Here is a 63,074-nt window from a genome sequence, read left to right on the forward strand (position 1 = left end):
TTGGAGCGACCGAGGATGAGGGGGGACCTGATAGAGGTATATAAGATGATGAGGGGTATTGTTCGGGTAGATAGTCAGAGGCTTTTCCCCAGGGCTGAAATGGTGGCCACAAGAGGACATAGGTTTAAGGTGCTGGGGAGTAGGTATAGAGGAGATGTCAGGGGTAGATTTTTTACTCAAAGTGGTGAGTGTGTGGAATGGGCTGCCGGCAATGGTGGTGAAGGCTGATACGATAGGGTCTTTTAAGAGGCTGTTGGATAGGTACATAGAGCTGAGAAAAATAGAGGGCTATGGGTAAGCCTAGTAATTTCTAGGTTAGGGACATATTCAGCACAGCTTTGTGGGCTGAAGGGCCTGAATTATGCTGTAGTTTTTCTATGTTTCTATGAAACTCTAATAGTCAGGAGAAAAGTCACATTTACATACAGGTCATCTTCCAGTAACAGACATTCTTTAGTCAATTTTGTCCATAATTGTGATAAATACACAAAAATCACTTGATACGGTAACCATACCTCCACAGTATTGTAATGAATGGCATCAAGAGCACATAAGACTCGTAAGAAAGAACAAGTACTAAAAGTGGAGAGAGAGAGGAAACTAGTTCTGCCATCTGTAGGAATGAATGTATGTACTTACGTCTGTCGGACTTTTGATTTTATATTATTGGAACTTACTCGTACGTACGGGTGACTGTAAGCTGGACATGCGTAACCTGGCAATGCACGAAACTAAAATAGCTAACATTATGGTTGGTGACAATGAACACCTTAAAAATGCTCCACAGAAGTGACATCAGATGGTGAGACCTGATGAGCAAGATAGTAAAAGGCACAAAGTCTTATGCAGGCTTTTGAAGAGGAGACGGGTGGCAGGGTGTAGTATGAAAGGCCAGGGGTCAGATGACAATGACAACACTACTGACCCCCATGGTCAGATGATAGCTTCCGACCTGATAGGCAATGCTATACCACTGTCAGTCAGGGGTCTGGCTCCGCCCCATTAGGTAAATACCTTTGTCCTGCTGGACCACTCGGATTGGTCTGTGCGAGCACCTTTGTTCCTGGGCACACCTACTATTGGCCCGTTTAAAACACCTTTGTCCTTGCTGGGCTACCCAGCCCCCCAGCAGCATAAAAGTGCTGCATGTTTGGTTTTTCTTTCTCTTTCTGTCTCTGAGGATGTTGAGGTAAGCTGTACACTACTTCAGGGCAGTTAGTTAAGGACTCCCGAGACCAAAGAGCCAATGTTTGTCCAGAATCAGGGTGTCCAAACATTGTATTGTTTATTCCTTGATCATTTGTACCCGGTTAGTGTGTGTTTGTGTGTGTGTGTGTGTGTGTGTGTGTTTGTGTGTGTGTGCGCGCACCTCACCCTCTGTAGCGATTTTCCTCCACATTCGTGATCTCCTGCTTGAGAGTGTGTGAGTGTGCATCTGTTCCCATTCATTCTGTCCTCACGTTTGTCTCTGTTAATAAACCACTTTTAAATTACAAAGACTGTGTCCAGACCTTTATCTTTAAGATACCAAAAGAACCTTTCTCACAACACAGGGTGAAGGCAGTAGAAAGAGGGTTGTTGAGTGCTGAGCCAAGGCACTCCTGTAGAGTGGAGGAAAGGGGATACAGAGGAGATTGAAGGCTTCATGGTCAGGAGGATGGTAGACCTTGAGAATAGTGCATTCTGAAAGTTGATTTTGGGGGGATTTGGAACCAATTGATCTCTTAGGTTTCAGGAAATTGAGAATTATTATGGGAGTTTGTTTTTAGCTCATTTGGGGTGTAAGACAAGAGGCATGAACAGTGAACAAATGAAGCAAGCAACCAGTTGTGCTGGAGGTTAGTTGTGGGAGAAATGTGGGTCAGGTGACTAGGACAACTTGCTACACCACTTCAGTTAGCACCATGAGACCTTTCATATTCACCTGAGTTGGCCTGAGTTTCAGATTTCATCCAAAAGAAAGCACCTCTAATGATGCTCCCTAAACCTGACTTAAGTATGAGCCCAGGAAAAGGTGGTGAGTTTCAGTAGAGATTCTCCCAATCATTTGCCATAACCTCAGCAGAAATTCCTTCTAAAACCTGGATAACTGGTTTTAGTGCTGACCCAGCAGGGACACAGGCCCTTTGGCCCACTGAATCTGCATTGATCATTTACACTAATCCCATTTTATTTCCCCTACATTCCCATCAACTCACCTCCAGGCCGTACCACTCACCTACGCACCAGGGGCAATGTACAGTTCCCAATTAACCACCAACCAGCACACCTTTGGGATGTGGGAGGAAACTGGAGCACCCAGAGGAAACCCACGTGGTCACAGGGAGAATGTGCAAACTCTGCAGACAGCACCCGATGTCAGAATTGAACCCAGGGCTCTGGAACTACTTCAAGATCACATTGACAACAATGGAAAGTCTAGCTGACATTGGGTGATAGAAGATGAATGGTGGATACCAGACTGCAGGTAGATGTATTGTGAGTCAACCAAGAATGGAGCAGTAGAGAACTGGGTAACTCAGGTAAATGGCCTTAACCCCAGAGGAATTATCCTGAGTGTAGATGCTTGAATGTAAACTGAATCTCCATGATTCTTGTCTTTATCTTGACTGATGGTCGAGAGATGAGACCTTCTCCTGAGAATTGAGGTAATCGATGAGATATAAAGACCAGCAAATTCTTCAATCTTCACTCCCAATTTGCAAATGTTTCATTGCTGTTTACATGATTTCTGAAAAATAAATCACTCCCTCAGCTTTCAGTGAAATGTTACATCATAAATTGGCAGAACATACCAGTAAGTGCAATAGCATTTCATTCTTTTTGCAAAAGTAAATAAAACTAAATCTCAATCTTTATTCATGGTGGAGTAATAAAATCCTGCATTTATATACAACCTTTAGTGAAGTTTTATCCTGTTTATTCTACACCAAACAGTTCAGATAGTAAGCAAAACAATTTGATTAACATGCTTTAATTATTTAGAGGATCTGATCCACTGGTCTTTATATAATCTATGAAAATACTAGTTTTATATTTTCCTTGAGTAAAACAAAAAATAAAGTTCTCCACGACACTGAGGCAGAATCATGAAGTGAGCATTCTGAAGTAGACCTGGATTCCTGAACCCTAACAAAGCCTACATATGACTTATCAAAACTCTGTTGGCAAACCCTTCCTCTACTGAATCTGCCAGATTACAAAGATGATGTGCATCATCCTAAAAAAAGACAATCAATGCACTGTTTCAGAACATTGTTGTTTGATGTTAAAATGTTTTCAGAGAAATGGAACGTTGCAGACCTTGAATTTCATCCATTCTACAAAGGTATGCAGTGTGCTCATTGGAAGACAAAGGAGGTTGTCTTTAACTACCAACTACTTTGCTCCAACTCTCATATTTTGGAATGCTATCCAGGTCCAAGCTGTTTACTGAAAAAATAGCACTCTTTTTGTGCTCGTCAACATTCCAAATGTGTTTCTAGAAGTATATCAGTTTCTATAAGTTCATGAAGGTTTGTGTGTCAAGATTGCAGCTCATATACTCGTTTAATCCAATCAACTTGCATAACTATTACAAAGCCTAAAAGGACTTTTTCATTTGGCTGACTACAATAATTTGAAGGCAAAGAATGCTATTTTAGTCTTTTGTGATGATTAATGCACATTAAAGTTTCACTGAAGGGTGCTGCTGCAATAGCCTCCCTCCAGATTTCAGTATTAGCATCTGTTCAATGCACTCCTCGGTTTCTGCTTAATAAAACATTTTTGTTCAATCTTCACTTCTTAATCAGCATTTTATCCTTGTATTTTGTTGAGAAAAGCAATTTTGCAATAAACTAGAGACAAATCCTGTTCATTTCATAAGTAGAGCTTTAGAAGGAAGAATTCTTTCATGAAGTTAAATAGATGCTGCACTGGAAAAACTCCAATAAACTTTACCATTTAACTTTCTTGTAACTGGTCCTTGATACTGCATGACAGTATGTTATCAATAGCGAAAAGCAAAAGACAATTTCAAAGTATGTTACAGCTCTCAAGACTCAACAATTCAACAATTTCAGATAACCAGCTTTCCAATTTGTATAATGTTAACTCTATTTATCCTCTCTTCACGGATGTTGCCTGAAATGCTGACTATTTCCAGCATTTTCTTCTTTTATATTGAATTGTATTGTTCAATCTTTCTTTACCTACAAGAAACTAGTACATCTTTAGGTTAATCCTATAGGAACTGGATGGGATCTGATCGGGTACTGAGCATCAATGGCATTCAAGGCATGTGCATACCCCCTACACACAGCTTCAAGACTTTTTAAAAGTATGGTTGTGAAATGTGATAGTCTATAGCTTAAACTTCCAATCCTGGAAACTCAAGCAATGGTGAATCTTCCAAACAATGTACCAGAGAAACAATACAGCAGAGTAAACAGTTCTAAATTATTCATAGACAAGTAATGTTGATTGATTGAAAGGAAAACCTGTGACAAAGTGAGCCAAAGTTTTGTGATTAACCATGAAGTGATAAAGTTATCCACATAGATCTAGTGATCTCTGGGGCATGGATTTCACCTGTAACAGGGTTGGTTTCATTCCAACTTTTATCATCAGGGTTCTCTGGCATTCATCAACAATACTCTCTCCAAGTTGGCTGAGCAGCCAAACACAGTGGAAGAATTTTGAGATACAGCAAAGCTGGAAATAATAAGCAGATTTTATCATTCAATGTTTTAATAATTTTACTAACAGTAATAAAGACTGGGACATACAGACATGGAACTAAGATGGAGTTGAACTGCAAAAAATAATCTATTGCAAAAAGAATATTGAAAATTGATGAAATTTTTATCATAGAATAACATTGTGATATTTCCCCCCAAAATCATTTTTTTCCATTCAGTGAGTGTTCATCAGCTATTATGAATTAATAGGCAGCCAAACCTTTACACATCTTATTTAACAAGGCCTGATTTTTTCCAAGTGTTTTTACTGCAAGAAAAATTTAGAAGTTTAGATTGATCCAGCAATTTCAAAGATTGCCATTGATGAGGCAGAAACCCTGAGTTGAGTGCATTCATCAGTGCCCCCAGTAAAGGAGCAGAGTATCACTGACAGCAGTTTCTTGATATTTGCAGACAACTGCACTCCAGAAGTTGCTGTTGTTTTCACAAAGTGCTGATGTCAAACGCTACCAGTTTCACCATAAAATCTGGGCCAATGAAGGATTATATTTTTAAATGGTTAGCTTTTTTTTAGGGCTATGCTCGTTCAGCAAATCAACAATGGTGTCCCTTACGCATGATATACATCAGCCCTAAGGAAACATATCAGCATGTTCTCAGCAACTGGTTTCAATTAATAGGAATGTTAAAAAATAATTGGTCATACTGGAATACTATCAGAAGGTTAGATTTTCTGTTAAACCTGGAATGAAGACTGCATTAAAACCCTTGTTCTAGTGCTGAGCTTTGGTTATATTTGAGAAATATGTATTTCAACTTTAATATTATGGAGCTGACCTACAGAAATCGTCATCCTTCATGTATTTGCTTGCCATGTGAGTATATTAGAGTATTGGCTTAGTTACTAGCCTAGCAGGCGAATTCTTATCTACTGATCCAGAAACAGGAGTTCATTTCTCACTGGGGGCAGCAGGGAATTAAATTCAAGTAATTAAAAAATAGAATTAACATATGCTAGATTCAGTGATGGTAACTATGAAACTGCTGAATTGTTCTAAAAATGCATGCGATTCACTAATGGTCTTCAGGGAAAGAAATTTATGTCTTGTATGTGACTCTAGACCCACTAAGGTGGTTGACTAGCTTGTCATTTCAGGGACAATTAGGGATGGACAATAAACGCAGGCTTTGCCACAATACCCAAATCCTACAAATGAATACAATAAAAACAAAACTAAATGAAAAATATCTCCAGATGCATCAGAAGAGAAACAAAACCTGCCCTCATTAAAAAAAAGCTGTGATCTTATTTGCTAAATCGCACTCTCTGGAGTAGAATCATGTTCTTCAATTGACTTCACACATACAGATGTTTATGACTGTTCTCAGGAGAGTTCAACAGTTTACTTAATCTTTTAGAAATCTGTCCTGATTCTTGAATAGACGATTGAAGAGGCTAAGAAAAAATATATCAAGAAAGTATCTTGCAAAAGAAATCCATGACATTTCTGTGATGAGCTGTCGATCTTTGGAAGTATATGACAACGTGCCTCATGTGTAAAGCTTGTGTGCATTGATCAACAGAAAAAGTAAGATTTCATAACTAGTTTGCAATCTTCTGATGTTTGAATAAAAAATAATCAAAGGCTTCGATGATCTTATGAATTAGTAAACCTAAATCTGTATAATTTGGGATTATGTACAGAGGAATCAATTTATAAATAAATTGCCAAGAGAAGTTTTCAAATAAAATATTTAACCATTTGGCAGCTAAGGATTTTAAATTTATTATCCTTCATTCATCTCTACTATGTTCTAAAAGAAAGACAATGCACATCACAAAACCACTTGATTATTTAATAAAACAGCTGAAGCGAGAGAATATAGCATTATGGGATTAGATTTAAATTGGCCAATCAGAGAAGTAACACAGCAAGCTGAATAGCCCCCTATGTGTTGTAAAATGATTTAGTTCAATAGTTCTAAATGGCCAGCTCTTGTGATCAAAACTACAAAGGTGAATGGTTTTAACAAATATGCTTCCAAAATGTTACAGGAGATGATGTCATTTTGGAAGAATCCTTGAACCGTGCATAAACAGATACTTTTCAATGTGCAACTGTAGAAAACTATATTACATAACAGTGTCACCTGTAACAAGGGAAGATTCTACTTCACAGAATATTATCAATATTTCAGTGGAATAGTTGATGATAAGCCAAGTGAAACACTGCCCCTGATGCACATCATTGACCACAGCTGGAGAAAGAGTCATGCATCTTGTGAGCTGTGGATCAACATTACCCTATATATAGTCAGAAAGCAGGGATCTTCTAAAAATTATTGAAGCAATCGGAAGAATATTAAAAGCACTAAACAAAATAGTAAGGAAGGCCAGTTTTACTTTTATGCAAATATTGTAATTCATGTTACATGCATTGACTATTATTACTTACTTACTTTCCTGGATGGGTCTTAACAGCCAAATTCAAAGAAGGACATTGCCTACACAATTGGCAGCATGCACTGTACTGTGCTGCTATAAGTGATTGCTTTAAATTTCACATATTCTGGGTTGGTGGTGCCATCATTATGGATAATCCTGTGGGGGGGGAGAAATAGATCATCAGCTTCAGTACAAGGGTCAGGAATGCCAATAAGACTACAATACCATTGCTGGAAAATTAACACTTCAATCAGCAGTTTAAAATTTAGATGCAGCACAGTAGCATACCCTTCTGAAAGATTTTCTTAGAAAAAATGGTAACTTGTAAAAGGAAGTGCCGTCTCAATTTATAACTTAATGATAATCTTACTGTAACAGAAAGTCAAGGCAGTGTATATAAAATGGTTAAATAAAAATGCATTACTTGGTTTATAAACAAAGCAATTCATATTGACTGAGGAATGGGCATCCTGGCAGGTAAGAAACCTCTCCCACCTTCATCCACAACCAGATTTGGGAATCTCAAGGATTTCTTTGCCATTAAGGTTCATATCCACCCTACAGCTGCCCGGGATGCTTCATTTTCTTCCCCTAGCCTTTCAGATTAGACCTCCACTGCTCCCCTCCACCTTTGTCCTGAACTTTATCCTGACTTGGTGAATTTGTGCAACCACAGGCAAAAAGAAAACGTGCAAACAGTAACAATCGTTTTAAGTATGGGTAGCAAGTAGCCTGCAGAATGGAGGGAAAGGCAAAATGAATTAAGCACACAGGACACTTGAATGTAACTTAGGGAGGAAGCAGGACAAAGTGATGGCTCGAGTACAGAAAAGCTATGTAGGCAGCCCAGGGGTGTACAGTTGACTATGGAGGTCATTACTTATCTACATGGAAGGGTTGGATATGTTCTTTTCTAGCTATTTATATTCTTGAAGCGGAAATTATGTTGCTAAAGTGCAGGACTGGATGCTGCAGCAAGAGAGCAAAGGAAATTTCAGTGACAGGGATTAGTTGTGAAACCTACTGAATACTCACTAAACTGGTACCTCTTTGGAAAGCCACTGCGTTTCTTCAACCTCCCTGACTTCCAAAGCACCTTAAAGCCAGTGAAATATATATGAAGTTTCAGTATTTACACCTCATAGACATTTCACTGGCTGTAAGGTGCTTTGGGAGTTATGAAAGGGCTTGAATTCTCCTATACAAATGCAAACCTTTCTTTTCTTCAATGGGCACCAATAACTTTACCCGGCTGTGGAAAATTGTCCAGTTTAATTATATTCACAAAAAGCAGTACATTTCCAATCCAGCTAGTTATTGCTCAATCAATCTACTATCCGTCACCAGCAAAATAATGGTGGTTCTTTTTGACAGTGCCATCAAGAAGCTCCTACTCACTACTAACCTGTTGTTACGGACTCAGTGAAAGTCCCTTTAAGATAGAGAGTGTGTGTGTATGTGTGTGTGGGGCGTGCTTACGTCAATAGAAGATAAAGGACGTAATGACGTTGTTGAAGTCAGAAGAAGAAGAAGAAGGAGAGAGAGAGAGAAGGGAGAGAGACACCAGCCGGCTTGTTTTCTCTATCGATAGATGAGAAACAATAACTGTGTTTGCCATAGAAATCCATGTATGGAAGTTGGAAGTAATCCGGTGGAGTTCACTTTGTCGCTGACCTGTAGAAGGAAACAGGTATTTATGTGTGGACGACCACGATTCGGATGCTTTTCGGGGTGAGGAAGTTACTACCGAGTAAACACTGGAGTGTCGTTTGGGTTCCATCGTGGAACATTTGGATTTCGTATTTACTCTCTCTATGTTTCTCTACGTCTACATCTTATCTTCAGACAACGGTGGTTGTTGAAGAAACCCTTGCTCATGTTTCACCTTATGGCTTGCGGAACTGAACTTTAAGAACCATTCCGGAACTTGGAGTTTGGGACTTTGTCACACACACACATGAAGAGTTTAGTTTTTGGGGTTAACGTTCAAGGTTTAACATTTTTGAATTCTAACATACTAACATTTTTACTTTTATTTTACGTATTATCATAAGTAGTGATTAATAAAATAGTTTTTAACACTGAATCATGCTCAGTGTGTTTCTTTTGTTGCTGATTCGTGACACCTGTCCACCGCTAGATTGGGTTTCACCAGGACCAATCCATCCCAGACTACATCACAGCTATGGTCATTGAGTGACACAGCACTGAAACAGGACCTTCAGCCCAATACCGACCATCAATCATTCATTTACACTAATCTCATTTCATTCTCCCCACATTTCCATCAATCTCTATAGATCAAAGTCAAGGTCGAGTTTATTGTCATGTGCACAAGTACATGTATGCACAGGTGCAATGAAAAACTTACTTGCAGCAGCATCACAGGCACATAGCATCATATAAGCAGCATTCACAAGAAAACATATATTAAACATAAATTATACACAATTTTTACAAGAAAGAACACATTTAGAACAAAAAATCAAAGTCAATTTTAATGGAAATTTATCAAAGTGGTCATAGGTTGCACTACTGTAGTGATTAGGTTGGTTCAAGAACTGAATGGTTGAAGGGAAGTAGCTGTTCTTGAACCTGGTGGTGTGGGACTCCAGGCTTCTGTACCTCCTGCCCGATGGTAGCTGTGAGAAGAGGGCACGGTCCACATCTGGGGATCTTTGATGATGAATGTTGCCTTCTTGGGGCAGTGCCTCATGTAGATTCTACTGAAGGTGGGGAGGGATATGCCAGTGATATATTGGGTTGTGTCCACTACTCACGTTCCTGCATGTTTGAATTGCCATACCATACTGATTCTACCACTTACCTACACACTAGGGGTAATTTACAGTGGCTAATTAACCTACCAACCTGCTTATCTTTGAAATGTGGGAAGAAACCAGATCACTTGGAGGAAACCCACTGGACCATGGGGAGAATGCACCAAAGGTCAGGACTGAACCCAGGTTGCTGGAACTGTAAGGCAGCAGAGGATTATGGTTAGGGGTTAGGGTTTAATTTGCTTGCTAGCCCATAAGTTGTCAAGACACCATCAGAACAGCCAGGCCCTTGGGAGCTGCGTGGCTGCAAGTGATTTGTGTGTAATGGGCATTTTATGGGAGGTGTGTGAACCACAGGCTGGATGGAGCATGATTCATCCAGTGTTTTTGGTCCCTGCCACAAACTTTGTCTGAGGCTGAACAATCATAGTCTCACATTTGATTCCAAGATGAACAGCCAACTCCATGCATCAGCTCCATCACCAGGGCAGTCTAATTGAAAGACCATAACTTCACCTAACACTACCTCCATTTTACCCTCATCCATGCCTTTATCACCTCTGGATTAACCTATTCCAATATTCCCAGCTAGCTTCCCATCTTTCATCCTAAATAAAACTTACCTCTGTGAAGTTCCAACCTGTGTGCTCACTACATTGCTCCTGGACTAGCAATGCCCCCATTTTGAACCTGTACTCCTCCAATTATGGCCTCTCAAGCATCCTCAAATTTTAATCCCTGACATTGGCATCCACACCTTCAGCTGCCTATAAACTGAATTTGGGAATTCTCTTTGGTTGTCTCTTGAGCCCTCTACATCTTTCTATACTTCGAAGGATTTTTAAAACCTACCTCTTCAACCAAGCTTATGACAACCTAGCCTAAGTGTTAGATTTTGTTTTCTATCATGAAGAACCTTTGAATATTTTGTTATATTGATACTGCTATAGAAATTCAAAAGCAGCATACCACAGACAAAATCTGAAATAAAACAGATAATCTGCATACTCATCAGGGCAGGCAGACTCAATGGAGGTGGTTAGTAGTTCAAGCTATTGCTTCTGTAACACGATGAAAAAGAAACGTTAGCAGTTTCAGAACATTGGCACAATTTCACAGTAAATTAATATGGGTTTCAACTACCTCAATGCATTGGCATTTTTTATACACAATATTTCTTTATGCAGAGATTGTATTGGGATTGTGATAACTTCTCTCTGAGGCCTGTCCTCAAATACTTTTCAACTGAGTTTATGGACAATTGCACCTTTACTGAAAGGTTGGAGCTTTTTATCTTTACTGAGCTGACAATCTGATGAAGCCTTCATGTGATCAAGAACCTTCATAAATGTAACTAGTTCTACAGTTTACTGACATTGCAGCACATACACCACATGAACTGAATGAGTTACAGAATTATGATTAACTTATACTACTTCTTCCATTTGACTGTTGTGCTTTTATCAAATTCACCAACATCTATGACATGAAGTCAAGAAAATAAATCTATTGCTCACTTTAATAAATTAATCTAGTGCAAAATTTCTGCCAAATCCAAGGACTGCCACATGTTTGCTAATGCTATCTTTATTTCAGCAAGGAAGATTGTCAGTAGAAAATAAGAGAGCCTGAATCCATTGAAAGGTTGCCCAATACTCAGTCAGCTGTTGCTGAAGATGCCAGGGACAGTTTCAAGAGATGGGGATGGGGTTGAGAAAGAAAGGAAGAGCATTTGTTTGCAAGTAGATACATGGCAGCAATTTGGAGTTAAAATGAATGAGAACGAAGTTGGATTGTTGATCCAAAACACATTACATTTTCCAAAATGATATTAGGAAATTAGAGACTCTGGTAGTTCAGACAGAGGCCTTTCTCCTCTGGGACCCAAATTCAATTCTTGTATCCATTGGCTATTAAGGTGCTTTGTAAAATGAGTTTGGCTGCAATCACAGCCTATTTCCCAGAGGCCCTCCATCAGCAGCATGGAACAAGATCTGACATGTGTTGAATAGCAATCCTATTCAGTTTTGGAAAATGAGAAAACATCACTTTGGCATAATAGGGCTTGTTCTGAGATTGTGGCTGTAGCATATAGTGAGGCAGTAAAAGAGAGCTCAGCTTTGGTGCAGCTGACCTTTTGCATATTTGCTGCTGACACTGAGTACATGAAGTTGCCCATCCCCTCCCTCAGCAGAGGAAGTAAACTAAAAGTTAATGACAAATGCAGTAGCTGAATTTGAAAGCAAGATTAATGTAAAGGGATGAGTTGTAAACAATGCAATACAACCCATTGCAACAATGCAAAGATTCATTTATATTATCTAAAAGAATGAAAATAACATCAGTTACATACTTACACCAAATTACATCATTAAAACGACTAGTTGAAGATCTACAATAATGGAATACACCAAAATGTGTGGTACTGAGCCACATGGATCACAGGAGTTACACATTCAATCACTGGTCTGAACTGATTTAACATAAGTCAAAGCATTGGTGCTAAAGTTGGACACAATATCCTCACAATTGAATAAAGCATCAATATTGAGCCTTCTGTCCTGGAAAATATGTTCCTCAGGATCTCTGGGGAAAATGAGGCCTGGTTGGCTTTGTTGCTGACCTATTAATACCCACTGTCCATCATCATACATTATATTTGGATGCTGGAGCCCAGAGTCCAACGCAAACAGGCAACGACAGAATTTTAAAAATATAACATCTTAAAAATCCACTACAGACTACTAGTCCACTACATTTAATGGATTACTGTACAGAGCAGCATCCCTCTGTAGAGTACTCCATGAAATCAGGAATCACAGCATTGGAGAAGGCTTCTAGGCCCATTGTGTTCATGTCCATCAGCTGCTTGTTTAAGAATCTGATTAATCTCACCTTTTAAGAAACCACAGTAGGTTACAGTTTTGTGTCAGATGATATTTTGTTGACCAGTCCATAGATTTCATTGTATTATGTGCATTTTGTCAGATTGGTGCATTTCACAATAAATACCCTGTTAGGGCCTCAAGAAGCTAATGGCAGAATGTGCTGGAGAGCTCACTGGAACATACTGCACGAGGTCAGAAGCAGCACAGTCAGTAACTATTGACAAATATACCCATCTGATTTTGATTTCAATCTCTCGAAAGAGATTGCATCAGTCATACATTTCGTTTCAGTAAAGCATGTCTTCATGGGGCCTACTTCAAGAATTTGCTATGAATTTAAAGATTGTATTATATCTTTTGCTTTTTTTAAGTTATTCCTGGGTTTAATACAAACAATGCGTGGTTGTAGGCAAATTGTTGCAGGAAATTGTTTCAAGATGTTGGTTGATAAGTTCAAAGCATACCCCTTCGCTTTTGTACAGACCATATTAAAAAAAAACTTTGTTCTGAATCAGAATTTAATATTTCATTTTAACTCAGGCCAGTCTTTTTGGGGAGTTTTGAATGACTTAGATCTGGGTGCATGTGTACTTGTGGGCAAAAACCACACCAAGATAATTCTGGTAAGCTGACACAGAGTAAATGCCTGCTGAAGGCACACAGAGCAGGCAGATCAGAAGGTTACCCTCAGCATTTGAGACCAGAGTTTCCATCTTGGAACTTCATGTTCCAGCCAATGTTCTCTATTAACTGTGCACAACCAAACACATGTTAAGCAGCTGGAAGGAACCCTCATTAGTACTATTTAAAGAATCACCAACTTGCAGCTTAATTGTGGGTTGATTGTGACTGTTGTTATTATTTGACAAGTCTTTGATGCTTTCCATAAAGTTGGAAAACTGCAAAGAGCTGCATGGTGAGTGCTTAAGATTGTTCTGTTGACTTCGAGGCTTCTGCACAAACCAATTGCCCCCAGAAGTGGGCACACTAGTATTCCCCTTACAACACAGTATGATGGGGAGAATGTCAGAGGGAATGCAGAAAATGATATGCTACTGGAGGCAGGAGACGAAGGAGGAAGAGGTCAGGATGAAGGGCATTCAGCAGGAGCACATAGCTACCCAATGTGTCCAGTGAGCAATTCCCCTACCTGAGCCTCAGTAAGGAGCAAAATGTGAGAGGTCTGCCCTTCAGTCAGGATATTCCACTTGTTCAAACCACAGCTACAACCTCGGATCAGGGCAAGGACCTCATTGCAGGTAGCCCTCATGGTGATTGTGGCAATGACATTTCCTATCTCTGGTTCCTTACAGGCTGGAGTTGGAGATAAGTGCAACCTCACATTTGACATGCACTGTGGTGTAAGGGAAGCCATTGAATCTCTCAATTTGAGAGGAGTGAACTATATTTCTTTCACTGGAGGAGATTCCCTGGCCTTCAAGTAAAGCCTCTTGCAGCGCTGGGCCTGAAAGTAGCAACTGTGTGGACTGGCTGGCTGGCAGGTATCAGCAAGGGCACTTGTGGTGTGGTAGCAATGGATGGACAAATGTTGTCTTCCTAAGAGAGAACTGTAGCCACTCTATGGAAGAGATGGACACTTACCCCACCCACAGAGGGTAAATCTTAAGAGAATGTGGAATAAGTAGAAGTGTGATATGAGGAGGTTTTGGATTAATGCAATGGCCATGCTCATAATAGCCAACACTGCTCCCTTTCTGTGTTGTAGGAACTGCAGGATTTTGTTAGCTCCAGCTGCTTCCATTTGTGTGGTCGACCTCCTGCAGATACAGAACAGCTCTACCAACCAGTGCAGAGTTGGGAAACTTTGGAGCTTGCTCACTCGCACATTACATCATTCTTTAATGTTTCCCAGAGCCGGTTCACATGTAAAATTACATAGCTGTCATGGCTGAATGGCAAGTACTTTGTGTAAATTTGAGGAGCGAGTCAGAGCCCTGCAGCAATGCTAATCTTTCAGTGTGCAGTGAATTGCCTGAATGTGAGATACAGTAACTGACGGATATACATTGTTGAGTGGCGAATGCTGGAGGTGTGGGAATTGAACAGAGACCAAGGCTAATGCTCTGATTGGTGAGATACGACATCTGAAGATGTACTCACTGACCTTGGTTACTTGTGGAAACTCATAGAAATTCTTGCAGTATTGCAGCTATTGGAGCTTGACTCCTGGTGAAGATCTCCATGGCTATTTGCCCCACTAGGTTTTTGCGTATGTGTATGTAGGGGCCCTACAGATGCAAAACAGCTCTTTGTTTTGCCAACTTTCCAATGCAACATCAGAAAGCCCCAGGGCTTGCTCAATCCCATATTTTACCATTCTTTAATGTTTTCCACATCCTATTCCATTGTAAACTGACAGTGAGAGTGCATCTTCCCTTTACAAGGTGCAGACTCACTTGAGCTGGTGCCAGCTAGTGTCCTCTGCTGATGTGTCCAGTGTAATTAATGAAGACAGATTTGGGCAATCATTGACGTAAGCAGGCAACATGAAGTTGGGAGAAGAGGGGGAGAAAAAACTGGTGAGATTCTAGTTTAAAAAAGTGAAGCATTTTTTCTCTCAAAACTTCTTTTTGCAATAATTTAAGGAACTCACATTCTCTATATTTATATTCCCAGTCATAAAATCATAATCTATCAAATAGATTGTTTTCAAAGTGTCTAAAATCATTTAAATATTAAACATTTTAATTCTGTTCACTCTGGTGCATTTTATTGCAGCATTTAAATATCGGCGTGGACATCCTCAGTTCTTAACCTTGAGAGCAATTAGAGTGAGTTTTCAGTGCAAGGCCATTGGGAGTGTCAGGAATTATGCAAATTGCTTTGATTGGATCTGTACACAGATTCATAGAGACAAAGTCAAAGTTGAGTTTATTATCATATGCACAAGGACATGCATGCACAGCTGCCATGGAAAACTTACTTGCAGCAGCATCACAGGTACATAGCATCATATAAGCAGTATTCACAAGAAAAACATAAATTAAGCATAGATTTTACACAATTTTTACTAGAAAGAACACAATTAGCACAAAAAAAGGTCAATTTTAGTGCAAAGTGATCAAAGAGGTCATAGTGTTGCTAAACTGCAGTGATTAATGATTTGCCGGTTGGTTCAAGAACTGAATAGTTGAAGGGAAGTTACTGTTCTTGAACCTGGTGGTGTGGGACTTCAGGCTTCTGCACCTCTTGCCTGATGGTAGCTGTGAGAAGATGGCATGGCCCGAATTGTGGGGATCTTTGATGATAGATGTTGCCTTCTTGAGGCAGCACCTCCTGTAGATACTACCAATGGTGGTGAGGGATGTGCCCATGAAGTATTGGGCTCAGTCCACTACTCTGCAACTTCTTACATTCCTGTGAATTCACTGTGATGCAACCAGTCAGGAGACTTTCAACAGTACATCTGTACAAGGTTGTTAGAGTATTCAGTGACAAGCCAAACCTCTTTATCCTCCTAAGAAAGTAAAGATGCTGGCGCGCTTTTCTTATGATTGCATCTATGCATCTGAGACATTGAGTCACACAGCATGGAAACCGGCTCTTTGGCCCACTGAGTCCATACTGACCATCAAACATCTGTTTACACTAATCCAACACTAATCCCATTTTATTCCCGACACATTCCCATCAACTCCCTCTACCCTTTACCTACACACAAGGGACAATTTACACTGGCCAATTAACACACCAACCTGGACATCTTTAGAGTGTGGGAGGAAATGAAATACCTCGAGAAAATCCACACAGTCACAGGGAGAATGTGCAAACTCCACACAGAGAGCACTGGAGGTAAAGATCAAACACAAGCCACTTCAGCCATGGAGCAGAAATACCACTGTGCTGCCCATAACGGTGATGGTTGGGGACCCTCTTCTTCAAAATGGTATTAGGAGATGGTTTGCATTCACCTGAGCGGACACAGAGAAGTTGGATAAAATGTCTCATTCAAAAGATGGTACCACAACTTCCTGTCCTCTAATGGATGGTCAGCTCAATCAAGAGTGAGTAGTGGGTCTTGTTAGGGAATCAGAAGTTATGGAATTATATGAATATAGCAGATATTAATTCAAATGAGAACTGGTCTTCAGTTCTTAATGTAAATTGGAGGCAGTAATCAGTTTGAACTTAAAAGGACAACCTTGCAAACAAACAGTACTGTCCACAGAGCACAGGCTGCTGACCCACAGCAGGGGGCTGGCTGCTCAAGAGATATAATTCGCAAAGTGAAGTGACCATGAGACGTCCTCGTCTGCATCAGCCAAATGTAAAATAATGGGGGTATGTTAATTAGCCTACATCAAACCAGGCAATGCTGGCTACATTATATTGTGCCATTGTGACTGAGTTCAAGGAAGTTTGCAGACCAGACTGATGTTGTCACTTTAGTACATCAAACAGGGTCACAAGCATATTTGATCAATCAATAGTTGGGATATTTGTGTACTCAGAGTCAGCTCTCACAGCATTAATTTTGGGATCTGGGATCTCTGTCCTCAGAAGTTTGTAGACCATCTGTGTGAATTAATTTGTTCTAGCAAAGGTGTTTGAACATTCAGAGGTCTCCTATTGTAGATATGTAACTCAAAGGAAGCAATGTCAGACTCAAAAGACATTGTAACTATTGAAATTGTATTGTATCACCTGCTGTTACCTTTGATCTTAAGGGTATAAAAATGGGATGTACTTTGAGTCTGGGAGACTCTACAAAGAGGGTCTCCAGAAGAATGTCTGATTGTCATGATGAATAAAGACTTTTATATCACCAGCTTCAGTGCTTCTCCAGTGACTAAGATCACAGTCACAACAGGTCTAACACTTAAGCTTGGAGAGGATGCTGATATCAAGTACTTTCCTGAGACATGTAAAATTCCAGGTTGTCAAACCTTGTTGTTACAGATTATGAAAAGGCACAGTGGTAATAAATTAGGGATAAGGTGCTGGGCATGGTAACTGTTTTGAAATGAAAAGAACAAATGCATTGCTACTACCTCAGGGGCACGCTTATTTTTACCTTTATACTTCATCATGACTGTGAAATGGAAGGACTCTGATAATGATAAATAATAATTCTCCTGTCACATCTCTTTGGAAATAATGACAAGGAAATTACACAGAATATTGAATTAAAGAAGCACTGAGCCTAAACACTGCCTAAGATCAAATAATTCTATTAATAGATTTAGGAATAAGGCAATCCGTGACCAATAGGTCAGTTAATTTCTTACCTACATGAAATATCCAGAAGCATTTTTGAATATCAGGGTTGTTATTCTTTGGAACCCAGGAAAAGAAGGGACACTTTTTAATTTTGGTTCTTCTTATTATTTATTGCCATTTTTGAAAATAAAGTTAACTTTAGAAATGAATCTCAAAGTTAAGATTTCAAAGAGATATAACATCAAAGGTTAGCTGTTTTCACTTTAAACATCTGCCTTCTACTTCTTGTGTAACATGAACAGTCTTCTGTTTAAAAACTGGCTGGATGCCACAGTATGGAGAGCTGCATAAAGTCCAACATCATCCCTACTGTATCACTTTGCATGTCACTTCAATTTATATGGGAAAAAAAGTGTGCTGTTATGTGAAGTGATATATGAAACTACAGGAAAAAACAATGGTGACAATTTCAACATTTTCCAATAATGTATACTAGCTGATTGTCGGTCTCACAGCTCCTCCTTTTCTATTTCCATTGAAATCAAATGAATATTAAATTGTGGCAAGTTCTCTTCAATATTTTTTACAAAGTGCACTCCCAACATTTGCAAAAAGAGCATCCGGTGTCATTGTGGAATCAATATTGAGTGTCAACGATAAGGAATGTTGTACCTTCTTTTCTATTCAGTTTATCTGAGCCTCTTAACAGGCACTAGCTGGTTTCAATGTTGTTTGAGTTAACATGAGATCTTTGGCTTGTATGATGCTATGTGTTAACAGAAATATAATTTTTGATGGGGTTTTCCTTACATTTTGTGAGATCATTGGAAACTATGGAGAAATGCCACAAGCAGCTATTTATTTCACTGACGCAGAGACTTTACTAATTTTCCATACTGGAAATGGCAGGGTATTTAGAGTTTCAGAAACTGTCCTTTATTTGACCCTACAGCATCTTGACACTTAATGAAATCACCAGTATTTTCTGTTCTTATATTGAAAGAAATTATAATCCATTTAAAACAAAATATTCTATGACATAGTTCCAAGGGCCTTGCACAATGCTATGGTTATCTGCCCTTGGAGTTAGACCACAATTACCATCTTTGTTCTGAAATAATTATTTCTGTGGATTACATTGGAAGCCACTGAATCATGCTATTGTTCTATTCTATGGATTATACTGGAGGTAATCCATTAGCGGAGTGTGTTGGGGGACTTTGAAGCACACTGCAGTTCTATTCAATAGATTACACTGGAGGACAATGATCCATACTCAATCCTTATATTCTTGTTAAGCAGGAAAATAATGGGCCTTTCACCAAATAATTATCTTAGTGTAAGGGCTGCACTTTGTGTGACCTGTCAGACCATGGCAGGTCCCGTCAATCTCAGTCTGGCTCACCAGTGAGTTTCACATTACTCACTTTATGCTAATCACATTGGCAAGCATGGGAGACTGCATGATTGGCCCTAATGCATCGATACCAATGTTATGGACCAGCCCCACACCCTCCAAAAAAATGGCTTTTTGGCTTCACAAGTTGTTAAGGATTGTTAGGAATGGGATATTCTTCAGTTACACAAACAAAAACCAATCTTTAAACTAGGATAAGGATAACTTCATGAATAAACATCATTGTCTGAAAAGAAAGCCAGCTCTCACTGCAGTGGTAAAATAAGGATGTTTCGGGTGTTTGGATTCCCAACAAAGATGTTTGGATGTTTAGAGATGGTCTTATCAGTTGAAATGTTCTCCAATTGTAAGTATGTAATTCTACAGAGCCACTTGTCTACACCCAAAATGTTGAAGTAAACTATTAAAAATATATTTAATTTTTGTACTTAAAGATTATGAAACCTCAATGCATTTGAGTTTGAAAATATTTTTCTGAGAGATTCTCCCAGGAGATTCTTCTATGAAGTTTCCTCCTGAAGCTCTGCTTGTGCTGAATAAAGACCTTTTGCATCTACAGCCCCAGTCTCCATGTGACTCATTCAAAGTCATAACACAAGTAATGCTTGATAGTATTGTAACTCATAGCAACAGTGATCATTTTCCTAGATTTGATCTGGAGCAAATTTGAAACATGTCTCTATAATCTGATATTAAAAGCAAGAAAAACAAGTTAAGAGCAAATCTAATTACAGTCACTTAAGGGAGGTGAACAAAATCTGCCTGGATACATCCTTGTATAAATGAAGAGATGAATAAAGTCAATGCAACTATGTCTCCCTAAATTGTGAGCTGTTTAATTTCAAAGTATATCCTCGTGAAAATAAGTTTTAAAATAGCTTTCTGACAACTTATGGCCTCACATACAGATGATTACACATATAGATGCTAAAAGCAGCTGAAAAGGCAGGGCCATCATTTCCTTCACTGGCCAGCTCAGTGACTTAGACTCTGCTGAGCAGAAGTGTATGTTTCTCTGCTCTGAGATGTAGCATAACCATATTTGTCTAAACATGAGGTGAGACTGACATGGGCTGGAAAGTACTCAGTGAATACAGAGAATATAGAGCCGACCTGCTCCTACTTCCCAGAGATAATGCATGTTGTACTGGGTTAGTGCAGTTTATTAGTGGGAAATAAATCGGCATTAAAAATTAAAATAAGCACCCAATTGCTACACAGTAAAAGTTCTGTGTAAGTAATTAAGTTACAGGTCACTTAGTTTTTGTGGCATTGGCTGAGAGAGGAGCATTGGTCAGGAACCTAAGGAGACTCTCCTCTGTTCTTCACATAGTGCCATGAAATTGTTAATGCTCATGGGATTGTTGGACTGTGATATTTATCCCGTTTGTCAGGGTGTCTCCATCACTCCTGCCTCAGTTACATCCTCCAATTCAGACTTAAAAGCCACAGGAGCCAAATGGGCAAGAATGACTCTTGGATCTGAATAGCTTTGTATTTTTTGGTTTCCTGGTTTGACACTTGGTAATAGCCATGAGGGGACATGGCTAAACTCCCAGCAATATTAGACAGTGACACGTGAGGTGGCCTGGCTTCCACTGATATTGTGCTTGGCCATTTGCACATGTATTTCCCAAATTCAAAATGTCCACGTTGATTTTTAGCTTCAATTTTTTTTTAAGGTACAGCATTGTCAATTGGTCATACTTGATAGAAACGCTGAAATAATTGGAGGCAAGTTGATAGGCCATACATCAAGGTCTGGATATAATGGAAATAATTTGAGTATGAGAGGGTAATATCCATATTATGCCTTATTCTGTAGATTATGCTGTAAGGAAATAACTCTGCACCATATTCTTTCAATTGCACTGGAGGGATATGCTTCATACTGTATCCTGTTCTGTGGATAATGGCAGGGAACAATATTCCAGTCTCAACAAATTGCTGGCTACCACACAATTAACCAACCAACCCTCGTGCCTTTGGGATGTGGAAGAAACTGGAGCACCCAGAGAAAACCCACATGGTCATATGGAGAACAGACAGCACTGGAGGCAGGTTGAAGCAAGGTCACAGATGTGAGGCAGCTGCTCCTACTGTGCCACCTTGGAACTCTTTCTCCTTGATATACTGAGTTTACCAGATACCCACATAAAAGGCTCAGGATACAATTAATAGAAACATAAACAAGAGTGAGATACAATGCAAATCCATAGACCATTACTTTTAGTTTACACAAAATAAGAAAAAGCATGGATGAAACATTGGTGGAAGCAGATATGATAGGGGTGTTCAAGAGACTTTTGGGGCAAAATGGAGGAACAACATCTCATTTTCAATCTTGGGACCTTACAGCCTCATGGGATGAACATCAAATTCTCCCACTTCAAGTAAACCAACTTCCACCTTGCTGCTTCCTTTCTTTCCCAGCCTCTTTTTTTCTCCTTGCCATTTCCCCCTCTTTTCCTCTCCTCCCCCATACCTTTGACCCATCCCCCAGTGGATCTGCTCTCCCCTCCTCCCCCTCACCTGTCACCATCTCTTATCTGCATCTACCTATCACCACCTTGTGTCCACCCCGCCTCCCCTCTTTCTTTCTTTTTCAATCTTTTTATTAGTTTTCAAATTAATACAGATTAATATATAGCATTAATATTTGTACATGTAATACAAAGAGATCTGGATAACAATCATGGCATAGATAATCATAAAGAATAATAAGACATAAAAAAAATCTGTAGATCCAATGATCTCTTAGTAAATGAATATAATATAAAAGAAAGGAAAGAAAAAGATTTATTATATAAATTAAAAAAAGAAAGAGAAAAAAAACCCAAATCAATAAGAAAAATTATAAACAATATAAACTAAACTAAATAGAAAAATTAAAAAAAAACAGACAAAAAAAAGAAAAAAAAGACTGGACTAAAATCTCTCAGTAGAAACAGAGCAATATTATGTCATCAACTCCATTCCTCTAAGTTGGAAAGTTATTGAAAGGGGATCTACATCATGTGAAAATATTGAATAAATGGACTTCAAGTATCTTCAAATTTAAGGAAGGATCAACAGTACCACTCCTAATTTTTTCCAAGTTTAAACATGATATAGTGTGAGAGAACTATTGAAAAGTAGTAGGAATTATTGGATCCTTCCATTTAAGCAAAATGGATCGTTTGGCCAGTAATGTAACAAAAGCAATCATACGGTTAGTGGAAGCAGATAAATGGCCAGACTCTATCCTTGGTAACCCAAAAATTGCAGTGATAGGGTGCAGTTGTAAATCAATCTTCAATACATTTGAAATAATGTTAAAAATGTCTTTCCAATATTTTTCCAAAAGAGGACAGGACCAAAACATATGTGTCAAAGAAGCCACATTTGATTTACATCTATCACATGTAGAATTTATATGGTTATAAAAACGAGCTAGATTTTCTTTGGACATATGGGTCCTGTGAACTACCTTAAACTGTATCAATGAGTGTCTGGCACACATTGAAGATGTATTGACTAAATGAAGAATTTTCTTCCAAGTCTCTGTAGGTATAGATGTCTGGAGTTCGCTTTCCCATTCATTCTTAATTTTGTCCAGTGATTCTGGACGTATTTTCATAATTAAATCATAGATTATTGCTATCAAGCCCTTCTGATAAGGATTAAGACCTAAAATTTTTCTGTAGTTTCAGTTTTGTAAGGTGTCGGAAAAGAGAGTATAGTAGCTTTTAAAAAATTTCTAATCTGCAAATATTGAAAAAAGTGTGATCTAGGTAAATTGTATTTGTTAGACAATTGTTCAGAAGATGAAAAACAGTTATCAATGAATAGGTCATGAAAACATACTATTCCCTTCCTTTTCTATATGGAAAAAGCTGGGTCAACTCTGGATGGATGAAAGAAAAAATTAGATTGAATGGGACTTGACAGGTTAAATTCATTCAATCCAAAAAATTTATGAAATTGAAACCATATTAGTATGGTATGTTTAACAATTGGGTTAATCATATGTTTAGTTAATTTGGTAAGTGCAAAAGGGAATGAAGCTCCTAAAATAGAAACTAATGAAAATTCAAGTACTGATTGGTGCTCAAGGTGTACCCATTTGGGGCATTGAATTACATCTAAATCTTGTGTCCAAAAAATTAAATATCTGCTATTAATTGCCCAATAATATAATCTAAAGTTAGGCAAGGCCATACCACCATCCTTTTTTAGTTTTTGTAAATATTTCTTACGTAACCTTGGGTTTTTATTCTGCCAAATATATGAAAGAATTTTAGAATTAATAGTGTCAAAAAAAGATTTTGGGACAAAAGTTGGAATTGCTTGAAATAAATGTAAAAATTTTGGTAAAATATTCATCTTAATCGCATTAATTTGGCCTACCAATGATAAAGACAGTGGAGACTACTTAGTAAATAATTGTTTAACATGGTCAATTAAAGGCAATAGATTAGCTTTAAATAAGTCCTTATGCTTCTTGGTAATTTTAACACCTAAATACATAAAATAGTCAGTTACCAATCTAAAAGGTAATTGCCTATAAATTGGGGTTTTGTAGCGACTCACTGTCCGGTCAGGCGAACCGGCTCAGCAGTCGGGTCGCGCAGCGTAGGAGCGACGAGGCCCCAGATGGCGGCGGGCCTCATCTTTCCCACGCGGTCCGACTGGTCGCCAGCAAGTTTGTCTGGCATGGCCTGCGCAAACAGGTCAATGAGTGGGCCAGGACTTGTCCGCACTGCCAGACATCGAAAATCCAACGACACACCAAAGTCCCGCCACAGCAGTTCGAGCCTACCTGTAGGAGGTTCGACCACATACACGTCGACCTTGTGAGCCCTCTGCTGGTTTCAAGAGGAGCCTGGTACCTCCTTACCATCGTGGACCGGTTCACAAGGTGGCCAGAGGCAACCCCCCTGACTGACATCACGACTGATTCCTGCGCCCGAGCGCTGCTAACAACTTGGGTCTCAGGTTTTGGTGTTCCGGCCCACATCACTTCAGACAGAGGCACCCAATTCACCTCCAGTCTCTGGGCTGCATTAGCGAACCTGCTAGGGACGCAGCTGCACACCACCACGGCCTACCATCCTCAATCAAACGGGTTGGTGGAACGTTTTCACCGCCATCTGAAATCAGCCTTGATGGCCCGCCTGAAGGGTCCTAACTGGGTTGACGAGCTGCCTTGGGTCCTGCTCGGCATACGCACTGCCCCCAAAGAAGACCTCTGTGCTTCATCAGCTGAGCTTGTGTACGGGGCGCCCCTAGTTGTCCCAGGGGATTTCATACCTGCCCTTCGAGACCAAGGGGAACAACCTCCAGCAGTCCTATAAAGACTGCGTGAGAAGCTTGGCAACTTGGCCCCGATTCCCACCTCGCGGCATGGTCAAGCCCCATCCTGCCAGCCCAAAGAACTACGAGATTGTAAGTTTGTTTTCGTTCGCAGGGGCACACCTTGGGCGCCGTTGCAACGACCATATGAGGGACCATTCCGAGTCATAAGGAATAATGGATCCACCTTTATTTTGGACGTTGGGGGCAGGGAACAGGTTTTCACAACGGACCGCCTCAAACCGGCCCATTTAGATCTGCAACAACCGGTCGAGGTTTCAATGCCGCGACGCAGAGGCCGACCCCCTAAGCGGCGGCTGGCACAGCCCGCGGACCTTGGGGACTGTATCGCCGGTTCTGGGGGGTGGGGGGGGTTGTGTAGTGACTCACCATCCGGTCAGGCGAACCGGCTCAGCAGTCGGGTCGCGCAGTGTCGGAGCGACGAGGCCCAAGATGGCGGCGGGCCTCGTCTTTCCCGAGCAACGGAGAGAACCCGCGCACGGGAAAGACTTGATGACGTAGTACTTATGTCATTGCCGGTTGCATTGGGCAGGAACAGTCTCCCTTAAAAGGCCCGCGCAAGGAGGGAAAATAAACCAGTTCTTGTTTGACAATCCTTCGACTAGCGTCTTGTTTTATTCCGTGGTAGCAACCGCTACAGTTTGCATATTCAATGGAAAAAGTTCGCTCTTATTAAGATTTAATCTATAATCAGAAAAAACACTAAACTGATCTAGTAGTGATAGTACTGCGGGGATAGATTTGTCCGGATTAGAAATATAAAGTAACAGGTCATCTGCGTAGAGAGATATTTTATGAATCTTCTGTCTGCGAGTAATACCACATTCATTTGAAGAGTCCCGGAGTGCAATAGCCAAGGGTTCTAAAGCAATATCAAATAATAAAGGGCTTAACGGGCAACCTTGTCTAATACCTTGAAAAAGCCTAAACAAAGGAGATCTTTGATTATTAGTAAGTATTGACGCCACAGGTGTATAATAAATCATTTTAATCGCAGATATAAATTTAGGGCTAAAATTAAATTTTTGAAGTGTAGTGAAAAGATATTCCCATTTGACTCTGTCAAACGCCTTTGCAGCATCTAGAGAAACAACACATTCTGGAATTTGGGATGAAGGGGTATATATAATATTCATTAATCTCCTAATATTAAAATGTAAATAACGATTCTGAATAAATCCTGTCTGGTCTTCAGAGATAATTTGTGGGAGAACCTTTTCCAGTCTAAAGGCCAATATTTTGGAAAATATTTTTGATTCTACATTTTATAAAGAAATAGGTCTATAAGATGCACAATCAGAGGGATCTTTATCCTTTTTAAGAATTAAAGAAATAGTTGCTTCTTAGAAAGACACGATGTGCCAAACTGCTCACTTCTGTAGCATGGATTTTCTATGATTGCATTTCTATGAATATATAACACAATTATTGTCAAAGCAGTGACATTTCATGCAGTCAACATCTCTCCCATAGAATAGCATGGTTACTACAGAAACCATCTAGAACATTTACCAACAAAAGTTTAAAAACTTAATCAATAACAGATTGCTACTTCGCTGAGCACACAATTTTGCTTCATGAGGAAAGAAAGTTCATTGTGCTCACTATAGTGTCTGTAATTAGTTCCTTCCTTGGGTTTGGATTGAAGGGATACACGAGAATCTGTCAACATTCAAATGTGAGAAATCAATGCATTCACGTCCCAATCTCTCAGAAGCTGCACTCTATGCATGCTGCCTGCTGATTGAAGTGTTTCTCTTGTTGCTCCTGCTTCCAAATGTACAAGTGTAGATCATGACTTGAATGGAACATCTGCTTACATTCTATTTTTAAAATTCTGACAATATTAATAATTTCTTGTATCAGGTTCAATGCAAAACTCAGTTTCCATAAGCAGATTGGTACCTTGAGTACTCAAAATTTTATTCCCGTGCATGGAAAAGCATACCGTGGTAATTAAGTTTTTACTGCAATATTTTTACAGAAGAGTTTAAGCAAATCACTTTGTGTGCAATCCTACCTTTTATGAAAGGTAAGAAGAACCCAGGCTAAAGTTCAGACTATTTTATTAATATGCATTGTATTTATACAGATGCAAATGAGATTAGTAATTAGCAAAGTAATACTGGACTTAGAGAATAAATTTAACTCTGAAGTATCCAAAATTACAAAGTTCCAATCAGAATCTTTCAGCTGAGATTTTATGGATACAAGGCAGGTCATATATTATAATTCAATCTTGTTAACTGACTTTAAAAGATAACAAATCCACTTATGATGCTCAAGTGCTGAAATGTGAAAATTTTGGGATATCTACCAGCAAACTGTATGTGGATTCCCAATAATGAATGAGGTGAAAGTCAGTGGAGATTCCAGACTTTAAAATAAATACTTCAGTTCAACCAGGCCCAACATAGTAAATACTCCTCTACAACTTCAGTACAGCATCAAGGTGGTGTAAGAGCATTGTCATATTCTTTAATAGTTAGTGACACTGTGGCCTCACACTTCTAACATTGTTATATGTAATGTTAACATCTTCCTTCAGCAATTAAGTTAGAATGAAAGCAGCCCAAAACAGCCATTAGGAAGGGAATGGAAGCTCAGGACTCCCTAGTGTGGACTGTAGCAGGGGCCCTGGCAGATATATTTAAAATGTCCTTAGCCATGGGTGCGGTGTCAGAGGACTGGAGGATAGCTCATGTTGTTCCATTGTTTAAGAAAGGCTCGAAGATTAAACTAGGTAATCACAGGCCAGTGAGCCTGACATCAGTAGTGGGTAAATTATTGGAAGGTGTTCTGAGAGATAGGACATATAAGTATTTGGACAGCCAAGGGTGATTAAGGATAGTCAGCATGGCTTTGTGCGTGGTAGATCGTGTTTAACGAATCTTGCGGAGTTTTTTTGAGGAGGTCACTAAGAAAGTAGATGAAGGTAAGGCTGTGGGTGTTGTCTACATGGACTTTAGTAAGGCTTTTGACAAGGTCCCACATGGGAGATTAGTTCAGAAGGTTCAGTCAATGGGTATCCATGGAAAGGTTGTAAACTGGATTCGAAATTAGCTGAGTGGGAGAAGACAGAGTGGTTGTGGATGGTTGTTTCTCAGATTGGAGGCCTGTGACTAGTGGTGTGCCTCAGGGATCTGTGTTAGGGCCATTGTTGTTTGTTGTATATATCAATGATCTAGACAATAATGTGGTAAATTGGATTAGTAAATTTGCGGATGACATTAAGATTGGAGGTGTAGTGGACAGTGAGGAAGGCTTTCAAAGCTTGCAGAGGGATCTGGACCAAATGGAAAAATGGTCCAGAAAATGGCAGATGGAATTTAATGCAGACAAGTGTGAGGTGCTGCATTTTGGAAGGACAAATCAAGTGAGGGCATTCACAGTAAATGGTAGGGCACTGAGGAGTGCGGAGGAACAAAGGGACCTGGGAGTTCAGATACATAATTCCTCAAAAGTAGAGTCACAGGTAGACAGGGTTGTAAAAAAGGCTTTTGGCATCCTAGCATTTATAAATCAAAGTATTGAGTATAGGAGTTGGAATGTTTTGGTGAGGTTGTATAAGTCATTGGTGAGACCAAATTTAGAATATTGTGTGCAGTTCTGGTCGTCGAACTACAGGAAGGATGTCAGTAAGACTGAAAGAGTGCAGAGGAGATTTACAAGAATGTTGCTGGGTCTTCAGGAGTTGAGTTATAAGGAAAGATAGAGCATGTTAGGACTTTAAGAGTGGTGGGAATGTGGAATGGGCTGCCACCTGATGTGGTAAATGCGGGCTCGCTCTTAACTTTTAAGAGTAAATTGGATAGAGAGAGGGGTCTGGAGGGGTATGGGCTGGGGGCAGGTAAATGGGACTAGCAGAATAATGTTTCGGCACAGACTAGAAGGGCCGAATGGCCTGTTTTCTGTGCTGTAGTTTTCTATGGTTCTGACTGAAATGTAACCTTCCATTCCAGAATGAGACTAGTGCAAATACAGTAAAAAAAAACAGAACACTGGAAAAACTCAGCAGAGACAGAAGGTGCAAACTGATATTTCAGATCCAGACCCTGCATCAAGACTGAAAGGGAACAGGAAAGATTGCAAGTTTAATGGCAGTGTCAAGGAGTGGGAGAGGGGCTGGTAGGTGATAGGTTCTAACGGGGCGGGGGGGGGGGCGGCACGGCGCAGCAGGCAGAGGATTGATGGTCAGGTGGAGCCAGGTGGATGAGGAGGGAGATGGAGCAAGGATGAACAAAGGAAATAGAAAATGAAGTGGACAGGTGAGTGTGTGTGGGACTAAAGCAGCTGGGGTACGAGTTACCCAAAATTGGAAAATTGAATATTCATACCAGTGGTAAAGACTGCACCCTGGACCACAGTGGAGGAAACAATGAGCCAGTGCAGCTCACTGGAAGATCCAGCCCTATTATGTAAGGTGTTTACTTTTCTGGGGAGTCTGTGTGCTACTAGAATACCTTGTAGAAAATCACAAGATAAAGGAGCAGAAGTAGGCCATTCCGCCCATTGAGTCTGCTCCACAAGCTAAACTAAAACTATTCCTATCTAGCCCCAATTTCCGGCCTTATCCCCATATCCCTTGACTAATTAGATACCTATCAATCTCCTCCTTAAACACCCCCAATGATTGGACTTCCACAGCTGTATGTGGCAAAGAATTCCATAATTTCACTACCCTCTGGCTAAAGAAATTTCTCCACATTTGCTTTAAACTGGTACCCTCTAATTCTAAGATTGTGCCCTCTAGTCTTGGATTCACCCACCAAGGGAAACAGCTTAACCACATCTACTCTGTCTAGTCCTTTCAGCATTCTAAATGTTTCTATGAGGTCCCCTCTCATTCTTCTGTACTCCACTGAGTACAGTCCAAGAGCCGACAAATGCTTATCATAAGTAAGCCCTTTCATTCTGGGAATCATCCTCGTAAATCTCTTCTGAACCCTCTCCAACATCAGTACATCCTTCCTAAGGTATGGGGCCCAAAACTGCACACAGTAGGTATGGGATAAAGCTCAATTTTAGAGAGGGATGTGTTCAAACTGTCAATTTTTAGAGAGGTAAGTGTTCAAGTTATTACCCAAACTCTGTGCTGGAGCTATCTGATTAATCACACTTCCTCATTCCCCATAGCAGTGTAAATATCCAAATTTGTCTTGAATATTGATTCTGAATCTAGTTACATTTAAGATACAGTTCTGTAATTTTTTTAAAAAATTCATGTTAATTCTGCTCATTCTGAAGAGTACTTCCTTCCTGCAAGAGTGGTGCTCAGAACTGAACACAATATTCCAAATGAGGGCCAACTAGTACTTTATAAAGTTCCCAAACTTATTCATCCCCTTCAAAATATTAACTGCATACACCCTCAAGTTTTCCTCCTCCCCTTTAAAACAGTGCCATTTAGTTTATCTTGCTTCTCATCAATGAACCTGTCCACCGACTTGTTTGTTTGTTTTCAACAACCTGCCCAACTGTTTACCACATTTGAGTTTTGTCTGAGCTGAAAGGTACAGAATTAACATTTTATTGCAGACCAGAGAGCTGACAGAAGAAAATGTTGTTCTTTGTCCATTGTAAAAATGAGCTTATCACTTACAACACAGCATACCTTTGACATTATTGCCTGCAGCTAGATAAATGTTTTCACCATAACTGGGTGTCACTAAGATAAAGACAGAAAGTGCTCAAAATACTCAGCAGGTCAGGCAGCATCTGTGAAGAGAAAGAGTTCACGTTACAGGTCAATGATCCTTCATCAGACCTGACAAGTGAGGAGATATGCAGCAGGTCAGGAAGCATCATGGAGAGAGAGGGGGATGAAGTTAATGTTTCTGGTCAATGACCTTTCATCTGACTGGTCATTATTAATCCTTTTGGATTTAGATTATTGATGCATCATATTTTACTACGAAACTGAACAAGATCATTCATGTTCACTTAATTCAAAAAAAAGTTACGTGTGATTAAATACTGCTGCTACCATCACTGTCATTGGCAGCCTAGATAACAACTTGTGCTTTGCAAAGTACAGCATTTCAGAAGGGACAACCTAGTTGCTGTTTTTCTGTCTGCCATGCTTCAGGACACTTGGCATTAAGCACCACGAAATAATGAATCACAGTACACACCTATTCCACAGACTCTGAACTTCAGCTAAAATATGGGAATTTCTACTGGTAAAAGATTAAGGAAGGAACCTGTGAGCAAAGGAGTGCCTGAAATAATCAGTTACATGTTCCTGATAATTGGATTGAGCATTCTATATGAAAAATAAAGTTTCTTTTTCCAAGTTAAGGTAACCATGACACACAGACAAATGCTTGTCATGCTCAACCACAGGCCTCTGATTCATCTGATGCACCAAAATATCTTCCCAGAAAGCATTCCTATTTTCCTCTGGTTTGCTGACAATTTAGCATCAGTATTTATAAAACCCCAAGGCATCAAATGTACAGGGAATGGAACCCAGCAATAAAATAATTACATTTAACACAATTCAACAGTCCAAAATACATTAAAGTCAGTACATGTAGAGAAAGGTTAAATTCAACAAAATAAATTGAGGGAATATCTACTGCAATCCAATCTTCAACAACACATCTTGGCAGAGTAAGTGAAAAACCCTTTAAGAAAAAAATATAGCAAAACACCACTCACTCAGACAAATATCAGCCTAAAGATTTTAATGAATGCATTAAATATGGTGTAACAAGTATATCCTGTAGGGGAAAAAAAAGGATCTGGCTAAACATTCTGAATCAGAATGGCCAGACAATATTGGACCAGACTCACTCTCTACCTGCACCATTTCCTAATGCCACAGGTTTCTGGCAAGATGGAGTAGGCTCAGAGATGAGTTGGTGTCAGGTATTATTTTTAAGAGTTTATTTTTTTTACTGCTTGGCGTCTGGGTTCAATGGCGAGTGCCGCAATAGGCTGACAGTTAGAGACTGACATCTGCCCTTCTGGACATCTTTAATTTCCACATTTGACTGAATATGCAGAGAATCTAAGAAAGAGCAAGGTTGAGAGCCATCAGCACAAATTGGTCCATTAAAAGAGAGGACCTATGCAACTAGTGTTATTCTAACCAACTGAACGTTAAAGCATACCCGGGCTCTGCACTTTTGAGAAAGGCAGAATAATTCAGAATGGAACAAAACTTTCACTAATCATGCTTTATAAAGAGCAATGAAATCTAATCCACACCTATTAGTAGAAACTGGTTGGTATCTCACACTGTAAAGAGCTATTAGCAGAGCAAGTTTCTTTACTTTCTTCTTGCTGGATGGAATGACAGAAGGAAGGATCACACTGGACTTGCACAGATACTTGCCATTTGTATCCAGAAGAAGAGTGCTATGGAGTAATAAGTCAGGATCATACAAGTTATTTAATTCTTCAATTAGTTAACTTCAGACAGTGGAACACTGTGGCAATTTAAAAAGCAATTTGTCATGTTGAGAAACCAATCTGAGCATAATATTACACAGTATTTAGAAAATGAACATTTAAAAACTGCTGCTACCTACTGACTTCAAAATATTATAACTTCACTACGTGTCATGGATATATCATTTCAGCTTGGATTACGCAATGGTTGGTGCTTCTAATTTGTATGAAACACTGTCCAGAACCACATCATGACTTTAGAAGGAAATGTAGATATTGCAAATTATTTTAAAGAATATGGGTATAAATGAGGTTTGTAGGACTTGGGTGACAATGAAGTTCCCGAGATTCACTCATGATTAATGATGGAAAAAGGCTTTGCTTTTTTGATAAAAACAATCTACTTTATAACAAGAGAACAAGGGGAAGGCATACAAGACTCTCCTCCCCCTAAGAAAGTGGGGACACAGGGATTCAGATTAAACATGTATATTACAAACTCTAGATAAATCATAAGGTAATCAACAAAATTACAATGGTTCCAAGTTTCGTATATAGGGTGTGGACATTACAGCATTATTTATTGTCCACCCTGAGTTGCCCTTAGAGCGAGCTCCTTTTTGAACCGCTGCAGTACATAGGATGCTCCCAGAGTACTGCAGATAAGAAATGCAGGATTTAGATTCAATGATAATACCAGGCACTTCTTTGTGAAGAACTTAGTTTAATTTATCTTTTACTTATTTTAAATGTCTGTTATGTGTGTGCACTTAACAGCTTGGATAATGTCTTCCGCTGACTGTTGACCTTTACTGTGAGAGTGCATTAGTACATAGTTTTTATTGCATTGTAAACAACACAACTCTCAGTTTTGCACAGGGCAAAGTCATCTGCCAGCCAGAGGTCTGTACTGAAGTTCTCGTTCAAACTGTTCTGCTGTCAAACTTCCTTCAATAGCCTTACAACCAGGGTTGAACACAGAGTATGCACTAACTTCTCCTTGTTTCTTTTCAGATGGGTCTCGTGTCCCAATGTAAATCCAATAAAACATTGAGAGGACAAAATATACCAGGCCAAACTCCAACTCAATGAAGAGGCCAAGTAATACCAGCCAAAGCAGGAATTTCAGAACAGTCACAATTGTGAAGATGAAATGATCAGTTTCAACTGGCTGTTCCGCAGAATTTTCTTTGAATGAATTCTGGTTATTTTCTTCCTTTTCCTGCAAAGAAACAGAATTTCCAGTATTAAGCCATGATGATTTTGAGAGGTCCAATTGTGCTAAGCACCCAATTCCCATTAGATAAGTCAGAACAACAGTAATAGTAATAAGAAAGTACCACCAAAATGAATACCAGTATCACCAGATAAACCAAGTTACAAGAAGAGGTGTCTAAATGGAATTCTATTGTGTATCATTCAATACAAAATAACAAGGCAGCATTCTGTGCTCATGGTTGGACACAAGAGCTCAGTTAAAATATAAACTTGTTTTGTATTCCTTCAAGGAAAGTGAAATACCGTCCAACAGTGGGACTTCTCACCCTGGCTATAAAAGCAGGCAAAGGCTGAGCAATCTGAAATGAAGGTTATTTCATGGCCCCACAAAGCCTCTTCATCATGTACAAAGCTCTGTTGTGTGATGGGATAGTAACCACATATCTGGATGAATGGAAGCCTACAATACCCAAGGATCTGGGCCCATTCAATTTATGATATACAAATGCTGCCACCTTCTTCACCAATACCCTGCTTTTACTATAATTTGATACGATTATATTTAAATAAGTTTAATTAGTCACAAAGCAAAAAAATATATGCTAAAAACAATCAGGAAAGTGTTAATTTCAGAGCAATAATATATGGAGTTGAAACAAAGATCAGCCAAGAAAACAGTCAATAGGCAGAGCCACATCAGACAAACCAAGCATTTTCCTACAAGAAGGGGCATCCGAAGTCAAAGTTTCCGAATGATAAGATTAAATAAAACAAGGGACTATTACATCATAAGCACAGTACAGAAAGCAGCAGAACATTACTTGGAATATGGAAAATGCAGGAGGTAATTGAAGAATAAATGGAAAAAAGGGGCATGAGATTTAAAGACAATCTGCAAGGGAACTCCTAAACTCATAGAAACAGTAAAAAAAAGTTAGTGGAAATGAAAGAGCCAATTATAGACAAAAAGTTAATCTTGTCGTGGCAGAGGGCAAAGCTGATCTACAAAGCAAGTCCTTCCACCAATCTTCATAAAAACTGCTTGGTGTTGACAACATGGTACAGAGGAGTGATACTGGGATTACGGATAACAACTAAAGCTATTCACTGTCAAGTTTTGGAATTTCAGCAGAGTTACAGTGTGGTCCTGAGACTGTGACTTTTAGTTGGGAGAAGGCCTTTGGCTTCTTGTCAGTCAGGAGTAGTGATGTGATCAGAACAAATAAGCTACTGTGGAATAGAGTCAGGGTTGCTCACGTCACAGAGCTGAGTTTCAGCAGGTCTTTGTGTTCTTTCCAGAAGGCATTGACTGCCCACTGTCCTGGATAATTTTACCTTTCAGTGGGATAAGGCCTTGGGTGTTTGGGCTGTAGATGGCCTTGACAGCTGTCATGGTTGTCACTAAGTGGCTGAGCCTTCTACACTTTGTACTTACCTTCTGCCCTTCAGATCAGGGGCTTTCAGCTGGATCTCAACTTCAGATGCTTTTAGAACTACTCGTTTTTCCCCTCCCTGGCTGGGCAGCTTTCTATCCAGGAAATAGATTGAATTTACAGCATCTTAGCTCCTCAATCCTCTGGTCATTCTCATCAAACCAACTCTGGTGGTTCTTGGTAGAGAAGACAAAAGCCCCACGCCAGCTCCCAACTGAGGGAGTTGTGAAGGGGTTTATTTAAGCTTAAGATGCTCAAGGCTACACACCTTAGAGAGAAAACAAGGATAGCCTATGAAAATTAAGAGTGGGAGGGGAGAAAAGGAAAAACAAGAACAGAGGAACAAGGCAACAGGATCACAGATCTTTGAGGGGGAAAGGTTAACTGATAGAATGGTTCAGAAAGTTTATTAGGATAGATAAATACATGACAAAAGACATGGAAACACCATAGCCTTGCCAAATATTTTGCAACCCATCAGCTGAGATCTTGGCACCACATTTTGCAAGAACTGCAAAATCTTAGTGAGGGTACAGAGATTGTTTAGTAGAATGATACCTGGGATTTTAGTTTCTTAGATGAGAGAATCCAATTGCTCTCCTCAAAAGCACAAAAGACTAATTTGAGCAAAGAGGCCAAAGTGTTATTTAAAATCATTGAGGAATTTTGATGGAGAAAGTTGGGAGGTATATTCCACTGCCAGGAACCATAGGACACAGAATTAAAGCAACTGGCAAAAGAACAGGGAGAGAGATATTAGCATTTAAGGGAGAATTTCTCAAGTTTAGTTTTCCAAGTCTGCTTCCTGCAGAGCTACAGCAGTGGATGCACAGCTCAAGTCACACATATTTGGAGGATGAATTTGCAAGTTTAGAAAGAGCAAATAAAAATGGGGAACAAAAATAAATTAGACTAGCATCAAAGCCAAAAGGCCTTCTTGCTGTGCTGCAAAATAAAATCATTTTAGGTTCAATTGCTATTTCTCTGAACTGCTCCTACCTCAGAACCCACCTCAGAAATTCCTTTGCCAACCTCCTGTGGATCCCACTGTTACAAGTACAGGTGCTCATACTTCGTACACATCTGAGCTCCGCCATGAAACCAGGAATCTCCCCTCCCCTCCCCACACTAACACTAATCCCTTCCACGGTTTGAAACCATCCTATTGCATCCTCTGACGCTCCTCTTTGACCCTCCTTCCTCCACTCCCCCACTCCACCCTCCTCGCCCCCCGACCTACCCTGGCTGCCCTCCGGGCTCGTTCCGAGATCTCCCCGTCCGCTAGGGCGGTGACACGTCCCGAGGCCCCGCTGCCCTCGGTTTCCAGCCCTGGGGCCGCGGCCGCACTCACGCTGCTCTCCAGCGGGTCTTGGGGTGGCTCCCGCTGCTCAGCCTCATCCCTCCGGGGCCGCAGTCTGTGCCACAAGCCGCTGAAAACCCCGGCATATCCCCGGCGCTCGCTCACCACCGACAGCGGCGACCTCCTCGCTGCCACCGCCTGCCGGGCTCGCCATTCCGCCAACTTCCGCTCCATCCTGCGGGGCGGAAGTGTCCCAATTAAAGGGTCCCCGCTCCTATCTGCGGGGCGGAAGTGTCCCCGATTAAAGGATCCCCGCTCCATTTTGTAGGGTGAAATGTCTGCAGTTAAGGGATATCTACAGCAAAGGAAAATAGGAGTGGAGTAGGCCATTCGACCCTTCGAGTCAGGTCTACCGTTCACTATGATCATGGCTAATCCTTTACCGTTATACTACACTGACGCTCTCTCCCCATGACCCTCGATGCCTTTTGTGCCCTGGAATCTAACAACCCCCTTGTATATTCAGGGACTTGGCCCGGCTCAGCAGCAGCAGCATTTGGTCAGAAGGATGTGAGTTCAAACTGCATTACAAAGGTGTGAGCACAACATCAAGGCTACAACATCTAGTTGTAGGACAGAGCATCACTTCTACGGTATTAGTGCTGTTGTTTTTCAGCTGAGTCATGTTAAATCAATATTAAATCTGCACCCAGGTGGATGGAAGAGACTCCATGACACAATTTTGAAGACCAGGTGAATTCTCTCTGGGGTTCTGGTCAACACTTATTCCTCTAAATGAGAATGCAGGGTGTCAACCCAAAACATCAACAATTCATTTCCCCCGAAGATGCTGCTCGATCTGCTGAGTTCCTCCAGCAGTTTGTTTCTTGCTCCAGATTCCCAGTACCCGTGGTTGCTTGTGTCTCTAAACAAGAATGTCTGATTACTTATCTCATTTTGTGTTTGTGGGAGTGCACTTTACACAAAATGTTGCTGAATTTCCGATATTCCAACACTAATTACACTTCAAAATGTAAAATAAAGCACTTCAGGATGCCCTGAGTTTATTACGGTAATTTCTCAATGCAAATATTTTTGTTATTACATCATAGAAGACAATTGCTTTATACAAAATGATTTTATTTTCACAAAATTGATGGAAAGGTTTCCTATTTCCAAGATGCCTATCATGTTACAGAATAGTAAGCAATATACATTGGACGTTGAGTCAAGGCGAGAGCAGAAGAAGTGGATTTTAGATCATCTGGACTTGATACATAATAGAGATTTTAGAATAAGGATTAGGAACTCAAGGGTAATCTCTTGGTTACTCTGTTGCTATGGATCATTTAGAATGAAAGAACAGTGTAGAGTGAAGGGTTTCAGTTTCCTGGGACACTAGATCTGCTTTTTGAACTGGGGAAGTTTGCACATCTACAGCGGTGAGGCATCTGTACCTTTGAAGTAAGAATAAATAGGGTAGTGAAGAAAGATTTAAACTATCTGGGATATGTTTCTAGCATAAAATGTTTTAAGATAGAAAATACTGGGTTTAGAGAAGAGGAAAAATCTGTAAGGACATTACTTGCCATTAGGTTAGGCATAAATCTTTCGCTGGATATGTCCAATTTAATACAACTGGTCAGTTCTATTCAATGAGTTAGGTGGAAGGACCTGAACTGTATGGATCTTATATTGACATATTCAGGATCTGGTGTGATGTTTTCCTGCTTTTGTAATATGTAAGAACATAAGAAAACGTGAAGTGCGAATATCAGACAGAGATTCTTGCTGATAACCACTCATATTACTGAGGTTCTACTGACATCACAAGGCAATGTTAGTCCTAGTCAAAAATATGGAAGTCACTCATGAGAATAACATGAAGTGGAGTAGGAGGGGTTTAAAGACCCTAAAACATAACAATCACAAGTTAATCTTTCAAGTGGATGCAACTAAATAAGCCTTCAAATGAACTCTTGATAAATATTCTTTTGTACATTAACCAATTTGTACAATAATTGGGGTAACATAATGATACCTGGACATCGACAGTTTACTGTTCTAAAAGGAAATACAGAAATAAAGATATGATAGAGGTAATGCAGAAAGTACAGATCCAAGAAATAAAGTTAAAGCTTTATATACTCCAATATATGTTTAAGATTGCAAGTTCTCAAAGTCAAAGTTGAGTTTATTGTCATGTGCATAAGTACATGTATGCACAGGTGCAATGAAAAACTTACTTGCAGCAGCATCACAGGCACATAGCATCAGATAAGCAGCATTCACAAGAAAAGCATAAATGAAACAAATTATACACAATGTTTACAAAAAAACACAATTAGTACAAAAAAAGTCCACTTTAGTGCAAAGCGATCATAGTGTTGATCACAAGTCACAGTGCTGCTAAACTGTAGTGGTGATTAGGGTTTAGCTGAGTGGTTCAAGAACCCAATGGTTGAAGGGAAGTTGAACCTGGTGGTGTGGGACTTAAGGCTTCTGTACTTCCTGCCTGATGGTAGCTGTGAAAACCTGGCATGGCCTGAATGGCATCTTTGATGTTAGATGGTGCCTTCTTGAGGCAGTGCCTCCTGTAGATAGTACTGATGGCAAGAGTCAGAATGTGCTTTACAAGAACATTATGTAGACCCAGATGCCCAATGGGCAATAAAACAGGATATTGTGCCATCAACCACTAAGTTCATTAGCATATGTCTGTGGGAGCACAGCTGCGCAGAATATTCTCAAAGCTGTAAGATCATGTTTGGAGACACAGGAGACTGCAGATGCTGGAATTTGGAGCAAAAACAAACTGCTGGAGAAACTAAGCAGGTCTCGCAGCATCTGTAAGGGGAAAGGAATTATTGATATTTTGGGCTGAGACCCTGCATCAGGACTCAGAGTGAAGAGGGCGGATAGCCAGTATAAAGAGGAGAGGAGGAGGGGTGAGACAGGGGCCAGCAGGAGATTGGTGGACTGAGGAGGGGTGAAGGATGATGGACAAAAGGATCCGGGAGGGGAAGGGTATGAGAAAGAGAACAAAAATGGGAGGACTGGAGGTGGATTGGAAGGAGAGAAAGGGAAGCACAGTAGATGAGGGTTACCCAAAATCAGAAATTTAGTGTTTATGTCATTGGGCTATACATTACCTAGGCAGAAGATGAGGTATTGTTCTTCTAGTTTAGGTTGGTCCTCAGCTTGGCAGTGGAGAAGGCCAAGGACAATCCAGTTGGTGTGGAAATGGGAAGGTGACTTGAAATGGCATGTAACCGGGAGCTCAGGACGGCCACTACAACAGAGCTCAGGTTCTTTGCAAACCAGGCGCTTCATCTGTGCTTGGTTTCACTGATGCAGAGGAGGCCACATCATGAGCACTGAATGCAGTGGACAAGTTTGGATGAGGTGCACATAAATCTTTGTCTCCCCTGGAAGGGCTGTTGAGTTCCCTGGAATAGTGGAGTGTAGGAACAAGTGTTGCACCTCTGGTGGTTTCGGAGCAAAGTGCCAGGGTCAGGGAAGAGTGGGGGAGTGGGAATGAGCAGACCAGGGAGTCACGGAGAAAGTGATCCCTGCGGAAGGTGGAAAGAGGTGGGGAGGGAAAGATGTGGCTAGTGGTGGGATCCTGTTGCAGCTGGCGAAAATGACAAAGGATGATGTGCTGGATGTGGAGGCTGGTAGGGTGAAAGATGAGGACTAGGGAAACTCTATCTCTCTTTGCAGTTTAGAATCCCTGCCCTGTTCTCCTGGTCCCATTTGATGGATCTGCACTAACCCCACAAATCTGTAATTCCAAGCTCCGGCAGTTTTAGCAGATGGATATTTAACTCATGTATGGTACATGATTTCATTCTGGTGTTGTCCTAGTTAACTCCTTCATTAACAACTTTATAAATAGCAGACAAAACAGACTTATGGACCTGTTAAGTATTATTCCATTAATATTATCAGCACATGTTATCTTACCATGTGAACTTTGGTATCTGACCTTTGTTTTGTGAAGCAGATTTTGTGTGGTTTGAACTTTGCAGCAACCAAACTCCATGTTATCAGTGCTTCCTTCTTCTAATTTGCTGTCAGGTGTTCTTTCAATTGCTGGATATTTAATAGACTCCCTGCTCTCAGTGTGTCTCTTTGCACTGATTGCAGGCTGCTGTTTCAGCCGAGCAGTGAAAGCTTGTGCCTTAATCATCTGGTTAGGAATAATGGGCTGTCACAAAATAATCTTACTTAGCATCGGAATTGCAGTTGGAGCGCTCTTGGTGATAACTGGAGGTATTCTGATAGCTTATGGAAATGAGACTGTTCATAATACCATAAAAAAGGTACAGGTATATTCTGATTTTATATATATATATATATATATATATATATATATATATATGGTTAGTTTATCCTTAAATGTTTGAAAAGTTACGTGCTAAAAATACTTTTATTTTATATTAATGATTTTACTGCATTATCATGTTGATATAATGTTGGTGGTGTAAGCGTGCTGTCCTTTAAACTGAGATCATGTTTATTCGTTTGTTCAATAATCACTCATTAGATTGTGCACATTGGCCTCAGAAATATGAAACAACTCTTTTGCAAAACTACTTTATTGCATAGAAAATATTTCTATCGAAAAATGTTCATACACCAGTGGCTGTCACAGTTACGTGACTCTTAAACCACATTCACAATTACCACTAACCACAAGAGCCACATGACTACTACATGCTCTGCATACCACATCACCTAAACACGCATTTATAATATTAAATATTTATTATATTAAATAATTTTAGTCAGCACAGGTTTCATTAATGGTGCTGTATGAATGCAGGTTATTGTTATTCACCAGTACCCTGTAACATACCAAATAAAAATTGTTAATTGATTGCAAAGATGTCTCCTGTAGTTTTCCCTGAAGAGCTTCTCTCTCTGCTGTCTTTATTTGTTTGCTTCAGGTGAAAGGAAAGGGAGCCCGGGCTTTTGGAAAAACTTAACTCTCAGTAGCTTATGCTGGTCACACTTTGTTTCACCTTATCATAGTGTCGCCCACATAAGCAACGGGAAATGCATATACCTGGAGGCAATCAATTCACCATTATAATATAGGAAGTCTGGCAGCAAATTCTGGAGAAAGCACATGTACAATTAATTGAAGAGATTCAGAAGTTGATGCCAGGGATTTTCTGATCTTTCACAGTGTGCATGAGCACAGCTCTGCAATGAAAATTAAGAATACTCAAAGAGCACACACTATTTAAGCCAGGTAAAATAAATTAGGTCACAGAAAATGGAACAAAGGTATTAGAACAGAGATGGGAATAAGCAAGAGAGAGATAAGAGTGAAAAAGAACAAATTAAATACATATCTTTCATTTTTAAAGGTTCCAACATTGATTTTCTTCTGAGGGAAAGAGACCCCACACGTGTAAAATTATTTTTTTCAGGGTCAAGGAATTTGTTTGGTAGTACTTATCACTCACCAAACAACTAAAATTTGATATATACCTGAATGTAAGGGAATCACTCACAGCAGCTTCTGGACTTAGAAGTTTATCTACAAATGAGTGCTGATAGCCTCACTTATTCTCATCACCAAACGCAGGCCATTGGTTAAACCCCACAACTTATCAATTCCCATGGCATTTAAGAGTCACTTCAATGCAGTGTCTGGTATGGGTTGCATTTGTCTTCAACTCATCGTATCAAAGCTCTATGACCCCCACCTGGTAGACAATCTCTAGGGTACCATCAAAGCCTCTGGAACATTAAACCTATTGGATTTAATGTAATCTGCATATTAACATGTCAAGCATTTGGTCTCCTCCATGTCCTTGAATAATGGTCCCTGAATATGTTTTGCTAAAGGCTGATCAATAATTTTCCTTGGCTGAGGGGTGAGTTATGAGGATTTGCCTCAATACTGGTATCGCCATCAAGTAGTTATGGCCTCAAATACAGGACATGTATTATTTTACATGGAAGGTTCTGCTTCACATGAAATGAGGCCTTCATGGTGTGTAGTGTAATCCCTGCAGTGCTAATCATTAGAATCAAACATGCATCATGCAATGCAAGTTAAGAACTGCTACTGCTTATGCAGGCAACAAATGACATCAGTTTGAGAATGCCATTGTGTGCATCTGTGTAAGGGTAGTTACGGCCACAGGCACATTGATAAGCTGATTGCATAGTTTGGGGTAATAAATCAAGCTGACGATACTAATTTGAGCCTCTTAGTACTAAAAGTTGAACAAGTAATTGATGTCACTTTAGTATTTGGTGATGTTTTGTGATCTGATGCCTTCTGCAGGCAGATATTTATGTCTGTGTTGGATTCAGGATTTGCATTTCACTGCATCGGTATTTCTAGTGGAAGAACTAAAACTCAAACTTACTGCAAATAATTAGGAAAAGATATTTATAATCACATTTGCGAATTGTAGTGATGCTGGGATTCTTAAAGGATCCGGAGAAGCAGTTGCAGAAAAGGTGCTGGTTAGTAGATTAGTTTGGTTCTAGTCAATGATCATAAAGGAATCCTGATGCCACATGGTTTGTCTGTGAGGATGGAAGAAGTGCAAATAGGGAGTTTGAGTTCGACCAATCTGTTAAGTCTCTGGCAGGGTTGTTATCCGGAGCTTATTGCCTTGTGTGCAAGTTTAAAGACAGAGTTAACCTTTGACTTGCAATATTTCGTAATATTTTACTCCCAGTAACAGCTGTAAATTCAAGAAAAAAACGTTAATAGTTGTCTCCAAGTATATCCTCTTGTTACGTTATTCGATATACAAACAAGTACTTTCTGATATACAAAAGAAAAGCACAGAATGGAAAAGGGTCACTACCATTGAGAAATCTCTGAGTTGGAAAGAACTATGCTGCCTGGTCAGATTATGGACACACAAGCCCGGGTTTGCCGACTAACATTAAGGATGAGTGTTGGCCAAATTTAAATTGCTGGGCACTTTCCTGCAACTTTTACAGTTTAGTTGTGCAGGATTGTCTGTAATGACAGAGCGGTTTAACAGTTCTGAGCCAATGGGGAAGTATTTCTTGTTATTGTGGTAGTTCTGGTAATTTAACAATCTTTTCAATCTATCATAGGAAGGTGTTATTGAAGAAGGCACCCTTGCTTATGAGAACTGGGTACAAACTGGGAGTCCGGTCTACAGGCAGTTCTGGCTCTTCGATGTGAAAAATCCATCAGAAATTATGAATTCTAGTGCTAAACCAGTGCTTGAGCAAAAAGGACCCTATACCTACCGGTACATGTCACAAAGTTATCAAAAATTTGTTGCTGTTAAACTGAATCCTCAGATGTCTGCCTTTTACATGCTGTTCGCTTACTGGAATATCAACTTTTGGGATCATTGATCCCTTTTTTCATCATTTCCCAGCCACAGGTTGGCCTTCCAATCAAATCGTTTACCGTTATTACATTAGGGAAAGAAACAACTTTTTTTTTGTGGTGAACTCTTCCATAACATTTAGTCAGTATGCAGCTCAGTTGTGCTGACTAGGAAGGCCGTGTCCAGGGATGATTTAACTGGGCCACAGCAGAGCAGATAGTTGGGGTGCTGTCGTTGACCTGAACACCTGTGCTGGAGAAACTGGCCAGGTTCTGTTGCCAATTACCATCCAATGGCCCCCTGTGGAAGTGTGGGATATTGGCCAAGGACTGAATTAGTCTGATGCCAAGTAGTTTGAAAACAAGGACTACCGGGGGAACGCTGGTCTCTTGGGATAGCTGCTGAAGATCACTGCCCTGGAACCATACTCCAGACTTAACGCTCTCTGCAAACAAAGGGTGGGGAAAATAGGAAAATAAAATGAATATAAATCAATATATCTTGCTGCAATTCTTGTGAGTATAGAAATTAAATTGAAAGACAGATTAGGTTTTAAGAGTGAAAAGGAATCTCAGGGTTCAAATATTATATAGAAAATTTTCTTGTGGTTTCTATTATCATTCAAACCTTCTGTTTGATACACCAATCTACATAAATAATTTGAATAATCCCAGCTAATGTCTTATATCACTCCAGTAGTTTAAAAGCTTCAAAAAAATACAAGTTCTGAGAATATTTTTAATCACCCAGTAAAATATTACAACGTTCAGGATGGAGTTGATCACAATTTAACAGGTAATATCCTGACAGGGGCGCTCTGCATCGTCCTCACTCTCTTAATTCCTTTCTTGCAATGAAAGCCTTTCACGCAGCTCCTCTACCTCTTCTGTTACCGTTTCTCGGCTAAAAAGCACCTTCATATATTTATTATAAAATTGCTGTATTAATTTCTTAGTTGTGCTGTTGAATACACATAATGTTTCTATTGATTTTATTTCTAGAGTGCGGTATCTCCCGAAGAGCAATGTTGAAGTAAATGATAATTACACGGTTTCATACCTCCAGCCCTATTCAGCTATCTTTGAGCCCAACATGTCAGTGGGATCAGAAAGAGACAAATTGACAGCCCTCAACCTTGCTGCTGCGGTAAGCAACTAAAACATTTGTCAAAAATGTTAGACATCAATTAAAAAGCCAGACCCAATAATGTACACCAGTACTAAAGCCCTGAGTACTAAGTTAAAGGAAAGTTTACGAGATCGATACTTGGAATGGGTGGGTTTTCTTATGAGGAAACTTTGGATAAGCTTGTATTTGCTGGAATTTAGAGGAGTGAGAGGGGGCTTGAGGAAAACGTATAAGATCCTGAAATGTCTTGACATAGTGGATGTGGAAGAGATGTTTCCTTCCGTGGGAAAATCTAGAATTAGGGCTCACTGTTTAAAAATTAAACAGGTCACCCACTCAAGTTAGAGATGAAGCAAAAGTTTTTCTCTTGGAGGGTCATGAGTCTTAAGAATTCTCTTCCTCAAAGGCCAGTGGAAGCAGAGTCTGAATACTTTTAAGCAGTGGTAAATAGATTCTGGATAAACAAGGGGATGAAAGAGTTGAGGTTACAATGAGATCAGCCATGATCCTACTAAACTGTGGAATAAGCTCAAGGCCTCAAGTGGCCCACTTCTGCTCCTAATTTGTACCTTTCACAGAGTTTGGAATGGTTATGGAAAGGGATATAGACCACTCCAAGGTAAGAGTCCTCAATTGTAGAAGGGTCAATTTCAGTGGGATTAGAACAGTTAAAATCAAAGCTTGGTGGATAAAATTATAATTGGGCAATGGGAAATGTTTCAAGTGAAATTGTTCAGCTGCTCTATGTTCCATGCCCCATGGATGATCAAAAAGATGGCAAAACAAAGCAAGAGAAAGAAGTGCATATGATGGGTACCAAGTGAGAACTGGATTGATTACAGAAAGTTCAGATAGGATGTAAAAAAGTAAGAGAGGTAGAAAGACGTTGTGCTTTCCTTGGAACATAGGAAGTTGGAAGGGGATCAGATTTACTATCATGAAGAGGAAAGACATTGGCGGAAGCAGTTCACATTAACAGAGAAGTCAAAAACTAGGACGCATGAAATGAAAGTCACTGGCAAAAGAACACAGAACATCAAAAGGAAAACATTTCTTACACAACATGTCACTAGGCTCTGGAATGCACTGCCAGGGGTAGTAATAGAGGCAAATTTGATTGTAATGTACAAAAGGGAGCTGGGTAATTATCAGGAAGGATAGGATATATAGAGCTATGGGGAGAGAGTAGGGGAGTGGGATTGCTTAGATTATTTTACATCGAGCTGGTACTGACTAGATGGGCCAAACAGCCTGCTTCTGTGCTGTCACCATTCTGTCATTCTGTGTGAAATGCTAACTTAACAATAATGTCACTTTGGAACTCAGTGCTCCAGCTGGTGGCCTTTCTTAGTCTTGTATGGCAGAAAAAGTATTCTCACCACTGAGAGGTACCCCTTCTGCCATTTAAAAGGACCCCTACTTGTCCTTTATCACTTATGTCCAAGCTAGTTCCTTGTTGATTTATTTTTCTGGCTGTTATTATGAATCTACAAGTGTTTATTGCTTATTGTAATTGTTTCTGTTGCAAAGACTACAGGGAGTGGTGTGCCAGGAGCTGGAGAACTTTTTGCTGAGTTTGGGCAACTGGACAACGTGTGCATTTCCTGCAGCATCTCACTGTCACCTACTGCAGCCCCAGATTTCATTGTCAGTAGCTGGCAAAAGGGACTTCAATAATAGATATTTATACATCTGGATTTCCTTCTGCAATGGACCTTGCAATAACCTCAACAGCTCAAAGTTCCCCAGTTGCTGTTGAATAAGGGAAGTTACTGAAGCTCTCTATTGAAAGATAGCTAACAAAAGTCAATTTTTAAAATTCCCAGCATTATTGGTGGGTCAGTTGGTAACACTCTTGAAGGGTTCACCCTTCAGTAAATAGAACCAAAGATCTATTCTGACACTCGAGTGCAGTATCTTGGGACTGCCGTGCTATTAGAGGTATCATCCTTTGGATGAGACCTTGACTGGTACCATGGTACCATTTTGGAAAGAAATCAGGGTATTTATCTTTTATGCCCTGGCCAATATAACTCCAAACTTGTAGACTTGGGACTCAACACCTCCCTTTGAAACTGGATCCTTGACTTCCTGACCAACAAACCGCAATCAGTAAGGATAGGCAGCAAAACCTCAGCCACGGTTATCCTCAACACTGGTGCCCCACAAGGCTGCATCCTCAGCCCTCTACTCACTATACACTCACGACTTTGTGTCCAGATTCTGCTCTAACTCCATTTATATGTTTGTAGATGTTACCACCATATTGGGCTGAATCTCAAATAATGATGAGTCAGAGTAGAGGAAGGAGATAGAGAGCCTAGTGACATGGTGTCATGACAACAATCTTTCCCTCGATGTCAGCAAAACAAAAGAGCTGGTCATTGACTTCAGGAAGCGGGGCGGTGCACATGCTCCTGTTTATATCAACCGTGCTGAGGTTGAGAGGGTTGAGAGCTTTAAGTTCCTAGGAATGAACATCACCAATAGCCTGACCTAGTCTAACCACATAGACACCATGGCCAAGAAAGCTCACCAGCACCTCTACTTCTTCAGGAGGCTAAAGAAAATTGGCATGTCCGCTTTGACCCTCGCTAATTTTTATGGATGCACCACAGAAAGCATCCTATCTGGATGCATCACAGCTTGGTATGGTGACTGCTCTGCCCCCAAGACCGCAAGAAACTGCAAAGAGTTGTGGGCACAGCTCAGAACATCACGGAAAACAGCCTCTCCTCCATGGACTCTGTCTACACTTCCTGCTGCCTCAGTAAAGCAGCCAACATAATCAAAAACCCCACCCAGCCTGGACATTCTCTTTTCTCCCTCCTCCTGTCAGGCTGAAGATAGCCTGGAAGTACATATCACCAGGGTCAAGGACAGCTTCTATCCTGCTATTGAATGGCCCCCTGGTACAATAAGATGGACTCTTAACCTCAAAATCTACCTCATTTTGGCCATGCACCTTATTGTCTGCTGGCACTGCACTTTCTCTATAACTGTAACACTTTATTCTGCATTCTGTTATTGTTTTACCTTGTACCACCTCAATGCACTGATGTGATGAATTGATCTATATGGATGGCATGCAAAACAAAGTTGTTCACTGTACTGTGGTACATGTGACAATAATAACCCAATACCAATTTTCATTCCTCACTCAACTTTTTTTTAGAAGAGATTGGTCTATGCAAAAAGGTAAGAAACAAGGTGACAGGAATTTGAGAAGTCTTGAGGGATGATAATGGACTGAACTGAGTTGTATTCTACTCACTGTCCATGGTCTTTGCCTACCTTTACTTAGCAGGGCTGGAGGCAGAGGTCCATCAAGTGGCTGATCATAGTAGTTGCTGGCTACAGCCAACATGATTCAACCCATTGGCTTTGGATGATCTGGTTAAATAGGAGATAGTGATTTAGTCCTATGTTAGGCATTTCTCCCAAAGTCATATCAAAATAACATAAGGGGTTAACTGAAAGTTTTTTTTCCTTTCATTTCGAAAGCAGTTTTGTACACAAAATTGTATTTGATGAATGAGTGCGTGAAGAACCATAAGCACAATAAGATTCTATGTCCTTGAGCTGCTGAATGCTAATATATATTACCTCTACCTTTCACAGGCTGCACCATCTCTTGTTCACCCAGCGTTGCACTTTATGGTCAATCGTATCTTGAAAAAGTTAAATGCCTCCCTGTTTCAGACCAGAACAGTGGAGGAGTTACTTTGGGGATATGAAGATCCCATACTGAAGCAAATGCAATCAAAAGACCCGATTACTGGTATATTTTACCCGGTAAGTATTTTGCACCTATTATGGCGATGCTGCCTGTGTGAACAATTCTGCCTGAGGAATTTTCCATCTTGCCTAATGCAATTTATAGAATCATTTAAACATACCTTTGGCCCACTGTGTCCATGCCTGCCACCAGTACCCATCCATACTAATCCCATTTTCCAGCCTTCAGTTGTGGACCTTTACTCTTAAATCTTTAAATGCCAGGAACCCAACACATTCCTGTTGATTGGAATTGTTAAGGTGCATAACTCAGATGACCTATTTAAATCTTTAATATTTTGTCTTATACATCTGGCCAAGTGCAGGCTGAGGTTTTCAGTGTCTGCCATCACTTCCCGCAGAAACTTCTGGAAAATGATCAAAAAGCGAGAGCAATATTCAGAACCAGTTTGTTTGATTTCTAACTGTTTTGGTCTGACAGTTCTTTCTCCCTCTTGTGCTGTTGCTGCAACTTATTCTGATTCAGTTGGGACAGTTTAATTATTTAACTTGTCTGTGTCTGCAGTATAATGGAACAGCAGATGGATACTATAATGTGTTCACTGGCAAAGATGACATTAGCAAAGTTGGCATCATTGACCGCTGGAGAAATAAGAAGTAAGAATGAATTCTGATTACAGTTCACCTTTTCATGTACTCTATGCACCTTCCCCTCAAAGTAAAGTATGATGCATGCTAATACTTTCAGGGACCTGTGCCAAAATGTAGCATTTCCAAAGTGTTTCTAACCACACAAGACAAAAGCTAACCAAGAGTTCTCTGCAACATCAGTTGATTCCTTCCTGAGTTTAAATATTTAAAACCATTTTTTGCCAAAAAATCAATTATTATTTTATTTACAAAGTTCTTTAAAAAAAAGAGGATTCAAACTTTTGATCATTTACAATGCACTAAATAACACATTGCATTTTGCTGAACTGACATAAGGGTCACAGTATATAAGCGAACATTTTCTAATCCTTAAATTGGGAAGAATAGTTGTATTGATTACTTTCCCCAGCCCGAGTTTTATAGCTCAGTGCAATTGCATAAATGCCTTAAGCAGGAGTTCCTCAGGTTATTGTCTTGGGCTGCACATCTTCAGCTATTTTATCAATGATCTCCTTTCCATCAGAAGGTCAAAAGTGGGGATATTTGGAGGTGGTTGTACAATGTTCCATTCAAACCTCTTGCAAATGAAGGGGTCCATGCCTGCATGAAGCAAAACCTGGACACCATTCAAGCATGGACTGCAAAATCTACAAGCAACATTTGGCCCAGAAAGATGCCAGGCAAAGACCATCTACAACACCTCTGAAGAAGTCTAACCACCTATCGTTGATATTCAGTGACATTACTAACACAGTGTCTTCCTCATCATCTTTCTGGTGGTTCCTATTGACCAAATACTTAATTAGTCATCACATAAATACTGTAGCTATAAGAGAAGGTCAGATACGTGGCAAGGGACCCAACCTGCTGAGACCGCAGAGCCTTTTCACCATCAACAAGGCACAAATACTGAGAAAATGAATATTTTCCACTTGCCTACACGAGTGTAACACTTAACAACACTTAGGATGCTCAATGCTATCCAGGACAAGGCATCCCACTTGTTTTGTACCCCTAAACAACAATTAACATTCATTTGCTCCACTGCAAGTGCTCTATGACTGCAGTATATAGCATTTACAAAATGTACTGCAGTCTACTTTTATAGATTACTCCCACAGCATCTGCCCTAAACCTACGACTTTTACCACCGAGAAGGGTAAAGGTGCAAGAATGCAGTTAAGTGCGAATATCACTATCTGCAGGTCCCCTCCAAGTCCCACACCATCCTGGCTTGGAAATATAACACCATTCCTTCATCATTGATGGGTCTACCTCCCAGAATTCCTAAAGACTGCAGCAGTTCAAGAAGGTGGCTTATTACTGCCTTCTCAAGGGCAAATAAGGATGGGCAATAAACATTCATCTTGCCATCAAGACCCAGACTCCAAAATATAAATAAAAATATTCCACAGTTAAATACTGATATGGCACAACTTTAACAAGAGTTACTGAAAGGGGCATGTGAAACTTCCTATCTGTAAATGGTATTTCTGTCATCTACAGCAGCAAAGCAAAATATGCCACTATCTTTAACTTAATTTAGTTTCTGAGGTTTAGTACAACTTGAATTATAATTATTCTCTTTTCAGGAAACTCCCTTTCTGGAATGACACTTACTGTGATATGATCAATGGCACAGGTAAGGTTGATACCCAATCCAACTAACCTTGGTATCAATACCCAAACAGCCACAAAAAATGCTGAAAACCTGAACAGTAACAATAGCAAGAACTAGGTTCTCTGAGCTGGAGAGTCTGACCAATTTTGAGGTGATCAGCAACTTTGGACTCTTAAATTTAAGAGTTAAAAAACACTTGAAAGCAAGCAAGTGTTAACCCAACAGTATAGTTTGCTGATGATCTTCTGCATCTAGAAACACAAGTGATCACTTCATCATTTGTACTGAGCCCCCCCTTGGTCCTTCTACTTTGGCTATTTAAATGGAAAATTTAGACCTTCTATCAGGTTTGCTTTTCCCTTAAATAGGATTACACATATCCTATACACATAGGATTTAACATATCCTATTTAATTGAATATGAACAGCATGGAATAATTTAAGAACCAACTGAATGCTGCACAAGAAGAATTTTAAGTTTGTTCTGCTAAGGTTTGCTGAATGGTCTTCTGACTGGTCTTCAAGTCAGTGGTTTGCTGAGAGCAGTAAGAGAGAGAGAGAGAGAGCAAACAAACAAACAGACATCTAAAAGCTGTGAAATGGCAGTTTGAATTGTAAGAAATGCCCAGCAGATGAGGCTGTATCAGTAGAAAGAGCAAATTTGAGATAATTTTACAGGTGGATAACCTACAGCAGAACTGGCCAGCTTTGATATAAACAGAAAAAGTGAGTTATCTGAAACTGCTGAACATAATATTATGTCCAAAAGCTTGTCACATGCCTGGTCAGAAGATGGTGCTGTTCCTCAAGCTTACATTGTGCCTCATTGGATTAGTTGCAGGAAGTCACAGATAAGTAGGTCAGAGTGGGAATCGAATAGGGAATTAAAGTGACTAGCAGCTGGAATGAAAGTGCTATGCAAAGAGGTCACTCAATCTGTGTTTGTTTTCTCTATTGTAGAGGAGACCACACCATAAGCACCAAATGTACTAGATGGAAAGAATTGCAAGTAAATCCCTGCCTCATTGCCGCTATTGTTCACAGAATCTTCATACAATATCTAGTTATGCTTATATTTGGTTAAGTGGATAGATATAGATAAGATATAGGTATAGATAAGAGTTGGGGAAAAGGTAGGATCTGTTTTATTTATGGGTGACTTGACATATAAATCATAGTCAATTAATTAGTGATAACTACAAATTGTTGAACTTATAACTGGTGTTGACTGACTGCCATTTTCAGATGTAATATAATTTTGTATCTTTTAACAGATGGAAGTTCATTTCCACCATTTGTTCATAATGAGAAGAAAATTTATTTTTTCTCTTCTGACATTTGCAGGTAATATACAATTGAAATTGTGCACAATTCATTTACACTGGAAGTTCTCTGGAAGTTTTAATAGTTTAATAAGTTTGCAAATGCAAGTTTATCTATGTTAAACACCAGCCATGCCACATTGAAAACATGAGTTGAAGAATTACTTGTTATAAAGCTATCCAAGAAAACCTAAAAATACCCCAATTAAATCCCAATTATTTCTTACTGGGAAACATTTGGAATAAGATTGAATGATTATGTAACAAAAGAAATTATTTGGAGGATTTGCAAAAAAAGAAATCCAATGCAAATAATGGGAATGGATTAGTTACGTTTACCTGGAATATAATTGCACAATACAGTCTTTGTCAGTGTTATATAATTGAAAATCTATTTTTATCCAGAGATAAACACCGTAACAACCATTCTAGGTCATTTAACATCATTCCCAAAACCTATTCTGGCATTTCCTGTCAGCATTTTTCCTCAAGACCCTAATGTAATGTCTGTGTTAGGGTGACATTGGAGCATTGCATGGGAATGCACCAACTTGTCCTGGGGGCAGCCATCAAATGGCACTCCCAGGCTATCAGGTCTTAACTGCGCAATGCCAAACTGAGAGGCTTCCTCACATCTTCAGCCATAGACCTCCAAAATACATTCAAACTTACCTTGTGAGCATGGCTTGTTGTGGCTGCTGGGAGGCAGGGAGAAGCTGGAGAGGCTTGCCATGACCTGGAATTCATTACCTGAAAGTGGGATAGAAGCAAACTCTATTAAGGCTTTCTAAAGGGGATTGGGTAGACATATGAAGGAATAAACATATGCAGTATTACCTGGTAAACAGATTGTCTGGCTTGCTTTTACAGAGAACTGGCATGGGCTTGATGGGCCAAATAGCCCCTCCATGCTGTAATAATTCTATGATTCTATACTGTTACTTGGTAGTAGGGTAACCGTCTGCGGGTTAAGATGGTGCTGTGTGCAATGGCCTTATGAGCACTGGTTACATTGCTTCTCAACCTGCTCACATTTGTTCTAATCTTATCCTCCTTATCTCGTGCCCAAACTCACACACTGCTCCAGGTTACAACTTCCCCTCACAGGTATAAACTACATTTGACAACAGTGGAGATTTTAAAGTTGCTGTACAGCGTCATTTGTTCAGGTCAGACTATCCAGAACACCAGTGGTGCATGCTGACTGCTCAGAGGTGTATTAAACAGATGTTGAAACAGTGTGAACAGCATCATCATCATAAAGGAAGGAAAGCATTTACAACTGCCTGGAGTATAATCTTACCTGCTGTTTACAGTGGACAAAAATAAACCTAATTAATTTCTACTGATTCCACAGATCCATCTATGCAGAATATGAACAAAAGAAATCACTAAAAGGCATTCGTGTCCATCGTTTTGTTATCCCTGCTATGGCTCTTGCATCCAATGTTGAGAATCCTGACAATCACTGTTATTGCAAAGACATGATGATTACAAAAAACTGTACTTTTGCAGGAATCCTGGGGATTAGCTCCTGCAAAGAGGGTAAGTACTGGCCATATGAATTTATAAGCGTACAAATTAGGAGCAGGAGTAGACCACTGGGCCACTCAAGTCTGCTCTGAACTTTAATAAGATCTTTGATGATCTGATTGTAACCTCAACTACACATTCCTGTCTACCCACAATAACCTCTTAGCCCCTTGCTGATCAGGTGTCTATCTATTCTGCCTTAAAACATTCTCATACTCTACTTTCACTGCCCTTTCTTCAAAGAGACTTCCAAAAACACATGACCCTGTGAGAAAAAAATTTCATCTCGCCTTTGTCTTGAAGGGATGACCCCAAATTTTTAGCAGTGACTTAGCTCTAGAGAAAGATAGAAAAAGAATCATCTTGGCAATCCACCCCGTCAAGATCCTTCAGAATCTTACATGTTTCAATCAAGTCCCCCATCAGTATTCTAAACCCCAGCCTTGCCTGTTTAATGCTTTCTTGAAGGACAACTCACCCACTTCAAGGTTAGTCTGGCAAACCTTCTCTGAACTGCTTCCAATGCATTGATATCCTTGCTTAAATAAGAAACCAATACTGTAACGGCTCTCCTGCTGTGGTCTCACCAACGGAGGCTACTAAATGGAAGAAAACAGCATTTGGGATTCTGTCAATAGTCCATATAAATCTTGGTAAAATATGATCACTTAACCAAGTATTATGCACCAATTTAAATCCTTTCTATCCACAAGACTTTGCAATTGAAAGTTTGCTTTTAGAATTCAAAGGGCTTTTGCCATTTGATGGAAGAGTTCCATAACATTCAATAACAGAGAAGGTGAACTCATCTTGATGAAAAGATGCTGCTGAATGGTAGCCCTTGGTAACACTACTGAAGCCTTGGCACATGCAGTGCTGAGAATGGCCAGGATTAAGCTTTGTGCTCAGTCCTGAACTCAAATGGCTGAGGTTCGATAATGGCTGTTGCACATTTTCTTCTCTGAAAAAGTGCTATTTGGGATTTCTATCAGGGGCTGGGTTGAGGATGAAATGTAACCATAGTCCTGACCAGGCCTGGGAAGGCAGGTTGGGAAGAGAGGAAGACGAATTGGAATAGATGTGAAAGTAGCAGATTAACCAGGAGAGTGGAGTATACTCCTTGCAGGAAGTAGGGTGGGAGAAAATGTAATCATTAGTTGTGGCACTCACATTATCACCATTATAATAGACACATTAATGTGCACAGTAATGAAGATAGAGAAACAGACAGGGATGGGAACATTCAGGTGAAGTCAGCGAAGGCAGTAAAGTTATGAATTTTTCCTTTTTGGAGTGGGAATAGAAAATGGCAGCATAGTCAGAAACATACCAAAGAAGGAGGTGAGAGATATTAAGTAAGAGTTCCCAAAGAGTGAATAGTATTTGGTCTGGAGAAGGAATAGCTTGCACGGGATCAATGGGCTTTCTCATTTTTGTCTTTTTCTGGTCTTTTGTTATAATTTTTCATTATTGAATTTGTTATCTGTTCGATGTCCAAGTTTTGTTGAGTTACTAGTTTCATCAATATTAGCTGATGAACAGGACATTTTATAATTTGACTTAAATTCTAACCAGTAAAATATTCCCTGGACAGTTAGGTGTGGTGCAACTCACAATTCCTGTGTAATGGTGTGTTTGAATTTCAGGAAAACCAATTTATATTTCACTCCCTCACTTCCTGTATGCTAGTGATGAACTTGTGAACTCAATAGATGGGATGAGACCCAACAAAGAGGAACATGAAACTTTTCTTGATGTGGAACCTGTAAGTGATAACAATTTTTCTTAAAAAACTTCTATCGATTTAATTTCAGCATATTTCTAAAAGGAAGAACTTGATTTCAAGTTTGAAGAAATACATAGAAAACAGCTATGCAATCTCATGACCTCTTGCTTACAGCGCTCAGTGAAATATTAAACACTGATTGAGCAAATAAATGGCACAAAGACTTTGTGAAATGTATGATCTATTTAGGGCCTCATCACCTTTTTTTCCAAGTGCATCAATTTAGTGGTATCTAAAATCAATGTTTTTAATTAAACAAGCTTATTTTAATAATGTACAATTACCTGCAGCAAAGTTTTATATATATTTTCATTCTATAGTGTGTACATTCTATAGTGTATACAAAAGAAAATGTCTGAACCAACATTTAATCGGCAACAATGTAGACAAGTGTAGAAATTCCTCAGAGTTCTTAGTGCAATGGCTATGATGTTGTGCATTTCAACTGCAGAGGATAATCCACTGAATGTGAAGAATGTTTGGGTGACAAGTGAGTAAGTGTTTTCCTGGTTTGGGAGAGAGAGAGTGAGAAGTGTGGGAACTGGAATGGATGTGGCCTGGAATGATGGATGGGATCTGTGGTTGCAGTAAAAAGAGAGACTGGTAAGGAAGGTAGTATGAAGAGAAATGGAGAAAATGAGAGAATGGAATGGAGGAAGTAGGGTGGATAGAGGATAGTCAAGGTACTGGTGGAAGTTAATGGACTTGTAGTGGATGCTGGCCATTAGATTATTCTCTAAAATAGAGAGAGGGAGAGGCAGAGATAGATAGATACACACACATACACACACACACATATATATGTTCGGAAAGTGTAAGGTCAAAGCAGAGATAGACCAGGTGAAATTGACAGCAGGGTGGAAACTGGTAACTAAAGCGGATGAAACTTTCTAATTCTGGGAAAGAGTGAAGCTGAAATTTGGAACAATACAATGGTGAGAAACCAGGTCATTTCCATAAATTCCCAATCTGGGCTGAATTACCTGTTTTGCACTCTGTTTAATTGTGAATATTTAATATATAATTTCTCTCTGTATGATGCTTTTATATTTTCTTTCTCTTTGCAGGTTACTGGATTTTCCTTGAGAATTGCTAAGCGTATACAAATCAACTTAATGTTTAAACCTTCAGAGAAAATTGAGTACGTTTTGATTTGTATTCATTACTCAAACATACACAAAAACACAGTTGTTTAAATTGTCACGTTAAAGAAAATAATCTTTTGTCAGGGTCTTTACTTTTCAAAAAGAACTCAGGCAAGTTCAAACAATTTATAAATGGCAAATACACCCTGTGATTATCTAACTTCCAGAGGTGCTTCTTGGAGGCAGAATCAAACAATTCAAAGAGCCATAAAAAGAAATATTGGAAGTGATGTGTAAAAGCTTGGATTTATAGACTGTCTGAGCAGTGGGAAGTGGGGAGGTGGAAGGAAGTGCAGTGTGTGGGACCCAGGTGGCTAAAGACACAACCTCCAATAAATGGGGTGACCGGAAGTTCTATACACAAAGATCAGACTGAGCAAATTGTAGAGTTTAGAAGAGGGCAAGCAGAGGTTGTAGAGAGAAAGAGGGGCCAGGACCACGAAGGGATTTTAATACAAAGACTGGAATGTTAAAGCTGAGACTTTGTGGGACTCAAAACTAAGGCAATCAATGGAATGTGGTTCATGGATGATAAGGTACAGGCAGCAGGATTATTGCATGAATTAATGTTTACAGAGCGTAGAGGTAGGATGGTGGGTGGCTGATTATTAGAAGTAATTTACAATTAAATATCATTTCAAGGCATAGGTGGCATGGTAATGTAGCACTTTAGCTCTCCTGCCTCACACCTCTAGGACTTGGGTTTTATTGTGACCTTGGGTGATGTCTGTGTGAGTTTGCAAATTCTTCATGTGACCACATGGGTTTCTGCTGGATGCTCTGGTTTCTCAGACATACAAAAGACGTGCAGTAAATTAATTGCCTGCTGTAAATAATCCCTAAGTGTTGGTAAATGGTAAAAGTGATTAAAAGGGAAGTTGATGGGCCAATGTTGCAGGGCTACAGGAAAAGGAGAGAGGGGATTTCTGTCCTGGGAGCCAACATGGACCCAATGGGTGAATGGCAGAGTAAATAAGGCTAATGTGTGTTGAGTCCTGTCACAAGCTCAATGTTACAGGCATTGGGAACTTCACAGTTTTCACACAGTATTTTCTTTTATAGAATATTACATAAAATTAAGGAGCCAACATATTTTCCACTGGTCTGGCTTAACGAGGTAGGAGGTTATTTCTGCTACATAGTTTTACAATGAAAGGTACCTCAGTAGAGAAACGAAAAGAACAATGACATTATTTATTCTCACAATATAGTGGTATCTAAAATCTGCAGTATTAAATAAACATGCTTATTTTAATAGTGTACAATTATTTGCTGCAGGGTTTTACATAATTTCAAACATAAAGCATCTGAAGAATCATTGAAGGGGCAATCAAAATAATTCTGCTCCCTTGGCATTTCCCCATAGCCCAGCAAATCCTTTCCTTTCAGATACTTAACCACTCCATTTTGACACGACAATAAAATCTGCCTGCATTACCACCCACGTCATACATCCCAGACATAAACCATTGCTAGTCTGAGACAACATACGTCAGAGAAGTGAGTTATGCAGCGAAGTGGAAAGGTTTAAACCAGTAAGGTGATTGGATAACTGAAGTTATTCAAAATGATAAATTAACAATAATATTGCAAGTAACTCAGAGAACAGTCAAGATAACTAAGCTGAATTTAGCTTTGATATATAGCTAGGATTATTGCCAGTTCTGGTTATCCTGAGATCATCAAAAATCAATCACAAAGTTTGGTACTAGTGTCACATATGTATCAGATAAAGCAGTGTCAGGTTCAATGCTACAATCATTTCAATTACAATAAAAAAATATAGAAGAGAATTTTAATACATATATTTGTTCGTGGGACATCACTGGCAGTGAAGCAGATGGGCTTTCAAAGGATTTACTCATTTCATGGTTACCATTATACTTTTTATTTTCAATTCCAAATGTATTTAATTACTTGAATTTAAATTCTCCAGATGCCATGGTAGGCTCCTGTCTCTGGATCAATGGTCCAAGCCTCAGAACACCAGTCCAGTAACAAGACCAAACGCAGACCAGGTGACTGTTTCGCAGAACACCTGCGCTCTGTCCGTAACTGTGATCTGCATCTCCCTGTTGCCAGTCACTTCAACTCCCCCTCCCACACTATCACAGATATGTCAGTCCTCGGCCTCCTCCACTGCCAGGAGAATTCCAAGTGCAAACTGGAATTGGAACCTTGCAGCCTAATGTCATGAACATTGAATTCTCCCACTTTAAGTAATCCCCACACCCCTCCCCCCCACAACCCCCCCTCAACCATGCCTCTTCTTTTCTTCCCTTTCCCAGCCTCTCTCTCTTTTTTCTACCCCCCTTATTTTTCTCCTTACCTTTGACCCATCCCCTGGTGGATCTGCTCTCCCCTCCTCCCCCGCACCTGCCTATCACTATCTCTTACCTGCATCTACCTATCACCACCCTTTGCCCACCCTGCCTCCCCTCTTTTGTCCACCAATCACTGTTCTGCTTTTGCCTCCTATATATTGGGCTTCCCCTTTTCCTATCTTCAGTCCTGAAGAAAGGTCCTGACCTGAAACGTTGACCGCCTGCTTTTCTCCACTGATGCTGCCTGGCCTGCTGAGTTCCTCCGGCATCATAGTGTTTTTCAGTCCAGTAACAATCATTATGCCAACGTCAATAGGTTGTGCTTCACCACTGCATTTTGAGCAAGGGTAGTTGGTATTTTCTCACAGTTGCTCTAAGCAGCTTTTTAAAAAAATAATTATGTAAGTACAGCAACACTCAGATATTTTTTAAGTTAATAATGAGTTGGTGACAGTTAATATATTAATGGAAAATTAAAGTTTGCCTGTTGTTGGAGACCGATGATAAGAACATTTTATATAGTTTAAATAAACACAGAGCTCAGCACTGCCTAATTATGGATTATTGAACAGAGGCTAATGGATAGAATTAAGATACAGAACAGTCATGATATAATTGAATGACGGAACAGAGTCTGAATTTCCTACTCTAGTTCATTGGTTCCAGTGAAATTGTAGAATTAGTAAATTGTAGAATTAGCTTGAACTTTAGCCTTTAATGATGCTCTGCATATGAGAACATGCAACACAAAAAAGGTTCTGACTTTTTTCAATCCCAGACAGCCACTATTGATGATGAAACTGCAAGGAGGTTCAGGGTATCTTTAGTAATACCCATGACAGCACTTGGAATTGTGCAGCTAACCTTGATATGCGTTGGAAGTCTGTTTTCTATTTCATGTGCAATTGCTCTTTGTATGACTTCAAGGAGCAAATAAGTAAGTATATACAAAAAGTACTCATATAACCATTATCACTGTGATCATGGCCTATTTCAAAACTGGTCAGTAATGCTGGGAGAGAGAAACATTGTTTTGAAAAGTTCTAGGGGTCATCACCAAGATGTAAGTGCCAGATTTAAGTATCCATACTGAAGGTGGTTCAGATTTTCTTCAAAAAAATGCTCATCGGAACTAAATCTCATTAGGTGAAGGAGGCTGTATCATTCATATTGAGAAGACAATGCACATTGTGCCAGACTAGTTTTCTTGATTTCATAATTTAAGATTAAAAGTCAATTAGTGAGTGGGTCAACCATCATGGTCATTGCTTAAATCTTTGCTACACCATCATGTCATACCGAATAGGAAGAATAAAGCATAATTTTGATCTGATAAAGACAGGCAAAGTTGGATATGCAGGTGGAACAAAGGCTGGAAAAAAGACCACAAAACTGTTTGGTAGCATGTGATGGCATACATTTCAATCTTGGAAATTAGGCTGATGAGTTGAGAGCACAGAAAAATTTATCTCACGGCCTCTGCAGGAATGGTAGGAGTGGTAGCTGGTTAATGGGCTTACAGAGAACATCAAGAGGGGATAAGAAGGGTAGGGGTACAACATCGGTTAAAGAAACAATTATAGCTGTGAGGAAGGATGATGTGCTAGAGAGATCATTGTAAAATTAGGCATTATGGGTTGAACAGAGGAACATAAAAAGGGACAGGCATACTGCTGGCCAAAAGAGTTAGAGTGTGGTCGAAGAACAAATACGTAGGCAAAACCAAAAAGGCAGAAAGAGTAGGGGACTTTGATTTCTCAACATTAACACCGACAGAAACAATGTAAAAGGTATAGACGGTGACGAAATCTTTAAAAATAGCCTTCTTGACTAGATGTTTCAGTACATTGTAAGAACACGATAGGAGGAGTTCTGCATTAAGTATTAATGAATTAAGTGGAAAGGATATTAATGGGAGAGATTTTTGTATGAGAACGTGTGCAGGAGTAGGCCAACTGGCTCCTCAAGCCTGCTCTGCTGTGCAATAAAATGATGACCTCAACATCACTTCCCCACTCTCATTTCATATCCCTTGACTCACCTGTAGTTCAAATGTGTTCTTGATGGTGCAGAATCATAACTCAGTCGGATTTAGCACAATTATGGAAACGAGCAAAAATAGCTCAGACAGAAGTTCTCAACTGAGAGCGTTTTACAAGTCTGAAACATGATTCAACATAAGTTGACTGGAAAAGCTATTTGAAGGTAAACAATGAGAAAATCTCAAGGAAGAGATGGTAAGAGCTCAGCTCAAATAAATTCCCACATAGAAAATTTGATGGGATTCCCATATCTGGAATGCACCTCTTCCCCCAACATTCAGATGTCAATGAGCATATAAGGTAGAATACAACAAGAAAAGGAAAGCTTGCAATGGATATAGAGATCTTAATACTGTGGACAGCCTTGAGCAGCATGGTAAGTCTCAGGTCAGAATTAAAAAGAAAAGTAAGAAGGCAAAGAAAAAACATGAAAATATATTTATGGGTTAAATTAACAAAAATTCTAATGTGTTCAACGATATGTAGGAGCAAGTTGATAAGATGAAAAACCAAGGAGGTATTCTGATTGTGAAGTTGGAAAACATGAATACTTGGGTTTACATGAATACTTGACGCCACTGTTCATAAAACAGAGGTTGATGCGGATATTTCAGTATAGGAGGAAGAGTGTGAAACATTGGCTAAGCTAAGCAGAGAGAAAGTGTTAAGGCTTTTGGACCCTTCAAAAGTGGCTAAGGTGTATCCCAGGTTATTAAGAGAAAGAATAGTGGAGGTACTTAAACCATGAGTTTCCAATCCTTTCTGTCTACAGACATGGTGTCAAAATGTTAGAAGACTACAAACGTGGTACCATTGTTTAAAAAGTTTTAAAAAATGGGCAGAATGAGACCAATCAGCCCAATGTTAGTAATGGGGAAATTATTGAAAAACAATTCTGAGACAGTGTACAAAAATGATTTCTGTTTTCTTGTTTTGTTTGAATAGACAACTATGAGGAAGATCAGAATGCAATATTTTAACCCTGCTTGAAACAGTGAGCAAGATGAACCATATGTCTCTGTTTTGATTCTTTACATAGCAGTTTATATGCTGAAAACTTGGTGGATTTTAATTATTGCTAATTTTTTTTTGTGGTAATTGTCTAAAGTAAGAATTGCATATAATTGTAAAAAATTCAAGGGGATCTCTTGAATTAGTGGTGAAAGAAAAGGGACTTGATGTATAACTTACTGGCCAGCCTGAGTCAACACTTTGTCAACTTGGAACAAAGACGTCACATTGCCACCAACACTAGAGCTTCAAGACATCTGTGGAGCAACGTATGCCAGTACAAAATCATGAACTGTACAAATGCATTAGATTTTAGTACCTTGGTGAAAATTAATACAAAGGAAGCAAATTTCTATGATCAGCTATTCTAAAAGTTGGTTTTCATATACTTTTGATCTTTCTCCCAACACTTTTCAATTGTAGTCACAGCAAAAGAAATTGTTTTTAGGAGACAGAAAAGCTGATGGATTAGAAGATCCACCCGTTATGCATCCCACGAGTGAGATTAACAATTTCCAAATAATTGTAGTATCATAGACCCAAAGACTACAGGGAATCCTTCTTGCATTCCTGGATAGTTCAAACATTGTTACATATCACATTGGCCATTTAGGTAAAAGTAATTGTTAAATTGATTTACATTTATGAATATCACATGTTAAAATTGTGAATATTCCTAAATTACTATGGGGGTAATTTTTTTAGTCTAAAACAAATGACATTGGGTCAGCCATTCTTGATATATCTTTCCAGATTTTTCAAAATTAGTTTGATTTAATGTCACTTGTTTTACAATGGGTGACTTATATAGAGCAAGAACAAATTTACTTAAGAATTAATAATAAAATGTTTGGATGTATCTTAGAGATTTCTGACTAAGGTTTAAAATAAGGAATAAAGGGTTGATGTAAATTAATGCAACTGCCACATTTCTCTAAGGATGTAAATTGCACACATAATATTGAACTTCAATGATAGTTTAAAAGAATCCCTATCAAATCAGATTTCCCTAAGAATCAGAGATGAAAATAACTTGAATTTCTACATTTTTACCAGTATGGTCTGATCACTGACATTGCCAGTTTAACCCATTTGTATTGATTGCACCTGCTACTATCTTATCAGGGCACCTTACCAGGCTGTGTGAGCTTACTTTCACCTCGGCTAATGATGATCAAAAATTAGGCTGATCTGAAGCCACTTGTTTAACACCACCATTGAAAATCATTGCACTTTGGATGCAGTGCCCAGTATGCTGATGTTACTGTATATGCACTTTCAAACTCCTGCATTTTTGCCTTATCCCGTGGCTTTGTGTTTGGAAGAATT

The 63,074-nt window shown here is 39.6% G+C and overlaps 2 protein-coding genes across 3 annotated transcripts; one reads left to right on the plus strand and one right to left on the minus strand.

The window, feature by feature from the left end:
- Positions 1-32,129: 32,129 nt before the first annotated feature.
- Positions 32,130-36,360, minus strand: saysd1 (SAYSVFN motif domain containing 1). 2 transcript variants are annotated; one of them, XM_052033906.1, is made up of 2 exons: positions 36,150-36,360; positions 32,130-33,369 (listed from the first exon to the last, which is right to left on the minus strand). In XM_052033906.1, the coding sequence occupies exons 1-2, from the start codon at positions 36,330-36,332 to the stop codon at positions 33,034-33,036; spliced, it is 519 nt and encodes a 172-aa protein (XP_051889866.1). In that variant the 5' UTR covers positions 36,333-36,360; the 3' UTR covers positions 32,130-33,033. The 2 variants fall into 2 exon arrangements, with proteins under 2 accessions (XP_051889866.1, XP_051889865.1); XM_052033905.1 differs by having other exon boundaries at positions 36,039-36,360.
- Positions 36,361-40,303: 3,943 nt separating this feature from the next.
- cd36 (CD36 molecule (thrombospondin receptor)) lies at positions 40,304-59,629 on the plus strand. Its single transcript, XM_052034148.1, has 12 exons — positions 40,304-40,423; positions 43,200-43,360; positions 44,446-44,590; positions 48,194-48,367; positions 48,876-48,967; positions 50,554-50,603; positions 51,857-51,926; positions 53,262-53,449; positions 55,084-55,202; positions 56,291-56,364; positions 57,431-57,485; positions 59,471-59,629. The coding sequence occupies exons 1-12, from the start codon at positions 40,304-40,306 to the stop codon at positions 59,627-59,629; spliced, it is 1,407 nt and encodes a 468-aa protein (XP_051890108.1).
- Positions 59,630-63,074: the final 3,445 nt, after the last annotated feature.

Source organism: Pristis pectinata, chromosome 19 (genome assembly GCF_009764475.1).
Source record: "Pristis pectinata isolate sPriPec2 chromosome 19, sPriPec2.1.pri, whole genome shotgun sequence".
Lineage (NCBI taxonomy): Eukaryota > Metazoa > Chordata > Chondrichthyes > Rhinopristiformes > Pristidae > Pristis > Pristis pectinata.

Excerpts from the sequence above, each read along its gene's own strand:
- saysd1 (XM_052033905.1), bottom strand. The coding sequence starts at position 36,332 with ATGGAGCGGAAGTTGGCGGAATGGCGAGCCCGGCAGGCGGTGGCAGCG. Across the intron at positions 33,370-36,038 it reads GAGCCCGGAGGGCAGCCAGG|GAAAAGGAAGAAAATAACCA; the intron begins GTAGGTCGGGGG and ends GTTTCTTTGCAG.
- cd36 (XM_052034148.1), top strand. The coding sequence starts at position 40,304 with ATGGGCTGTCACAAAATAATCTTACTTAGCATCGGAATTGCAGTTGGA. Across the intron at positions 48,368-48,875 it reads TTACTGGTATATTTTACCCG|TATAATGGAACAGCAGATGG; the intron begins GTAAGTATTTTG and ends CTGTGTCTGCAG. Across the intron at positions 56,365-57,430 it reads AAACCTTCAGAGAAAATTGA|AATATTACATAAAATTAAGG; the intron begins GTACGTTTTGAT and ends TTTCTTTTATAG.